The sequence below is a fragment of the Pan troglodytes genome, chromosome 5 (assembly GCF_028858775.2).
Source record: "Pan troglodytes isolate AG18354 chromosome 5, NHGRI_mPanTro3-v2.0_pri, whole genome shotgun sequence".
Lineage (NCBI taxonomy): Eukaryota > Metazoa > Chordata > Mammalia > Primates > Hominidae > Pan > Pan troglodytes.
In genome coordinates, this window is record NC_072403.2 from 38,369,557 (window position 1) to 38,441,645 (window position 72,089).

General features: G+C 41.7%; 1 protein-coding gene and 1 pseudogene across 2 annotated transcripts in view; both read right to left on the reverse strand.

The window, feature by feature from the left end:
* Nucleotides 1-1,254, reverse strand: part of PATR-DRB6 (MHC class II antigen) — a 7,362-nt pseudogene extending 6,108 nt beyond the window's left edge. The window contains exon 1 of the transcript NR_036548.1: nucleotides 1,209-1,254. The product of NR_036548.1 is annotated as an MHC class II antigen (transcript). The remainder of the gene's footprint in view (nucleotides 1-1,208) is intronic.
* Nucleotides 1,255-24,307: 23,053 nt separating this feature from the next.
* Nucleotides 24,308-37,028, reverse strand: LOC104006793 (HLA class II histocompatibility antigen, DR beta 3 chain). Its single transcript, NM_001302419.1, is given in 6 exon segments — nucleotides 24,308-24,321; nucleotides 25,098-25,121; nucleotides 25,597-25,707; nucleotides 26,393-26,674; nucleotides 28,981-29,250; nucleotides 36,929-37,028. Coding segments are annotated over 6 exon segments (801 nt in total).
* Between the last annotated feature and the right edge of the window lie 35,061 nt (nucleotides 37,029-72,089).

The window sequence follows — 72,089 nt, forward strand, 5'->3', positions numbered from 1 at the left end:
CTTAAACAGGAATGAGAAATGTCAGAAGTGTGGAGTTCTAGAACAGAGAATAATAGGATGATCTCAATTACATTAGGGTGCCAGAGAAGGACCCTCTGAAGGGTGACAGTTCAGATGTGACTTGACAGGTTAAGCAGGTGTGAGCCAGGGGGCAGAGTGGAGCCTGTGTGTCTGGACAAAACGGGAGGCACATTTCAGGTTTAGGAAATACCATGTACAAAAGCTTGAATTGATGAACTTCTTCAAGAAACCAGAAGAAAGTTCACTAAAGCAGAGAGACTGAAGGGAAAGAGGGTAAAAGATTAGCCTGGAGACATCATAAGAAGCTAGGTATTGAAAAGCCTCATGGGTGGTGTTAGGATTTTGAATTTATACTAAAGACAATGGGAAAGTATCAAAGAGATTTAAGGAGAATAAAACCATGATCCCGTGAATGTCCACAAACCTTCCTTTGCATTTCTAAATCCACAAAGCTCAGAAATTCAGTTAAAAAAAACTTGTTTCTACAACTCATTTGGCAAATCTCATCTGATAAGGGTAAGTGTTCAAAGGTGTCTCAGAGCTCTTATTGGTGACATGTGCTTCTATAGTTTCAATACATATAGACATACATATATATGTGTAAATATACACATATGTAAAACACTATGTATATACTTTTGATGTTTTGTCTTTATGTTTCATTGAAGTATGAAAATGACAAAAATAACTTAAAAATAATCCTGTGGTTGAAAGTGAAATGAATAAGTAGAAGCATTTTACATTGTGAACAGTATCAAAAGTAGAATCACTACAGAAATCTGAGGCATGTTAGTGAAAAATAATTGCAGCAGCATCACTATTTGTGACTTACAAGGGCAAACTGTTGAAAGTTAATAGAGATAGCGATGACCAACAACTCATGAAAATGTTGAGAAATATTGCATAAGGCAAAAAATAAATGTGAAGATATTGAACTTGCATTGACTAAATAGCTACAGTCCCTGTTGGACTGAACAAAGGAGGATGAACGGGTGGATAAAGACAAAAGACAGAAGAGTATGTTTGGAAGAAGGGGTCTGGGGCACCTTGCTCTTAGGGGGTGTTTCAGTCTGCCGCTTGATCCACAGCAGGCTTGCAAGACTGCATTCCTCAAACAATAGGTTCTAGATGTCCCAGTACATAACCTCAAGGAGCCCCGCACCAGGGAGTGATTGCCCTCAGCAAACCTTCTGGTAGCCGGCACAGAAGCGAGTTTGCCCACATTCTGTATTCATGATAAACAGTTCGCTGTTTGATCATATAGCCTCTGTGGAATGCTGAGTTCGTGACAATTCTCCAGCCTCTGGCTCTCTATATTTCCCTCTTTTTGTTTATGTATTAATTGAAAGAATGTAAGGCCAGGCTGGGCAGCTCTCATTTTCTGATTGGCGGTCCATCCAGTTTTACAGACTATGAACAGAAGACAGAGACAAAACAACATTATTCCCAGAACTATATATGAGATGTTAACGTAGTGTTTTAGATAGGTCCAAGGATTGAGGCTCTCCAGGCCTTGCTGGAATTCAGTCCAGTCTTCTAAAGAAGGCTGAAACTTTTGAGTTTGCTTATTTAAGTCAAGAATTTTGTTTTGTAATTCACCAATATCAAAGGTGATGTTGGATGTGAAAGCTCCCTGCAAATGGACTTTCACAAGGTCCCACAGATACTCACTTTGGTTATATTCTAAGTTGGTTACACAAATATGAGTGTAATTAAAATCACAATGCAATTGCTGCTACAACTGTAAGCTTTGTACTTGTTCCCCTAACCATAGAACCATGGATTTCAACATTGCCACTTCAGTTTGTAACTCAGTATTAATTTTATTCTGAAGTAGCCACGCTTGGTCAGCCATACGCATCCTGTTCTCCATGTAATGAGCTGTTTGAATAGAACTATGCAAAGCTACGGAGGACATCACAACAGAAGTTATTAGTGTGACCTAGGAAACAATAGCAAAAATTATCATGCCTAAGGCTCTACGGGCACGATGAGTAAGCTGAGTTAGAAAAAGTTTCACATAATGCAAAGCAGGTGTGGCAGCCCAAGGCTTGGACAGATTAACGGGCATCCATAGTCCAGGGATGCAACCCAAAATTATCAAAGTAGAGATATTATGTGTTTGCAATGTGCTATGATTAATGCAGTGATATAACTGGCAAGATTTACAGGTAAAAACACAAGCCGTAAATTGAGTGGTGATATTCCTTACAAATGTAACATTAAAACTTTGTCACTTAGTATTGCCATTATTAGATGATATCCCAACCCAGATGCTGCCATTCATAAATGGGAGTGCTGCTTCTCATAACATCTCTTGGATTGGTCCTTTCCTCCCTAGATAATGCCACTGAGGAAGAGGCAGGCTAAAGTCTGCTCCATGCCAAGCAATCTGGGCAGCAGAATGGGATTGGATCCCGGTGTGGTATAAAGTAGAAGCATTATAAGCTTGCCATCAATGCCAGTGAAGTTTGTGCCATGATTTCTGATTATTATCTTTTCCATCTAGTTGATCTTTAGGTCTCCAATCCATAATATCTCCAGTTAACATTGATTGTTTTTTAGCCAGTGGGCTAAGACACTGGGTCCACAGAGGGGGGTAGGAACTATTGAAGGGAATCCATTCCATATAGTCAGCACAATTAGGGCGATTGGCCAGGGAATGTTCGGTTAGCACACCAGCTACATTAATAGAACCAAGACTTAACAAGTACATGATTTTTCCATAGTGACTCAACCATGTTTGAGCTTGAATTGTAAGACAGCTATGGCTGAGTGACGTCTTTGTGGTGATACACAAAGGGAGTCCTTCCAGTGGAGCCGTATAATTGATGATATTGTTCTGAGAGTCTAACTGTTCTATGTCAGGGGGAGTTAGGGGTCCTGGAGCCCATGCTCCCTGATTATGATCGATCTCAGCAGAAGTGTCACTCCAGAGTATAGGCCGTACTGCTGGGGGATTGGGAATATATGCCCAATATATTTTTGCCTCTACACAGGGAAAACATACTGCACAAGACATTATGGGTATCATAGCCAGGAACATGGAATCAGGGGATTTTGCCTGTCCTTGATGCTCCAGTAGTTTCTCAGCTTCCTGCATGGTTTTCCTGAGTTTCCCCCAGTTTATGGGGGTTGGTGTTGTCATGACTCTGATAGGCCTTCTCTCCATCTTTGCACTCAGGCTCAGCTGGCTCATGGCCCGTACTGGACAGACCGGACCCACGGTTGGCCACCGTGGGTTCCTCCAGTCTCCTGTTCCATGGTCACACGCACCTTGAGGGCACCCACACGGTTTGTCCATCTCCTGTAAAAACACAAGCATACCCTCGTCCTCACATCAGTAAATCCACCGGATCTTTCCACTATCCTTTTTCTGGGGATTTCCTTAACACTTTCGGAAACCTCTCCTCTTTTTCTCCAACAGTGGCCAATGTCTTTCCGCTGGAGTCTTAACATTTGTACCAGGAGTCAAAAAATTTAAAGTAAATAAGGCTAAATATAACTTTGATTGCAGTGGTAACTTGTCTCCTACTCCTCCTTTTTGTCTTTTCAACATGCGTTGTAATGTTTGATGTGCCTGCTCTATAATATCTTGTCCTCTAGGATTATAAGGAATTCCTGTTTTATGGGTTATGGCCCAAAGCTGCAGGAAATTTTGAAAAGCATGACTAGCATAAGCAGGTCCATTGTCAGTTTTTAATTGTTTAGGTATCCCCATGTGAGCAAATGACGACAGAAATGTTGCCGCAGATGACCAACTGTCTCACCTGTTTGGCATGTAGCATGCAGCATATGAGAATAAGTGTCTATAGGCACAAGAGCATAGCTAAGCTTACCAAAGGCTTCTATGTGTGTAATATCCATTTGCCAAATTTCATTTGGAGCCAAACCTCGTGGATTACATCCTTCTACAGGTGTGGCTCCAGGGACATGCTGGCAAGTAGGACAGGCTTGTATTATAGACCTAGCTGGGCTGTGAGGCAAGTTAAATGTGCAAGTAAGGGCAGAGGTGTTTTGATGCAGTAATACATGAGAGGTTTGAGCTTGCTGAAACACAGAACCAATCAATTTATCTGCTCTATCATTACCTAGAGATCGTGCTCCAGGAAGCTGTGTGTGAGAGCGAATATGAGAAATATGAAAAGGAGCTGCACCAGAGCGAATAGTTTGTTGAAGTCTTAGGAACAAATTAAGCAGTTCTGGTTCTAGGGTACTTTTAATTGTAGCAGTTTCTACATGACTGGCTACATTTACAACATAAGCTGAATCACAGACAATGTTCATAGGATCTGAAGCTGTGAGCTGTAAAACCTGAATGACCGCAATCAACTCTGAGCGTTGAGCGGAAATCCCAGAGGTCATTATTGTTTGAGTATGCTTGGGTCCATAAATAGCTGCATGACCTTTGGAAGAGCCATCAGTAAAATAGGTTTGTCCACCTGGAATAGGCTTGTGATGAGTAATCACAGGAAGAATGAAAGAATAGACTCTATAGAACTGCAAAATTTTGTCTGAGGGATAATGAAAACAAAGGTTTTTGTGGCTGTAGCCGGGAGGCATGCCATTGCTGAAGCATCTGTTCTACAAGCTGTAACTCAGCTTCTGCCTCTTTGGTCAACTGCTGCGGGAAATCTAATGAATCTGCTTGTAGGGTTTGATAAAGATGTGTCAGTTGATAAGTGGCAATACCTAGCATCGGGTGCAGCCAATTAATATCCCCTAACAACTGTTGAAAATCATTTAAAGTCTGTAACCTGTCTTTATGGAGAACTACTTTTTGAGGCCGTACACTTCTTTCAGTAACAATATTGTCTAAGTAATGGTATGGCGAAGTTGTTTGTACCTTTTCTGGAGCTATTCTGAGATTCCATTTAGTTAAAGCCTGCTTTGTTTCTCAGAATAAGTGATGTAAGATTTGGTCTGTAGGAGCGGCCAAAAGAATGTCATCCGTGAAATGAATGATGTAAGCAGTAGGAAACATATTTGGAGGCTCCTTTAATGCCTGTCCTACAAAATGCTGACATAGCGTTGGACTGTTAAGCATGCCTTGGGGTAAAACTCTCCATTGATAGGAAGAAACAGGTTCTCTTTGATTAATAGAAGGCACAGAGAAGGCAAATCGAGGCTTATCCTTCTCGTGTAATGGTATAGTGAAGAAACAATCCTTAAGATCTATTACTGCAAGAGGCCAATCTCTAGGAATGACCACTGGAGTTGGCACACCTTGCTGTAATGGACCCATTGGTTTAATTTGTGCATTAATAGTTCTCAAATCATGCAGCAGTCGCCATCTTCCGGACTTTTTTGGAATAACAAACACTGGTGAATTCCAGGGGCTGACTCCTCTATATGTCCTGTGTCCAGTTGTTCTTATACTAGCTGCTGAAGTTGCGTCAGCTTCTCCTGAGATAGGGGCCATTGATCCACCCGTATGGGTTTGTCACTTGCCATTCTAATGGTAAGGCAGAGGGTGGAGGAGAAATATCAATGACCCCCATCAGAAATCCTGACATCCTATCTCTTTTCTATCTGTTTCTCCAGTTATTGATATCGGGTTAGGTTTTCCTCGTAGGAATTTCCCTAAATTTTCCCACTCTGATATCCCATGTCTGTCAACATTTTAAATCCTGGGTTATCAAAGTTTTCATTTGTAAGTCTTATATTCCATGCTGCACGTCTCGATCCCATAAATTGATTGCTGTATTTGCAACATAAGGCTGAAAAGTACATGACTGTCCATCCGGACCAAGACAAGGTAAAATCTCAGCACGGTGTTTAACACTTTTAGCTGCTCCTACTCCCACTAGGGATGTGGAGGTTAGTCTGAGAGACCATACTGGGGGGGCCAGTCCTTACTGGATATTACTGACACATCAGCTCCTGTACCCATAAGCCCATAAAATTTCTTTCTTTTAATTTGTACTACACAGGTGGGGGTATTAGAGGCTATGGGCTGGGATAGATAGATTTCCCATGTAGTTGTGCTCCCAAACCCTTTATTTCCTCGTTTATCCTTTCATGGAGAAGGGTGTAATTTGCAGGGAATAAGCAATAATTGAGCAATATATTCTCCCAGTTCAAAAACCCAAAGATCTTTTGACATTAAAACTACTTGAATTTCTCCTTCATAATCAGAGTCAACTACTCCTGGGACTACAGTCATGCCTTGCAAGTTAAGAGGGCTTTTGCCTAAAATTAGTCCTATGTATCCTGTTGGTAAAGGTCCCCAAATGCCAGTGGGAATGTTGGTAGGTTTGTCTCCTCCAACTAATGTAGTTCTTTCTCTGGCGGGGATATCTAATCCTGCACTTCCTGGTGTTCCTGAGGTGAAGAATACCAGGAATCAATCTTTCTCCTGGGACCCATCCCTGAAGTGGGACTGTGGTCTGAACTGGAAATGCCCTCATTGTTTGAGGGGCACGGGTCCAGGCCCCCTTCTAGTTTCCCGACAGGTGGGTGCTGTACTGATGAAATTTTGAGTGGCACTGATTAGCCCAGTGACTTCCTTGGTTACAGCAAGGACAAAGTCCTGGTGTTTTTTCTCTCTGGGTGGGGCACCGCATTGTAAGATCTTTCTGTCCTGAGATCTGGTGGCATTCCTTTTTAAAATGTCCAGTTTTTCCACAGTTATAACATTTTCCCATTTTAGGGTTTGACTCTTGGCTCCCTTTAGATTTGTCAACTGCTAAATTAGCCATTGCCTGCGCTAATATTGTAGACCGATGAAGCTCAGTTCCCACATCTTGACAAGCTCTGAGAAAATTTCCCAAGTTTTTGGTACACCTCACAGGTGCCAATGCACATTTACAATCTGTGTTTACATTCTCAAAAGCTAGAGTTAAGGTTAGCATTTCTGCAGCAGCGGTATGAGGAATCTGATGCTTCATTGCGTCTTGTAATTGTGCAAGAAATTGTGCATAAGGTTCCTGCAACCCTTGCATGACACGTAAAAAGGATTGCACTGGGACTCCCTCTTCTGGAATTGTGGCCCAGTCACATTTAGCAGCCTGTGCACACTGCTGGCATTTGGGAGTGCCATTTGATGTTCCAGGTCTGAATAGGGCCATTACCTAACAGCATGTCCTCTGTAATGTCTCTGTGTCCAGCTACACGATTCTGTCTAGCCTGGTCTGCACACATTTCTTGCCAATTTAAATTCCATGTCAGGTATGCTCTGGGAGACAAACAAGCATGAGCCAAATGCTTTCCATCAAAGGGTAGAAGGCACATAGCACCAAATACAGATTCTAGCAATCCTAAAGTGAATGGGCTCTGTATGCCATTGTTTACCACACTCGTTTTAATTCCTTCAACAACTTAAACTCTAGTGGAGGGTGTTCATGAATAAGCTGCTATGGATTATCTGGATCAGGCCTTAGAGAAATAGGAAAAGTGCAAGGTCCTACACTCAGCTATGGCAGCAGAGTGTAAAATTCTCTGTATTGGGGTCTCTATTTCTGCTGCTGAAGGAGGCGGTACAGATGTTTCTGCTATTGGAGGAGATGGTATATGCCAATTTTTATCCTCCCTCTCCTGTTTTGTATTTTAAATTGGAGCTGTGTAACAGATTCTTTCAGATTTTTAGGCTCAGAACATCACTCCTGCTGTCCAGCAGAATAAGAAGGAGATAATGGCAGAAGGACAGTACAGACTAAACTCCAGGTGGAGAAAACAGGAGGATCAACTTTGAGAGCTTTTTGATGAGCCCGTTTTAATCCTTCTGCTCTGTCCCAATTTTCCATATTAAGAGTGCCTGTCTGTGGGAACCATGGGTTATGTGTAATAACCTCCTGCAGCATTGTAGTTAATGTCTGAGATCTAACCTGAGCACCAGATTGTTACAATACTTTAAGCAACTGCACGTGTTTTTCTTCAATAGACAAATTCTGCCCCATATTACCCTGATTCAGAAAACTTCCCATTCCCAATACTTCTTTAGAGCACTGACCTTATATTGCTCCCAGTACGTCTTTAGGGCACCGACCTTATATCTGCTGCCAGCAGACTCATCCCGGGGTCTCCATCCGTCTTATCAATTTCAGTCCCTCTGCTCCAGCAGACCTTCTTTGTTCACATTCTCATGTGCCTGTGTTTGGAAACCACTATGGCATCTCCCTGTCGTTGTTTGAAAGTCACTATGCCATGGACCCTGTTGGACTGAACAAAGGAGGATGAACGGGGGAATAAAGACAAAAGAGTATATTTGAAAGAAGGGGTCGGGGGTACCTTGCTGTTAGTGAACAAGGGCCCTGAACTTTGAGCTGTCTTCTATTTATTGAAAAGAGATAGCGAGAAGGGGGTGGTTGTCTGTCTGCTGCTTGCTCCAGAGCAGCCTTGCAAGACTGCATTCCTCGAACAATAGGCTCTAGATGTCCCAGTAGATAAGCTCAAGGAGCCCGGTGCCAGGGATTGATTGCCCTCAGCCAAGCTTCTGGCGGACAGCACAGAGGAGAGTTTGCCCCTATTCTGTATTCCTGATAAACAGTTTGCTGTTTGATCATATAGCCTCAGTGGAATGCTGAGTTGGTCATGATTCTCCAGCCTCCAGCTCTCTACACTATCAGGGAATCTGTCCCGATAGTCACGTAGGTTCTTTTCTATTTTCCCTAAGCATCAGCTGGTTTGAGAAATAAAGGGACAGAGTACAAAAAAGAGAAATTTTTAAGCTGGGCATCCGGGGGAGACATCACATGTTGGTAGGTTCCGTGATGCCCCACAAGCTGCAAAAACCAGCAAGTTTTTATTAGGGGCTTTCAAAAGGGGTGGGAGTATGCAAATAGGTGTGGGTCACAGACATTAAGTACTTCACAAGGTAATAGAATATCACAAGGCAAGTGGAGGCAGGGCGAGACCATAGGACCACAGGACTGGGGTGAAATTAAAATTGCTAATGAAGTTTCAGGCACCATTATCATTGATAACATCTTATCAGGAGACAGGGTCTGACCAAAATTTATTAGGCGGGAATTTCCTCTTCCTAATAAGCCTGGGAGCGCTATGGGAGACTGGGGTCTATTTCACCCCTACAGTCTACAGACCATAAAAGACGACCACACCCAGGAGGGGCGTTTATAGACCTATATCTCCAGGCGCATATTCTCTTTCCCGGGGATGTTCCTTACTGAGAAAAAGAATTCAGCGATATTTCTCCATTTGCTTTTGAAAGAAGAGAAATATGGCTCTGTTCTGCCCAGCTCACTGGCAGTCAGAGTTTAAGGTTATCTCTCTTATTCCCTGAACAATTGCTGTTATCCTGTTCTTTTTCAAGGTGCCCAGATTTCATATTGTTCAAACACACATGCTTCACAATTTGTGCAGTTAATGCAATTATCACATGGTCCTGAGGCGATATACATCCTCCTCAGCTGACAGGATTAAGAGATTAAAGTAAAGACAGGCATAGGAAATCACAAGGGTATTGATTGGGGAAGTGATAAGTGTCCTTGAAATCTTCACAATTTATGTTTAGAGATTGCAGTAAAGACAGGCATAAGAAATTATAAAAGTATTACTTTGGGGAACTAATAAATGTCCATGAAATCTTCACAATTCATGTTCTTCTGCCATGGCTTCAGCCGGTCCCTCTGTTCAGGGTCCCTGACTTCCCGCAACACTACACTAAATGGATTCAACAAGAAAGTGGATTATTTTTAAGTGTAAAATTAAGTAATGACTCTTCTTAGCGCTGACCACATAATAAACACTCAAAAATATTTTCATTTTAATTTTTTATGATCCCTTTAACTGCAGCTCACTTTCCTACTCATTGATTCTAAAGCAATTAGTATCTTCATCATGATTTTGCAATTGTCTTCTGTTCTTCTATTAGTTTCATAAAGAATTGTCATTCTGAAAACATAGGGCAGAAACACTAGCTTATGTCTAACGATGCAGTATACCTAAACAAACCTCATACAAAAGGCATCTCCTGACATAGGAGAAAGGGACTTTCTACATGCTCGGATTTAAACTGCAATCTGATTTCTAGCACTACATTTGGCATACTGGGTTTTACTTATATCCTCTCAATTTTAGATTCCAGAGATGTATATGCTTTTAAATACCACAGATACAATAGGATCATTATTGAAATTGCATACTGAAATTCATAGGCCTGGTACACAGTAACTGCAAAATGTTACATGGCATATACTGATGGAGAAGAGATTCATTTTATTCATCACTACATTCTCATGACCTAGAGTAATAACTGGTATATTCTATGTCACTAATAAATACGGGCAGTGTGAAATATTGGCTGTGTGATGTTTTGCATGAACATTCACCACTGCACACAGGGACCCTCCTGTATTTCCTTGGCCCTAATGACTGCATATCTCTGGTTCATAGGTCCTCCTCCTTCTCTGCAGCCTCTTTAGCCCTTTCCTTTAGATTCAGCTGGCTCCCTGAACCCAGAGCACAGTTCTTCCCTGAAGCTCTCTACTCAAAACAGTCAACTTTAACCTCATCCTTACTTCCTCTACTTGCTCTTCAAATGGTCCAATCCATTTCCTATCCTGGATACTCCACTGACTGCAAATATCAACTCCAGCAAACCCAGCACTTGCTTCTCTCTCACATTCTCACTTCGCCCACTTAGTGATACTCATTGGATTCTCCCTTCTTCTTGAAAAAAATCTATTTTCCTTGACTTACATACATTGTGTTCTCTTGGTTTTTCTCCAACATCCCTGGGGCTCCCTCTCAGTCCCCTTTGCTGGCCTGTGCCTTCTTCTTTTTTCTACACACGAGCTATTACCCTATGTATCCTCTTCCACTCCCTGGAATTTAACACACTCCACGTATTGATGCTACCAACATAAATACCTCCAGCCCTGGACTCACCGTGAGTCTCTTAAATTCCACTGACCTTCAGATTTTTCCACATATTCCACATAAATGTCAATAAATCATTTCCAACCATTTCAAATAATTTCCTCCCACAATTTTCCCTATCTCAATAAACAACACCACCATCCACTTATTTGTCAAGATAAAATCCTTAGGAATAAGCTTGATTGTTCTATCCCCTTTATAGTAATCCATTAACAGGCTAAGCAAAATACATGCCGAGTCTATCCACTTCATCTTTTTCACTGTCTTTGTCACTAATGCACACCAGGAAGCCATGAGCCTGTTTTCCTTGAGGATTCCCTGCTGTTCTCCTAAATAGTCTTCCTTTCCACTTGTGAACCCCAGCAATCCAATCCCCACAAAGTAGCTAGAATCAGTTTTAAAACTGAATATAAATTGACTTTCCTTGTTACCATCCAGTAGCTTCCCATATCTGTTTAAATAAAATTAAAATTTCTTACTATGAACATCAGGGCCTAATATGATGAGGCTCCTGACCTCCTCTCTGCATCCTACCTCATCTTCTGCCTCTCCATTTCCTTGCTTCCTATACGTCAGCCCCTCTAGCCTTCTTTCTGTACCAGGATTTCCCCCACATTTTGTCTCCCTGGAACATTTGACCCTTAGATCTTCACATGGCTCTCTACTTATTTTGTTGTCTCAGCTGAATGTCACTTTCTCAGGTAGAGGTGCCTAAGCATATGAACCAAATTTGGGTGGATCCAGTTCTTTCTTTCCACAAACCTGATGTCTTTTCTTCCGTGCACGATGACTCTCTGACATTTTCTTCTTTGTTAAATGATTATTGGGTTATTGTCTATCTCCTCTATGATTGTGTAACTTCCATCAGTAGGGACCAACCCACTCTATCTTACTCAAATAGAATGATTTGAACCTAGAAGGGAGCCCAGTACACAGTAGCTGCTGATAAAAGTAACTGTGGTTTACATGAATAAACCAGCATTCTCAGAACTCATTGTTGTGTGGATCCTGGAAAGCAAGAAGGGGCTCAAGCTCCAGCACTCTTTCATTTTGATGTCACACTAGACCCCTTCTCTTCCCTGTGAGAAATACAGGCACACTTCTTCTTTCTCCTCCTTCTAGTTGGAAGAATTTACAGATAAGGAAACAGTAATTTATTTCTTTTTTTTTTTAATTTTCAGGACGGAGTCTAGCTCTTTCGCCAGGCTGGAGTGCAGTGGTGTGATCTGGGCTCACCACAACCTCCGCCTCCTGGGTTCAAGTGATTCTCCTGCCTCAGTCTCCCGAGTAGCTGGGATTACAGGCACGTGCCGTCATGCCCAGCTAACTTTTTTATCTTTAGTAAAGACGGGTTTCACCATGTTGGCCAGGATGGTCTCGATCTCCTGGCCTCGTGATCCGCCCATCTCGGCCTCCGAAAGTGCTGGGATTACAGGCATGAGCCACCGCGCCCGGCCAAGGAAACAGTAATTTTAAGAAAAAAGAATTTTTTAAAAATTAAGATTCATCTCCTTCCGGCTGGACACGGTGGCTCATATCTGTAATCTCAGCATGTTGGGAGGCAGGAGGATTGCTTGAGCCCAGGAGTTTAAGACCAGCCTGGGCAATATGGCAAAACGCAGTCTCTATCAAAATTACAATAATTAGCTGGGTGCCTGTAGTCCCAGCTACTCTCGAGGCTGAGGAGGGAGAATGACTTGAGCTTTGGCGGCAGAGGTTGCAGCGAACCTCTATTGCACCACTGCACTCCAACCTGGGTGACAGAGCCAGGCCCTGTCTCAAAAAAAGAAGAAATTATCTCTTATGATGAACCTTATAGTGCTCTGGGTCTTGCAAGCTTTAAGGATTTCAGGAAATAATGACAACATAGCTGGGGAAAAATAGAGAGAAACTGGAGGAAGAGGTAAGCAGACATGGCTAATTAAGAAAAGCCGAGGGCATGACGAGTGAACCTAGGAAATTTAGGACAAGACCCGAGTAAGACAATCAGTTTCCAAGACTTGCCCATTGACTTTCAGCCCTATGAGATGTGAACAAGTCCACATTGTCTCGGTAACTGCACTCAGAGTATGTAGTTTGAACCTTAGCAAATTTCTGATATTTGACTATTTTTGACTTACAAAAATAGAATTTCATATAATTTATCCTACATTCATTGAGTCTTTTCTTGTGGAGTCTAGTTACAGCATCTAGGAGATGCTAGTATAGAACGGTTAAAAGAGATCTATAGTAAACACTATCCTGGGCCGGTTTTCAGAGGATGCCTTAAGCTCTTTAGGCACCAAAGAACACCCCACAGATGTTCTTTGTCTGTAGGGTGACGCCAAGTATTAAATATCTTGGCTTCAGCTCCAGGGATTTTTCCCTATAAGAATGAAAGAGCACTAAGTATAACTTTTGTCAGAGAACCTACATAAGCTACAGGGATACAGGCTTTATAAAGATTGGACTTCAGAAAGAAAAGAAAGGAGATAATGGGGAGGCCACTGGGTACATCCTCACATATGAGGAAGAGGGCCTAATGTCAAAGTTCCCATGGAGGACATAACACTGGATCATCTAGGAGAGACCCTTTGAATTCCCTTGATTCTCACAAAATTTTCAGAAAAAAACCTCCTTTTGTCTGACTTAAGTCAACATAATAAATGGAAGTGCTGTATGGGGAATTTATTTTAGCATCCTTATTTTTAAATCCTCTAAAGACCCTGAGGACATGTGATGCAAAGTTTTATTGGTGGAGATTTGAGAAGAAATGGCCTGTATAGAGGCCCCTTACACAAGTCTCATGGAGAGGGCCAGTAGTCAAGCTCCTTTTGTGGAAGAAATAATTTGGGATCCATGTGATAAAGATGGGCAATCCCTGTTTAAAACATCACAAATTCTTAAGGGACATCGCCTGGGCACAGTGACAAATTTAGCTCTCTACTTTACCCACCTTATAGCAGCTCAGCAACCACAGGGTGCACTTAGGTCGGGTGTCCCCAGCCAAAGCCAGTGGGGAGCTCAGCACCATCAGTGTCACTGTCAGCGCTGCCATGCAGGAGGCTCCAGGGAGCCTCAGACACACCATGCTGGAGAACAGGACAGGACCAGGTGCCAGGGTAGCAGGCAAGTCTCACATTCACGGAGAACTATGACCTCCCTCTACTCACATCCCAAACATAGGGAGGAAGTTACTAATTTCTTTGCTTCTGGATTGGGTAATCTCGTGTTGCAGAACCAATCAGCATCTGAGTTCAATATCATCATCAGTTGCTTCTCAGAGATTCAGTATGAAGGTCCTCTTCTGAAACAATTTCCTTCTTTAAATGATTGTTTTAATTTAGTACTTGAAAGGTTTGACACAGTTGCATGGAAAACACTTTAGTTGGGTCCTTATTGTGAGCCAGCTCTGTGCTGGTCAGTGATGTGTTCACAAGTTTGAGCCTTGTAAGAGCATTCATTTCCCACTTGACAACAGAAGTGTTTGCAGCAGTGACTGTGTTTAGGAGTAAATGAGATGGAGGGAAGATGGTTGAAAATCAGGTCACCTTTAATCTGGTCCTTACTGCATCATATCTTAATGTCGTAGATTTGGGGAAATTCATGTCTCACAGTTGATATGAAGGCACTGCGATCTTTCAGGTCTTTCAGTACTGGAAAATGCTGTGATTCTGTGGGTGCCTCAAGTAGCAACAGCCCCTGTGTATCTGATGATAGGACAGAATGACAGCTGCTAACTGGAGAGTGTATTCTGTACGTATTTCCAGGTAGGGATGTCTTTAATAAGTTTAAGGAAATGGGAAGTTTGTTAATAATTTAATCTGAATAAAAAGGTTTTTTTTCAAGCGTGTCTTCTGATGCTGCCCCCAAGTTTAGTGGAACCTCCAGAACACACACAGGAAGTGGCTTGCAGGGGCCACCTATGGTCTGAAGGTGCCTTTGTATAGCACTTACCCTAACAATGTGATAAGGCCAACCGTCCAATCAAAGTAAGTATTCAGGGGTCTGAGAGATCGATCAAAGACTCAAAGTCAGCTGTTGACAAAACAACTCTGTTTTAAAATAATTAATATTTTATGTGAAGAGTGTTCAATCCCTCATTCCTGATTCCCATTACAATTTCCTCATTTGATTGAGGCTATGCCCCTTTACTATTATGCTTCTTTTGTTTTATCACAAAGGAAGATATAAGAAGACTGTGCTAACTAATACGTTACAAAATGTTCAGGAAAGAGAACCCTAGGGAAAAACTATGAATTATATCAGCTGATGTAATCATGTAATTTTAAACATATACATTTAGATAATTATTATGCTTTATATTAATATAAAAGTGACATCTAAGATTCAGAATGGACTTCAAAGTACAACTATACATATAAAGCTCTGCATTAATTCACACTGTACCACAGTTCTGATAGGCACTCCTTCCTTATGTGCCTTAGTGTTTCCAGAAGCAGGATTCTCACCATGCTGCAATAAAAATGAGCATTTCACTTTGTACTCAGAATTGTACTAAAAGCTTTCTATACTTCATATTTTTATTTAATTCTCACATCAGCTCAGTAAAATAAACACCGTTTTCATGCTTACAGGTGGAGAGACTAAAACGATGGAGATAAAACAACTTTTGCAAAGATACACTAGTAAATGGTACACTAAAGATTGAACCCAATTATATACCTCTCAAGCTCAGCCACCGTATCATACTCTTTCAGAAAGAAGGAGAAAAGAAAAAGAAAAAGAAAAGAAACAAATTGTGAAGAAAAGAAACTAATTGTGATGATAGTAATCTAGGAAAGCCAGCTGAGGTTCACCTTAGTATTTTAGGGTAAAAGGGTGGTGATGCTGGCAGTGGCGAGCTGTCCAGAGTGGCCGGCTGCAGCGGGAAGTTGCAAGCAGTGGCGGCAGGAGCCACTGAGGGATCAGTAGCCATGGTGGGACCCTTGTGCCCCATGTCCCCTGTGCCTCGCGTCACTGAGGCAGCCGACTGCACTGCCCCGACCCTTGAGCAGCTAGCGGGACCGCCCCCAGGCCCAGAGCCTTCACCACTCCTGGTTGCTGCTCTCACCCTGCAGTTGTGGGAGGGCATGGAGCTGGGGCCACCCTTCAGTGGCCCAGGGTGGGATGTGGGAGTGGCCTCACTTTGAGGACCCGGCCAGCGGCAAGGCCACTGTCCCACCCTGCCGAGGGCGCCCAGTTCCTGCGCCTCAGGAAGAGGCTCTGCCTGAGGCCGCCCAGGGTTTTGTCCCCGCGGGTGGTGACTGAGCCTGATGCTCCTGACAGCCAGGCCCGGGCTGTGATCTGTTCCCCAAGGTGCCTCCCCTGTCCCATCCAGGCGAGAGGGAGCCCCGGGCACCCTGAGTGCTAGGAGAATAACTTGCAGAGACATCACCCCTGCCCCACATGCCGGCCTGGGCTCAACGAGGGGAGCCGCGCACCTCAGGCTGCCAGAAGGTGTGACAGGAGCTACGGGCAGGCTCCGGGGAATAGGTTGGAAGCCCCGCCCTCCCGGCCCTCCCGGCAGGCAGCAGGATCCAGGCCTCTCTACACTCCACGCCCTCAAGGCTGAGAAGGCCTCCCTATCCATGCAGGCTTGGGGGTGTCTGCTCCCACTTTCTGGCCTCTCCCTTGGCCTCACCCGGGTCCCGGGCGCCCACTCTGATCTCAGAGTGGAGTTGGGGCAAAGCCCCAGTGCTGTCACAGACTGGCTGGGTGTGTGCACGCTCAGGGCAGTGTTGACACACCAGCCTTTTGCCACCTCAGTCACAGGGAAGCCAAGGGAACATGGGCATGTAATATTCGCAGTAAGTTTCTTATAGGGAGCATGTCGATGGGTCATTGTTTTTCACTCTGACATTTGTCTTTTTACACACTTTACATGTAATGCAATTATTAATATGTGAGCTCTTATGACTGCCATCTGCTTTTTGTTTTCTTTTTTGTTTCCTTTGTTTTTTTCTTCTCTGGTTTCTTTTCCTATTTTCCAATGTGTTCCTTAAGCAATTTTTAGAATTCCGTTTTTAAATCAATCTTTTTTTGGTTTATCTCATTGTACAGTTTTTGTGATTTATCTGTCTATTAACATAACTTATCATAATCTACTGGTGCTGACGTTTTACCAATGTGACTAAAGTGTAGAAACTTTACCTCCTTTATATCCCTTTCCACTTCTGCATGTGTAATATATATTTTTTATTTTCTCTACTTGCATCAAAAACCACATCTGTCAATGTTGTAATTTTTGCCTCAACCATCAAGTTAATTTACAAAACTGAAGAAGTCTGTTGTATCTAACCATGTTTTTACTCATTTATTGTTTACTTTTTTCCCGATTGTCCAAGATTTCTTCCATTATCATTTCTATTCCAGTTCAAGCACTTCCTTTAGCCCTTGTTTTAACATAAGTCAGCTAGCATGAAATTCTCTTGATTTTCCTTCCTCTAAGTGTGTCATGGCCAGTCATGGTGGCTCACACCTGTAATCCCAGCACTTTGGAAGGCCAAGGCAGGCAGATCTCATGAGCTCAGGGATTCGAGACAAGCCTGGGCAACATGGCAAAACCCTGTCTCTGCCAAAAATACAAAAAATTAGCCAGGCGTGGTGGTGTGTGTCTGTAATCCCAGCTACTCAGGAGGCTGAGGTGTGAGGATCACATGAGCCTGGGAGGCAGAGGCTGCAGTGAGCCATGGTCGCGCCACTGCCCTCCAGCCTGGGTGACAGAGCAAGACTCCATCTAAAAAACAAACAAAAAAAGAAAAAAAAGAAAAAGAAAAAAAAAAGAATGTCATGATGGAACATTTTATACTATTTTTAATAGATATACCTTCTAGATTAACATTCCTTTCCGCCATTAAAATATCTTGTGCCACTTCTGTCTGGTCTGCATGATTTCTACTGAGCAATCCACTGTCATTTAATTTATTTTCTCCTGTGCATGAGATATCATTTCTCTCTTGTTGCTTTCGAGATTTTTTTTTTGGCATAAATTTCTTTGGATTTATTTTCGTTTGGGTTTGCACAGATTCTTGAATTTTTACATTTAAGTCTTTGTCCAAATTTGGAAAATAGTCAATCTTTCTTCAAACACTCTTTGTGCATCACCCATTTGTCATCTCCCTCTAAGTCTCCAGTGACACAAATTTCATAACTTTTGTTATAGTCTTACAGATTTATCAGCATGAAATAATACTAAATATTATGAACAACTTTACAAAAATAAATGTGCATGTAATAAATAAATTATTCAAAATGTACAATGTACTGTGCGTGTAATGAATAAATTATTCAAAATGTACAATGTACTGAAGCTGACAAATAACATAAAATAGGAAGAGTTTCACATCTCATAGAGAAAGTAAGTCCATTCTATAAAGCTTTCCCAAGACAAAACCCCAGGTTCATCTAGCTTCAGTAACTACTTAAAAATATTTAAGGAACAAACAACATTAACTTTATACAAACTTCAGACATATTTGAAAAAAGGAAAAGCACTTGCAGTTACGTTTGATGAGATCTATGTAAACTTTACTTCAAGACCTGAAGGGAACTATAGAACGAATAGGAATTAAGAGACCAATAACTCTTATGAGCCAAGTTCTTAAGGAAATATTAGCTAAGTGAATTCAGTGATATAAAAGATGGCTACTATATCATGACCAAGTGGAGGTTATTCCAGAAATGTAAGGTTGTTTGAGCATTTGAGAATCAATTAGTGTGATTCATGACATTAACTGAAGGAAGGAGAATACACATGCAACCAACTGGATAGAGTCACGAAATACGATTTGACAGAATTCAGCACTAGGCCTTAATTTTCCCCCACTTTCGCTGTGCTCCTGCTCTCACCATGTGATACCCGGGCTCCCCTTTCCTTCCCCCATGATTGTTAGTTTCCTGAGGCCCTCACCAGAAGCAATTGCCAGCACCACACCTCCTGTACAGCCTGCAGAACCCTGAGCCAGTGAAACCTCTTTTCTTTATGAATTACCCAGCCCCAGGTATTTCTTTCTGGCAATGTAAGAATGGACTAACATAATTATGCTCTATCATGAACAAATAGAAAACAAAACCAAGAAAATAATTTTATCAACTTCCTCACCTCTTTGCTTTTTTCTACTTTTTTCAACTTAAATTTGCTTCTTTTTATTATTAAAAGTTTACACCTCTGATTTTTACATATTTATCCTTTTATAATACAGCCATTTAAAACTAAATATTTTTCTCTAAGGACTGCCTTGGTTGCATCTCAAAAATTTTTGAAATTCATTTTAATATTATTTAAAATTATTTTCTAATTTCTTTCTGATTTCCTCTTTGACAAGCCATAGATTATTTAGAAATGTATTATTTTAGTTCCAAAAATTTAGGCAGTTCTCTCAATCTTACTAATTTGTAATTTGATAAGATTGTGTTCAGAGAATATACTCTGTATGATTTTATTCTTGTAAAAGTACTGAGGCTAGTTCTATAGTCATAGTATTTGTTCTATTTCATGAATTATCTTTGTGCAATGCAAATAAATAAATATTTTATAGTTATCAGATGTTGTCAATTTATGTCAATTATAAATGCCAACTAAGTCAAGATGGTTGAAAGTATTGTTCCTATCTTGATTTCCTTCCTGATCTTTGCATGAAGCTAGAGAGATGTTTGTTGTCTTCTGTCTACCTCCCTAGTTCCCACACAACCAGCATGAAGTCAGAAAAAGTTCTGGAAAGAGAATCAGCTGACAGGGCGAAGTAGATATGTATTATTCAGGGGCCCTCTATAGATTGTAATGCATCACACGAGCCCACGGGGCTATTTACAACTCAGCTGGTTTGTCCTTGCTCCCTCACAATCTCCCTTTCTCAGCCAGGCTTAATCTTCCACCCATGTTAAGATTCAGCAGATGGACCAAAGAATGAGAGTGGACACTTGTCCCTGCTCACCTAAGTGGGATTTGTTCATCTCTGGAATTTGGAATTTTTATACTTTTTGATCCACAGCTGGTTAAATTTTAAAAATAAGATTATTTTCTAGTTTATCCATTTAGTTTAGTCTATATATCTTTTTGCTCTTATAGTAACAGTGACAATTCTTATAATTTTCCACCTCCTCACTGCATTGTGGTTTAATATTTTTCCAATCTATGTTGATAGTCCTACATAATTTACTTAAAGCCCTGAATATTTTTCCTTTGTATGGCTATACCACAGTTTACCTTTCTTATATCTAAATGTAGAGAATGTTTCTTTTCTCCCCTGTTACTTTTTTTTATGTCATCATGGATATATGAGGAAGAATTTACTGAGACTGTAACAACCTAGAGTGGAAATACTGTATTATCCAAGCTACTCACAGAGTTACACCAATATATGCTCACAGTGCCCCACACAGCACCAGATGTCATCCTGCAGTGTGCTGTCACTTCACATGCTGCATAGTTTTTAGGATGTACAAAATTTTTATAATCAAGACAAATTAATCAGTTTTTCTTTTTGAATCTGGAAATGTTTTTGTTATTCCAAACCGTGGCTCAACAAACGACCAATTTTATGTCTCCTTGGGCTCATGTAGGATTGTTCTTTAAGATGGATGTTAAAATGGGATTTTTGTTGTTTTCATCAGCATGTAATAACTGTATTTTGAGTTTTAATAGACACTACTACAATGCCATAACTCAAAATCCTAATAATATGAGAGAGTCTATTCCCTTAGAATCTTGATTTTAAAACAAACTATTGTACTTGTCAATTGTGGAGTGGGAGAAATAGTTTATTACACTGCTGTTTGAATTTGGATTTTTCTGTTCATTGGTGCGTTTGAGCAAATATTTATATTTATCGGCTATTAGAATATTCTCTTCTATAGTGAGTCTATATCCTTTGCCCAATTATCTATGGCATTTCCATGAATTTATTTATTGATTAGTTAACAATTTTTCTAAGAAAGTTAGCCCATTGTCTGCCTTACGTGATCAAATTTTTCCTGAGCGTCATATACTTCTTTTAATTTTGTTATTTTCTTCATGCAAATAAATCAGTAATCTTCTTCAAATATTTTTTCATTTGTATCTTTTGGATTTTATCTTGCTTACAAAGTCTTATTTTTAAAAAAAGAATTATTTTAACACGCTTACTAAAGCATAATTTACATACTACAAAATTCACTCATTGTGTTCACAGCCACGGTTTGGAATACTACAAAATTCACTCACTGTATATGTAAAATGGAATGATTTGAGTAAATTAATAGATTTGTGCAATTATCACAACAATCCAGTTTTAGAACATTTCTGTCATGTCCCAAATTTCTCTATTTATAGTTAAGTCCCACTGAGACCCCAAACCCTAGGCACCCAGTGATCTGCTTTTGTGTCTATAAATTTACCTTTTCTAGATATTTCAAGTAAATGAAATCATATGACATGTAATCTTTTGTGTCCAATTTCTTTCACTTAGCTAACATTATTGAAGTTCACAAGTTTTGTAGTATGTATCATCATTTTGTGTTTTCATTTCTTTTTGTCTTTTTTCATGTGTGTAAATTTATAAGGTACAAGTGTAGTTTTGGTACCTGCACAGATTGCATAGTGGTGAAGTCGGTGTTTCCACAGTATCCATCACCCAAATCACATGCATTGTACCCATTAAGTAATCTCTCATCATCCGGAGTGCAAGGGTGGAAACTTGCTTTGGGAAAACTACCGTGATGTTCATGGTATCTCCGCTGCCAGATGAGTCTAGTTTTGCCCCCTTTTATTGTTGAATGACATTGCCTTGCCTGGATGTAGTTGAATTTTGTTTATCTATTTACTAGTTGAAGGATATTTGGATTGTTTTCAGTTTTGGCCTACTATGGCTAAGGCTGTTCTGAACCCTAACATATATCTTTGTGAGGACATACGTTTTTATGTCTCTTAGGTAGATTCCAAGGAATGAGATTGCTGGGTCATAAGGCAAACATATGTTAAACTATTTAAGAAATTGCCAAATTATCAGGTATTTGTAAACTCATATACTCCCACCGGCAACGCATAAGGGTTTAGAAAGTCTATTTGTCTTCAAACATAATTATAATGATGATGACAGTATTAGAAATAACATCTGTCTTGGTAATTTTATATTTTCTCTTTATGTTTCAAGTTTTATTTATCCAGGATCTATTTAGTGAAAGAAATGAGTTTGGAATACAACTTACAAAAACTGAAACTAAATCTCAACTCTTTCTGTTTCTAATTCTAGAGTCTGTTTTATTAACATATTTAATTAAAAAAATCAGTAACAAATGCATTGCTAAAAGTAAATGTATAGTATGTTTTAGTGCCTTACAGAGCTATTCATTCCTTATTCTACTTTTTTTCAATAATTTCCCTGGAAAATACATTTACCTCATAAAATAACATGTCAGAATACTTAATTGAGTTCTAAAAACAATCCTATTTGCTTGCTTTTTTGTTCTATTGTAATTGAGTTAATGGCTGACATTTAATAACTATGTGTGTGTGTATATATATGTGTATATATGTGTGTGTATACATATATATACACATATATATTTGCATATGTATGTGTGTGTATATATATGTATACACACACACATATATATAGATATATATATGCACACACACATATATATAGATATATATATGCACACACACATATATATATATATAAAGACCCAAAACCCTGAATTGAGGGTGCCTGTCAGGAATCTATAGGCCTTCGCGTGGAAGTTAACTCAAATACTTACGACCTGATAGTACCACAATCTATCATTTCCCTACCCTGAAATCAATTTCTGCTACTCCAGCCACCATTTCTTTATTTTTAAAAATATATGATTTTGCTCCTTTTCTTCCCATGTGCATCAGGCCGACTCTGCAAAGGTTGCATCCTGGCTTGTCTGAGCCCGTGTGATCCCACAGTCGTTCCAATGCATGAGAAAGTGGGTACTGGGAACACTCTGGAAACAGTTTAGTTGCTCCTTCTAAAGGCACACAGGAGAAAGGAGTATCCTTTTCCTGCCTCTGGGAGTTGTTGTGAATGAATAACAAACCTAAAGCTGCTGCAGGGGTCACCCTGCCATCTCAGGAAAGCTGAGCTACTGTGTGTGATAGAGAGATGAGCTATGAAGTTCCAGGATTGCTGGTGATGCCACTGGCCTGCTGAGTTGAGCAACCCTGAAGACGCCCAGTCTTGGATCTATCAGCTATGTGAGATAATGGGTTAAAGAAAAATAAAGCCCGCTAGATGTAATTTCCTGCTATTAGCAGCAGAAGGCATCTTCATTGAAATATTCATTCCACACATTTTGGTTCTACCTTGTAATTCCACACCACGAGTCTCATAAAAAATGAGAAAATAATTTCCTCAACTTAGGAAATGAGGCCTCTTTGTTGCATCTCTGTGATCAAACAGAACAGACATAATTATCAGCTTAATATATTTCTATAGGATTTATACTCTTACAGGATTTATATGTACTTGTACTGCTACTTATGTACAAGTAACATATAACTAAAAATAAAATATGCATAAAAACTTTTGATTGAAAATAAAATAACAGTCGTCTCTGTCAGTGGAGAAATTATGCTCAAATGATTATTACTTTGACATAGACCTCTGAATTATGTACTTTTATATTTGACATTTCATACTGACTCTCAGAACATAATGGAGACTCCATTCTCCGTCTTCTAAATGTGTCTTTCTCTGAAATCTGTACAAGTCCTTTGATAACACTATATTATTGAAGTCTCTGGACTGAAACACTATACACTAATTTACAGTTATAAATACAAAATATTGTAGATGGGGTGAAGAGTTCTGATTGACTTGCTGGCTGGTTTCTCATTTGGTTTGCCAAGTTTGTTTCAGTTGTTATAGTCTGTTCTCAGTTTTTATGCACTGCCTTTTTAAATGTTAGCATTACTTTTTTAATTGACAAGTAAAAATTGTATAGCATATTTATGTGGAAGCATGAAGTTTTGTTATATGCCTATAGTGTGGAATGTCTAAATCATGGTATTTAACATATACATTACCTCACATACTCATGACACACACGTGAAAATCATTATTCTGTTGGGAAATAATCTTCCCTTTTTCTTTTCTTTTCTTTTCATTTTTTGTCTTTGGAGCCAAATGGACCAGATGATATTTAACTCCATCTTTGAGAAACATTTAATAATGTAATGTGTTTGTGGTACAGGGTGAGTACAGATGCACAGGAGGCCATAGGGTTTAGGCAAAGGGGAGCACAAAAGTTGAAGATGAGGCGCTGCCATCAATGCTGGGACTTCAGGCCAAGGGCAGGAGCTGAGGAAGCCACAAGGATGGACATTTTCTGCAGTTGCTGAACCAGTAGCAACTAGGTCCTGAGAAAGCCCTCTCTCGTGGAAGAATAACAGCCAGGCGGGAAAGCTTTTCATCCTGCAAAGCTGGGGCAGAAGATTCTTCCTTAAATTGTCATCTGCACTTCAGCTCAGGAATCCTGCAAAAGACAGAGGAGAGTGTTGTTTTCAACCTGGCTCTACTAACAGTTTCTTTCCCCCTCTTTGAAGGACTCAGATGAGAACACTGCAGGAAGAAGAAAAACAAGTTCCTGAGTCTCCCAGAGCCAATAGTCCTGCAGAGCACAGGCCTTTTCTAAGTGGAGAGGAGGAGTTTTGGTGTAAATTGCCTGATCAGAAATTTGGATCCAAAGTCTTTCCTATTATTTCTGTCTCATGCCTTATCACCTCTACCATCATTCTAGTGTGTCCTGAGTTTGTTCCTTCCGGTGGGTTCAGGGTCTGGCTGACTTCAAGAGTGAAGCCACAGACCCTTGCAGTGAGTGTTATAGCTCTTAAAGGTGGCACGGACCCAAAGAGTGAGCACAAGATTTATTGTGAAGAGCAAAAGAACAGACCTTCCACAGCATAGAAAAGGACCTAAGCAGGTTGCCGGTGCTGGCTAGGGTGACCAGCTTTTATTCCCTTATTTGTCCCCGCCCGTATCCTGCTGATTGGTCCATTTTACAGAGTGTGGATTGGTCCATTTTACAGAGTGCTGATTGGTCCATCTTACAAACATCTAGCGAGCCACAGAGTGTCAATTTTTACAGAGCACTCATTGGTGTGTTTTTACAGAGCACTCATTGGTGCATTTAGAAACCTCTTGTAAGACAGAAAAGTTCTCCAAGTCCCCACCCAACCCAGAAGTCCAGCTGGCTTCACCTCTCACTAGAGAAACTGAATCTGTGTCTAAAAGAGGATTAAAAGGTATTACCTGTTGGCTGAAGTCCAGAGTGTCCTGGGAAAAAGAGGAAAAGATATACACTTAAAAGATATTGAAGCAAATCTGTCCTCCAACACAATATCCCAGTCCCAGATCTCCCACCGGAGAGTTCTCTAACACCAAAACCCACACCAACCAGGGCAGAGAGGAGCAGAAACAGACCATGTGACCCATGAAGCATGAAGTGTCTGTCACAGGATCCAGTGTAATTCCATTAACTTTAGTGGCTCTTCCTTAATTTGCTCCAAGATCTCAAACCAAAGGACCCCTACTTGTTAACCTTCCTCTTGTCTCTGCAGGCCACAAGCTATTATGCTTTCACATAGTAACCATGCAGTGATGATTTCTGGATTAGCAGGACATTAGAGCCGTTTGGGGAAAGAAAGGCTTTATTCAGGGCCACTCATATACTGAGAACTAACCTCAGCAAAGCCATAGTTCCTCCTCCAGAAAAGCCTACGGAGAGAGCCAGCTACCAAAGACTCCTTACCTTTCTGATTCCTGAAGTAGATGAACAGCCCGGCCCCAAGGAAGAGCAGGCCCAGCACAAAGCCCCCGACTCCACTCAGCATCTTGCTCTGTGCAGATTCAGACCGTGCTCCTGAGAGAGGAAGCCAGGTTTAGTGATGTTTATTCCAAATTGAACCTCTTTAATTGAGACTCTAAGATTCAGAGCTTTGAAAATGGGGAAGAAGGCTGCCCCACAAGAACTAAAATAACTAGCCATTTCGGGAGAAAAAAAGGATTTCAAATCACACTGAACAGTTACAAGGTTCCGACATCATACTCATTCAAATATTACAGCATTGATGTAAGGCAAGCGTTCAACATCTGATCAACAGAAAGCCTGAGACTCAATGAAGCTAAGTAGTTTGTCTAGAGTGACAGAGCTAATAAAAGGTAGAGCTGAGATTGGACTCCCCTCATGTCAGGTAGGCCCCTATGCTTCCCCTCTTCCCAGATCAAAACAAGTAACTCAGAGCAGCAGCACCAGAAACTCAGTCTCAGACCCAGAAGCAGGGCCTGGAGCTTGGGGAGAGTGGGTGACCCTGACCTGTGACATCATGGGGAGGTTCAAAAAAAAAAAAAAGCATGACTGATTCCGCAGGGGGTACAGGTGTTTCTACACACTGTTACAGGGCTATCCCCAGTGACCTGTGCTGATGGAGATGAGAACATGGAGCAAATGAAAATAGGACGTGGGAGAGGAGAAACCTGACACTCAGGGATTAGCACAGTCCCCTTCTTGGTGGGTGAGAAATGTATGAAATCAGAAAGCTGCTCACTCCATTCCACTGTGAGAGGGCTCATCACACTTGGGTGTTCCACTTGGCAGGTGTAAACCTCTCCACTCCGAGGAACTGTTTCTAGCATCACCAGGGTCTGGAAGGTCCAGTCTCCATTCTGGATCAGGCCTGTGGACACCACCCCAGCCTTCTCTTCCTGGCCGTTCCGGAATCACCTGACCTCAATGCTGCCTGGATAGAAACCATTCACAGAGCAGACCAGGAGGTTGTGGTGCTGCAGGGGCTGGGTCTTTGCAGGATACACAGTCACCTGAGGATGGACTAGTAGGAAAAAAGGTAGAGGGAATGAGTCAGGAAGACAGAGTAATTCTCCTGGGTTGGCTGTTTGTCTGCTTCTCTGCAAACCCAGGCTCTGACCTTGACCAGGCCTCCAGCACAGCTGGCCATGTGGCCTTACAGTGTCATCAGCCTGGAATTTAATCTTGATAGTGAGGACCCATTAGATTTGAGAGATGTGAAAAATTACGTTTGCTTCTTCATAGCTTGAAATTGTCATGCATTGTCAAAGTGTTTACAAATTTTTGAAAGTACAGAGTGTAGTAATTAAAACTGATATCTGAGCCAGGTTGCATGGTTCAAATCCAAGGTCTGCCTTTTACTGGTTGATCCTGGAAGAGTTGATTCTTCTGTGTCTCAACTTTGTCACCCCCAATGAAGGATAATTATATTAATTTACCTCTTGGGGTTATATGAGGATTAATTTACGTAAAATACATAATGACTGAAGATAGCCTTCAATTTATGAGGTCAGAAAGCTTCTCACTCCATTCCACTGTGAGGGGGCTCATCACACTTGGGTGCTCCACTTGGCACCTATTTATCATCCTTGTACACCGTGACAGAAAAATATGATTTAAAGCAATGTACATAGACAAAGGGACAGAGTTGGGTAATTGAGAAAACCGAGTATGAATTTTTAGGAATACTACTGCCATGCACTCACACCTTAGAACACCACAGAAATGGTTCTGCCCCTGGGAAGGTGGGACAGACAGAAATGATTCTCCAAATTTTTATGTTCCTAGAAAAGCATGAGTCCTAAAGCAGACAGAAGGATTTAGGAGCATCATTTTAGTTTTGAAAGTTCTTATATTTTCATTCAGCTGCTCAATGTATCCCCCGTGCAACACAAGCAGAATTATTATCAGGCCAATTGTAAAATGATTTTTCTTTCCAGAATCACATTTGGATTAAGGCAGGGTCTGGAACTCATTACTTGTGGTGCTTATGCCCAGGAAAATCCCCGACATTAGCATACTCTCAATAAATACAATGTTTTTAGAAGTAAGGAGAAACCTAGAGACAAAAATACCACAAAATGGCAGATTTAAGATGGATTGTAAATCATTAATAAAATTTTTGCAATACATTTTATTAAATAAAAATGTTCAAATTCTTAACATGGAAAATAATTTTCAAAATCAACATACAAACCACAAACTGGAGCAAATGCTGAATCAAATATCAATAAAGTGTTAATAATCTTACAGTACAAAGAACCCACAAAGTCACTGAGAAAAATACTAAGCCCTAGAGATATTAGGCAGTAGATCATTGTCCATTACCTACCAAATAAAATAGGGAATTCTTAGAGCAGTTATTAAAATTGACCAATAAATCGTTCAAAATAATTCAAAAGAACTCTTTTGAATGAAAAACAGACCTCTCCACATTTTTTCAAATGAAAAAATATAAATTAAAAATTAACCAGAAACATACATTTTCAACTTTTGGTGAATGTCATAATAAAGGTCAACAAAGGGGAAAGTGATCCCTAAGTTGTGTCACAACTATTATATATAAAAGAATAATATGTAACTACTAGAAAACTATTAGCATTATAATAATACAGTAACTGTGTTAAAATTTTAATTCAAAAGTTAGTTTCACTGTCATTTCTACTATGTAAAAATATACACACTAAAAAAACAAAAAACTAGCAAGAAATTTATACCTAAAGAAGTTTCAGAGGTGCCTTAGAGGTCTACTCAATTCCCCTAGAACTTAATCTAATGCTTTTACAAACAAACAGCACGCACTTTTATTTCAGAGATTACATGAAGGGTGTGTGCCAGGGACAGTCTGGAACCGGCCTCCTCATATTATCCCAAACCTTCCATACCCCTCAGCTCTCCTCCCCTAAACCTTCACCCCACCCACACACACCTTACACTTTCCTTCCCTGCATCTCTAAGGACCCAGGACAATCAAGGTCTCCTCTCTCTCCAGCCGCCCGCACCCACCTCCCTTGTCACCTCTCCACAGAAGTCTCCAAGGATAAGAAGCAGCCCCCTCCTGCTTCCCCTCCCACAACAGGCACACAGACACAGACAAATCCACACTCTACACACACACCTGTGCCTTCAGAACTGCTTGCTCGGGATTGAGAGGATTCTAAATGCTCACAGATGGCGCGCTCCTTCTCTCTGTCTCTCTCTTCCCCTCTCTCTCTCTCTCTCTCTCTCTCTCTCTCACACACACACACACACACACACACACACTCTCTCTCTCTCTCTCTCAGATTTCCAGCTCACAGGGACTCAGGCCCCGCCCCCCGCCATGCTCACCTCGCCGCTGCACTGTGAAGCTCTCCACAGCCCCGTAGTTGTGTCTGCAGTAATTGTCCACCTGGCCCCGCTTCTGCTCCAGGAGGTCCTTCTGGCTGTTCCAGGACTCGGCGACAGGCCGCCCCAGCTCCGTCACCGCCCGGTACTCCCCCACGTCGCTGTCGAAGCGCACGTACTCCTCCTGGTTATAGAAGTATCTCTCCAGGAACCGCACCCGCTCCGTCCCATTGAAGAAATGACACTCAGACTTAACCAGCTCCAAGAAACGTGCTGTGGGGACACGAATGCTCCGGTCACACAGGAGGCCTCCTGAGAAGACACTGACAGCGACGCCGCCATCCGGGGCCCCCTGGGCCGGGTGCGGGCACTGGGAACCTTAACCGGCCCCACCCGCAACGCCCACCACCAGCAGCCCAGGGGCTCATCCTCCGTCTTCCTGAGGGGAACGGGGACCTGGGGGACTATGCGGGAAAACCCCTTCTCATCCCCAGGCTTTTGGGACCCCCCCATCCCTGCCTCCAGCTTGTTCTGGAGACCTCCAAGCAGGAGCTGGAGGAGGATCCGCCCAGCACCGCAGCCCGCCCCGCCTCCTCCTGGGAGCCTCCACCCCAAAAACACTCTCTGCTCCTTCTCTCATCCCACATGTTTACCGGTTCCTTAAACAGCACCCACCGCGTTCATCCTGTGAACACTTTCTTAGCGATGACCTTGTGCCTGGCCTGCGCTGCCTCTAGGAATCCAAACAAGGGAAAACAGACCTCTCCACTCCGCTGGGGGAGCTTAAAGAGCAGTGAAAGCGATGGCCAAAAACCAAACACACAAGAGGTTAGACAGGAATGAGAAATCTCGGAAATGGGAAGTTCTAGAGCAGAGAATAATAGGATGATCTCAATTACATTAGGGTGCCAGAGAAGGACCCTCTGAAGAGTGACAGTTCAGATGTGACTTCACGGGTTAAGCAGGTGTGAGCCAGGGGGCAGAGTGGAGCCTGTGTCTGTTTGGACAAAACGGGAGGCACATTTCAGGTTTAGGAAATCCCATTTACAAAAGATTGAATTGATGAACTTCTTCAAAAAACTAGGAGAAAGTTCACTAAAGCAGAGAGGCTGAGGGGAAGGAGGGTAAAACATTAGCCTGGAGAAATCACAAGCCAGGTATTGAAAGCCTCGTGGGTGGCGTTAGGATTTTGGATTTATATTAAGACAATGGTAAAGTATCGAAGAGTTTAAAGGACAATAAAACCATGATCCCTGTAAATGTCCACAAACTTTCCTTTGCATTTCTAAATTCACAAAGCTCAGAAATTCAGTTTAAAAAACTTGTTTCCACAACTCATTTGGCAAATCTCATCTGATAAGGGTAAGTGGTCAAAGGTGTCTCAGAGCTCTTATTGGCGACATGTGCTTCTGTAGTTTCCATACATACAAACATACATACATATATGTGTGAAAATAGACACATATGTAAAACACAGTATATATTTTGATGTTTTTGTCTTTATGTTTGAAGTGTGAAAATGACAAAAATAACTTAAAAATAATCCTTGGGTAAAAGTGAAATGAGTACATAGAAGCATTTTACATTGTGAATAATATAAAATGTAGAATCACTACAGAAATCTGAGGCATGTTAGTGAGAAATAATTTCAGCAGCATCACTATTTGTGACTTACAAGAGCAAGTTGTTGAAAGTTAATAGAGATGGTGATGACCAACAACTCATGAAAATGTTGAAAAATATTGCATAAGGCAAAAACTAGGAAAATATTGAGCTTGCATTGACTAAATGGATTCAACAAGAAAGTGGTTGAATTTATGCAACTGTCTAATTTTTTATAATGGAACAAGCAAAAATAAACTACAAAAACTGAACTGTGTGGTGAGTGTATAACAGATGTGAGCCTAGAATTTTCAGAAAGAGTACAGCGTGAACCAGTGCTCTCAGCCTCAGCACTATTGACATTTTGGACCAGATAATTCTTTGTTGATGGCGGAGGCTGTTCTGAACATTGTAGGTTCTCTAGCAGTGTTCCTGGCTTCTACTCATTAAATATCAGAAGAAACCCCTGTTGTGACAACCAAAAATTGTTCCAAACATTGTCACTGTTCCCCAAGGATGATGGCAGGGAAGGGAGGGGTGGTGAACTATCCTTGGGTAAGAACTACAGGTGTGAACCATCTGAAAAAATCTGTGTTGAACAAGCTACTATTAGTTATGGAGCAGCTGAGAATTGTATTGAAAAATATTTCTTGAAAATCTTGGTCCTACGTAAAAAGAATGTTTTGTAGAATTCTGGTCCCAATGCAGTGCTATCTTTTCAGAAAATGAACTTGATGAGAACCAAGATTTAATGATTTCCTTGCCTTACCAAGCAGTCACTAATCATATCAGTTATCATTCACATCATCTTTTTTCTTAATTTTTCCACCACTGGTCCACTAATTATCTATAGTAATGAATCACAACTACAGCTATTTTATTCCCGTTAAATGCCCCAACTAACTCATTTCTCTCAGTCTCCCACTCCCAACAATACTAGCAGGCATCACATTTCCAGCCTTGGCCAGAGGCAGAACTCTTGGTTTTGTAGTCAAGTCCCCTCAGAAAGGGAGAAACCAAGAAAATGACATTCTGATACAGACAGTTTCAAAACATGAGCAGGTCCCCAGACTGTGAGCAAGACCTGCAGAAATCTCCCTTTGCCCTTTAGAAACGATGGCAGAGAGGTGTCCACCCTGGATCAAATAATGGCTATCTTTTTATCCCTAAATTATCTAAGCACTTTCTTACAGAGAGAAAGTTAAAATGTAAACATGTGTGAAGTTGCTGTCACTGTGGCTTGCATGGGTAGCACTGTAATCCATGTCCATGTGTCTCACTTAGGGTTGACAGATTTGGCAAATAAAACCAGAGGGTGCCCAATTAAATTTGGATTTCCAATAAATTATGGTCGTGTATCTGAAATTCAGATTTAACTAGGAACATGTATTTTATTTGGTAACTCTTGCCCAATTTGCTAGTCAAACCTCAGAAGAAGGAGTGATTTAATACTTCCTTGTGTTTGTCAACACATGACCATTATAGACATACTGAACTTTTAAAATGATAAATGCAAAATGATTGAAAGTTTCTCCTATACATTGGAACTAGCAGCCCTTGCATCTCTGTCCCCACTCGAAGAAACAACCTGGTACATATGAATATCAGAAATTCTGTCAATAATTCAGACACAATATAGTCACTACTCACTAATGATGGAAAAACTCTCAAACTCTACAATCAGAAAATCTGAATAAAAAGGTGACCTTGGGTCAATTTTTACCAACCATAAGCCTTTTTGTAATCTATCAAATGCATTTAATAATTGCATAATCCTCACAGGATTACTGTTAAGTGTCAAATTAAATGATGACTCTTCTTAGCACTGATCACATAATAAACACTCAAATACATTCCCATTTTAACTTTTATGATCCCTATAACTGTAGCTCACATTATTTTTTGTATTCCTTAATTCTAAAGCAATTGGTATCTTCATCATGATTTTGCAATTGTCTTCTGTTCTTCTATGAGTTTCATAAAGAATTGTCATTCTGAAAACATAGGGCAGAAACACTGGTTTATGTCTAATAATGTAGTATACCTAAACCTCACATAAAAGGCATCTGCTGACATACAAGAAAGGGACTTTCTATATGCTCAGATTTAAACTGCAATCTGATTTCCAGCACTAAATTTCTAATACTGGGTTTTACTTATAATCCCTCAATTTTAGATTCCAGAGATGTATATGTTTTTAAATACCACAGATACAGTAGGATCATTATTGAAATTGCATACAGAAATTCACAGGCCTGGTACACAGTCACTGCAAACTGTTACATGGCATATACTGATGGCGAGCGGATTCATTTTATTTATCACCATTCTCATGACCTAGAGTAATAACTGGTATATTCTATGTCACTAATAAATATTGGCTGTGTGAAATACTGGCTGTGTTAAATATTGGCTGTGTGACCTTTTGCATGAGTAGTCACCACTGCACAACAGGGGCTCTCCAGTATTTCCTTGCTAATGACTGAGCATCTCTTGTTCACAGGTCCTCCTCTGTCTCTTCAGCTTCTTTAGCCTTTTCCTTTAGATTCAGCGGGCTCCCTGAACCCAGAGCACAGTCCTTCCCGAAGTTCTACTCAAAACAGTCAACCTTAACCTCGTCCTCCCTTCTGTTTGCTCTTCAAATGGTCCAATCCAGTTTGCTCCCTGGATACTCCATTGACTGCAAATATCAACTCCAGCAAACCTAGCACTTGCTTCTCTGTCAAGTTCTCACTTCCCCCTCCGCTTAGTGGTACTCACCACAATTGGCCTCTCCCTTCTCCTTGAAGAAAATATATTTTCCTTGACTTACACGCATTATGTTCTCTTGGTTTTTCTCCAACATCCCTGGGCTCTGTCTCAGCCCCCTTTGCTGGCCTGTGCCCTCTTCTTTTTTCTCCACACAATCCATCTCCCTATGTATCCTCTTCCACTCCCTAGAATTTAACACACTACACATATTGATGCTGCCAACATAAATATCTGAAGCCCTAGCCTCACCTCACCATGAGTCTCTTAAATGCCACTGACCTTCTGATTGCTCTACATAAATGTCAATAAATCATCTCAAATTTAAACAAAACGTTTATTTCCAACCACCCACTTCAAATCATTTCCTCCCATAGTTTTTCCTATCTCAATAAACAAAACTACCACCCACTTATTTGTCAAAACAAAATCCTCAGGAATAAACTTGATTGTTCCACCCCCTTTACAGTAATTCATTAACAAGCTAAGCAAAAATACATGCCAAGTCTGTCCACTTTATCTTTTTCACCGTCTTTATCACTAATGCACTCCATGAAGCCACAAGCCTGTTTTCCCTGAAGAATTCCCTGCTGTGCTCCTAAATAGTATTCCTAACCACTGGTGAACCCCAACAATCCAATCCCCACAGAGTAGCTAGAATTAATTTTAATAATTGAATATAAGCTGGGCGCAGTGGCTCGTGCCTGTAATCCCAGCACTTTGGGAGGCCGAGGCGGGTGGATCACAAGGTCAGGAGATCGAGACCATCCTGGCTAACACGGTGAAACCCCATCCCTACTAAAAATACAAAAAGTAGCCGACTGTGGTGGCATGCACCTGTGGTCCCAGCTACTCAGGAGGCTGAGGCAGGATAATTTCTTGAACCCGGGAGGCGGAGGTTGCAGTGAGCCGAGATTGGGCCACTGCAATCTAGCCTGGGCAACAGAGTGAGACTCCATCACACACACACACAAAAGTTGAATATAAATTGACTCCCCTTGTAACCATACAGCAGCTTCTCATATCTATTTAAATAAAATTCAGTCCGGGCGTGGTGGCTCACGCCTGTAATCCCAGCACTTTGGGAGGCCAAGGCAGACAGATTATCTGAGGTCAGGAGTTCAAGACCAGCCTGGTCAACATGGTGATACCCCATCTATACTAAAAATACAAAAAAATTAGCCAGGTATGGTTGTGGGTGCCTGTAATCCCAGTTACTTGGGAAGCTGAGGCAGGAGAATCACTTGAACCCGGGAGGTGGAGGTTGCAGTGAGCCGAGATTGCGCCATGGCACTCCAGCCTGGGCAACAAGAATGAAACTCCATCTCAAAATAAATAAATAAATAAAATTTAAAAATAAATAAAAATAAAATAAGATTCAAATTTTTTACCATGGACATCAGAGCCTATAATGATGAGGATCCTGATTTCCTCTCTGTATCCTACCTAATCTTCTGCCTCTCCATTTCCTTGCTTTCTATATGTCAGCCCCTCTAGCCTTCTTTCTCTCCCTCCACATAATTTCCCACATCAGTGCTTTCCCTCAATTCAGTCTCCCTGAAACTTTCGTCCGTTCGATCTTCACGACTGTCTACTTATTTTGTTGTCTCAGCTGAATATCACTTTCTCAGGTACAGCTCCGTAAACATACAAACTAAAGTAGGTGAATCCATTTCTCTCTTTCAACACACACCTGATGTCTTTTCTTCAGTGCACTATGACTCTCTAACATTTTCTTCTTTGTTAAATGCTTATTGGGTTAGTGTCTATCTCCTCTACTCTTGTGTAACTTCCTTGAGAGTCGGGACCCTCTCTATCTTAATCAAATAGAAAGATTTGAACCTAGAATGGAGCCCAGTACACAGTAGCTGCTGAGAAAAATAAGTGTCGTTTACACAAATAAACCAGGGTACGGGAACTGATCACTGTGGGGATCCTGGAAAGCAAGAAGGGGCTCAGGTTCCAGCACTCTTTCATTTTGATGTCACACTAGACCCCTTCTCCTACCAGTGAGAAATACAGGCAAACTTCTTCTTTCTCCTCCTTCTAGTTGGAAGAAGAATTCACAGATAAAGAAACAGTGATTTAAGAAAAAGGAAATCTTTTTATTAAGAGTCATCTCTTTTGCCTGGGCACAGTGGCTCACATCTATAATCCTAGCATGTTGGAAGGCTAAGGCAGGAGGATTGCTTGAGTCCAGCAGTTTAAGACCAGCCTGGGCAATATGGCAAAATCTCATCTCTACCAAAATTACAAAAATTAGCTGGGTGTGGTTGCCTGCCTGTATTCCCAGCTACTCTGGAGCCTGAGGAGGGAGGATTGCTTGAGCATGGGAGGCAGAGGTTGCAGTGAGCCTCGTTCGCACCACTGAGCTACAGCCTGGGTGACAGAGCCAGGCCCTATCTCAAAAAGAAAAATATTATCTCTTTCAATGGATCTCATAGTGCTAAGGATCTGTGCAAGCTTTAGAGATTTCTGGAAATGATGACATAGCTGGGGAAAAATAGAGAGAAACTGGAGGTAGAGGTAAGCAGACATGGCTAATTAAGGAAAGCTGAGGGCATGACAGGTGAACCTATGAAATTTAGGACAAGACCCCAGTAAGACAATGAGTTCCCAGGACTTGCTCATTGACTTTCAGCCCTATGAGACGTGAACAATGTTCACATTGTCTCGGTAACCCCACACAGAGTATATAGTTTGAACATTATTAAATTTCTGATATTTGATTATTTTTGATTTACAAAAATAGAATTTCATATAATTTATACTATGTTAGTTAAATCTCTTCTGTCATGTCTAGTTAGAGCATGTAGGAGATGTAGGAGAAACAAGTATAGAAAGGTTAAAAAGATTCATAATAAATACGAACCTGGGCCAGTTTTTCAGAGGATGCCTTAAGTTCTTTAGGCACCAAAGAATACCTCATAAGTGCTCTGTACCTGTAAGGTGACTCCAAGTACTAACGATCTCAGCTTCAGTTCCAGGGATTTTTTCCCCGTAAGAAAGAAAGAGCACTAAATATAACTTCTGCCAGAGAACCTACATACACTACAGGGATACAGGCTTTATAAACATTGGAGTTCAGAAAGAAAAGAAAGGAGATAATGCGGAGACCACTGGGTCCATCCTCACGTATGAGGAAGAGGGGCCAACACCACAGGTCCTGTGGCGGACATAATAAAGGATCGTCTAGGAGACACCCTTTGAATTCCTTTGACTCCCACAAAATTTTCAGTAAAAACTTCCTTTTGTCTGACATAAGTCGACATAATAGAGGGAAGTGCTGTATGGGGAATTTATTTTAGCATCCTTATTTCTAAATCCTCTAAAGACCTTGAGGACATGTGATGCAAAGGTTTTATTGGTGGAGATTTGAAAAAGAAATGACCTGTATGGAGGCCCCTTACACGGTCTCATGGAGAGGGCAAGTAGCCAAGCTCTTTTTGTGGTGGAAATAATTTGGAATCCAATGATAAAGATGGGCAATCTCTGAAGAAAATGTCACAATTTCGTAAGAGACATGGCCTGGACACGATATTAACAAAACTCCCTATTTACCCCACCCCATAGTAGCTCGGCACACGCAATGTGCACTTATGTCGGGTGTCCCCAGACAAAGCCAGTGGGGAGCTCAGCACCATCAGTGTCACTGTCAGCGCTGCCATGCAGGAGCCTCCAGGGAGCTTCAGACATACCATGCTGGAGAATAGGACAGGACCAGGGGCCAGAGGAGCAGACAAGTCTCACTCAGGGAGAACTATGACCCCCCTCCACCCACATTCCAAATTATAGGGAGGAAGTTACTGATTTTCTTGCTCCTGGATTGGGTAATCTCGTGTTAGAGAACCAATCAGCATCTGAGTTCAATAGCATCATTGGTCGTTGGTCAGAGATGCAGTATGAAGGTCCTCTTCTGAAATAATTTTCTTCTTTAAAGGATTGTTTTAAATTAGTACTTGAAAGGCTTGATCCAGTTGCATGTAAAACACTTTAATTGGGTCCCTATTGTGAGCCAGCTCTGTGCTGGACAGTGATGTGTTCATAAGTTTGAGCCTTGTAAGAGCATTCATTTCCCACTTGACAAGACAACTGTTTGCAGAAGTGAGTGTGTGAGTGTGTTTAGGAGTAAAGGAGATGGAGGGAACATGGTTGTAAATCCGGAGACCTGTAATCTAGTCCTTATTGCACCATATCTTAATGTCATAGATTTGGGAAAATTACTTCATGTCTCACAGTTGATACGAAGGCACTGCGATCTTTCAGGTCTTTCAATACTGGAAAATGCTGTGATTCTCTGGACACCTCAAGGAGCAGCAGCCCCGGGTATCTGATGATATGACAGAATGACAGCTGTTGACTAGAGAGTGTAATCTGCACCTCTTTACAGGTAAGGATGTCTCTAATAAGTTAAAGGAAATTGAAAGTTTTTAATAATTTAATCTGAGTAAAAGGTTTTTTTCAAATGTGTCTCCTGATTCTGCCCTCAAGTTTAGTGGCACCTCCAAAACACACACAGGCAAGGGGTTTGCAGGGGCCACCTATGTGCAATGGAGGGTCTGAAGGTGCCTTAACAATGTGATAAGGTCAACTGTGCAATCCAAGTATTCAGGGGTCTGAGAGATCGATCAAAGACTCAACGTCAGCTATTGAGAGAACAACTCTGTTTTAAAATAATTAATATTTTATGTGAAGAGTGTTCAATCCCTCATTCTTGGTTCCCATTAGGATTTCCTCATTTGATTGAGGCTATGGCCCTTTACTATTATGCTTCTTTTGTTTTATCGTAATGGAAGATGTAAGAAGACTTTCCTAACTAATATGTTACAGAATGTTCAGGAAAGAGAACCCTAGGGAAAAACTGAATTACATCAGTTGATGTAATCATATAATTTTAAACGTATAATTCTACATTTAGATAATTATTATGCTTTATATTATTATAAATGTAACATCTAAGATTCAGAATGGACTTTAAAGTACGACTATACATATAAAGTTCTGCATTAATTCACACCCTACCACAGTTCTGATAGGCACTCATTCGTTATGTGCCTTAGTGTTTCCAGGGGCAGGATTCTCATCATGCTGCCATAAAAATGAGCATTTTACTTTGTACTCAGAATTGTACTAAGGGCTTTCTATACTTCATATTTTTATTTAATTCTCACATCAGCTCAGCAAAATGAACACCCTTTTCATGCTCACAGGTGGAGAGGATAAAAAGATGGAGATAAAACAACTTTTGCAAAGATACAAAGCTAGTAAAAAGTACACTATAGAGTGAACCAAATTATATACCCCTCAGGCTCAGCCACTATATCATACTCCTTCACATTCTATTTCTGAGAATAATGTTCCTTGTATTAAAATTATTTATATCCCTGTAATTTATGGGTGTGCATAGCAATAAGACTACTTCTTTTAATGAATGGTAGCATTACATAGTTTGAGAAAGATACTGTGTAGCAATTCTAGTTCCTTCAAAAGAATCCCCTCATCATCATCGACAAGAAGAAGATCCTGTCAAAAAAAAAAAACACACACACACAAAGAAAGAAAAAAGAAAAGAAGAAAGAAATTGTGAAAAAAAGAAACTAATGGTGATGATGGTAATCTAGGAAAGCCATCTAAGGTTCACCTTAGCATTTTAGGATAAAAGGGTGGTGATGATGGCAGTGGCGAGCTGTCCAGAGTGGCTAGTTGCAGCGGTAAGTTGCAAGCGGTGGTGGCAGGAATGACTGTGGGAGCAGTGGCCATGGTGGGACCCCTGTGCCCCATGTCCCCTGTGCCTTGTGTCCCTTAGGCAGCTGACTGTGCTGCCCCAACCCTTGAGCAGCCAGCAGGACCTGCCCCCAGGCCCGGAGCCTCCACCAGTCCTGCATTCCTGCTCTCATCCTGTAGCTGTGGGGAGGGCATGAAGCTGGGGCCATGCCTCAGGGGCCTGAGGTGAGAAGTGGGAGTTGCCCCACTTTGGGGACCCATCCAGCGGCAAGGCCACTGTCCCACCCTGCCGAGGGAGCACTGTTCCTGGGTCTCAGGAGGAGGCTGTGTCTGAGGCCGCCCAGGGTTGTGCCCTCGGGGGTGGCCACCGAGCCTGATGCTCCCCATGGCCAAGCCCTGCTGCGATCTGCTCCCCAAGATGCCTCCCCGGCCCTATCCAGGCGAGGGAGATCCCTGGGCACCCCTGAGTTCTAGGAGAAGATCTTGCAGAGACATCACCTTTGCCCCAGATGCCAGCCTGGGCCCAGCGAGTGGAGCTGCCCACCCCAGGCTGCGAGGTGTGACAGGGGCTACCTGCCGGCTCCACGGATTGGGTGGGAGACCCACTCTCCCACAGCAGGATCCAGGCCTCTCTGCGCTCCACGCCCTCAAGGCCAAGAAGGACTCCGTGTCCCTGCAGGTTCCGGGGTGTCTGCTCCCACTGCCTGGCCTCTCCCCTGGACTCTCCCAGCTCCCGCTCTGATCTCAAAGTGGAGTTGGGCCCAGTCCCGTTGCTGTCACAGCCTGGTCAGGTGTGCACACACTCAGGGCAGCATTGACATATCAGTCTCTTGCCACCTCAGCCATGGGGAAGCTGGGGGAAGCTGAGGAAAGATGGGCTGAGGGAAACTGGTGTGGCCTACAAGTGCCCATTGGCATGAGCAGCCTGGTCGCCATGGATAGCAGTGGGAGGCAAACAGCCTCCTAGGCAGAAAGAGGCAGGTCTCTGGTGAGGCCCTGCTCACCAGGCTGGGCTGCCAGTCCTGCTGACAGCAGTGGGAACTTGAGCCTTTTCTGGGCCTGCCCCATGGCCGCCCATGATGTGCACTTCCTCCCCTCTGAGGTCTGTAAAAGCCCTGGGCTCAGGCAGACTTGAGCAGAGGATGGAGAGAGGACAGGGAGATGAGAGATGAACTGCTGCAGAGAGGAGTTGCCCTCCCCAGGGTCTCCTCTCTGCTGAGAACTGAGGAGAGAATAGGATGTTCAGCTGCAGAGAGGAGCTACCCTCTCTGCTGAGAGCTGAACAGGTGTCAGGACAACCTGGCTATGGAGAGAAGCTGCCCACTGCAGGTCTCTGAGCTGTTCTATGGCCTAATAAAGCTCCTCTTTGTCCTGTTCACCCTCCACTTGTCTGCATACCTCATTCTTATTGGACTCAGGACAAGAACTGGGGATCTGCCAAATGGTGAGGCTAAAAAAGCTGTAACACAAACACGGCTGAAACATGCCCCTTGCTCACCATGTCGTGAGGAAAGAGAAGGAGAGAAGAGCTGTGGCTCTTCAGGGAGCCCAAACCTGGGAGCTCACTGAGCCAGGGCTGTGACTCACTTTTTGGGGCTTGTGATTCCTGGGGTCTCCAAGCTTCCAGGTGCCACGTTGTTCCCCAGTGCCAGCTGTGGAAGCTGCTTGTGGTGTGCCTGGTCCAGCTGCAGCCTCACAGGGAGCTGACACCCATGGCAGCACCTAGAGCTGCCTGCCCTGCACAGACAACCTGCCTGGCTTTGCACTGTGGCTGGACCCCATGCTCAGTTGCTCACACATCCCTTGACACCTGATTCACCCTTGGCAGGTGTGGGATCCAGGCCGGTAGTGTGAGCTGAGCACTGCATGCCAGGCAATGTGGGTGGAATGAGCCCAGCTGGCCCGAGTAAAACTCAGGCAAAGGCATTACCAGCCACAGGATTCTGGGAAGAAAAGCAACACCCTAATGATCCTGTAACAGTGACATGGTTAGCCTGGCTCTGTTTCCCCCACCAAATCTCATCTTAAACCGTAAGCCCCATAATCTCCACATGTCCAGTGTGGGACCTGGTGGGAGGTGATTAGATCATGGGGGCTGTTTCCCCCATGCTGTTCTTGTGATAATGAGTGAGTTCTCACGAGATCTGATGGTTTTTATAAGTGTTTGACAGTTCCTCCTATGGATACATTCTCTCTCGCCTGCTACCGTATAAGATGGCCCCCTTCCTCTTCCGCCATGATTGTAAGTTTCCTGAGGCCTTCCTATCCATACAGAACTGTGAGTCAATTAAACCTTTTTCCTGCCAGACACAGTGGCTCATGCCTGTAATCCTAGCACTTTGGGAGACCTAGGCGGGCGGATTAGGAGGTCAGGAGATCAAGACCCTCCTGGCTAACACGGTGAAACCCCGTCTCTACTAAAAATACAAAAATTAGCTGGGGCTGGGTGTGGTGGCTCACGCCTGTAATCCCAGCACTTTGGGAGGCCAAGGTGGGCAGATAACCTGAGGTTGGGAGTTCGAGACCAGCCTGACCAGCATGGAGAAATCCTGTCTCTACTAAAAAAATACAAAAATCAGCCGGGCATGGTGGCGCATGCCTGTATTCCCAGCTACTCGGGAGGCTGAGGCAGGAGAATTGCTTGAACCAGGGAGGCGAACGTTGCAGTGAGCCGAGATTGCACCATTGCACTTCAGGCTGGGCAACAAGAGCGAACCTTAGTCTCAAAAAAAAAAAAAAAAATTAACCAGGCATTGTGGCATGCACCTGTAGTCCCAGTTACTTGGGAGGCTGAGGCAGGAGACTCGCTTGAACCCAGGAGGTAGAGGTTGCATTGAGCTAAGGTCGCAACACAGCACTCCAGCCTGGCGACAGATCGAGATTCCATCTCAAAAAAAGAAAAAAAAAAAAGAAATTTTTTTTTTCTTTGAGATGGAGTCTTGATCTGTCGCCAGGCTGGAGTGTGATGGCATGATCTCAGCTCACTGCAACCTCTGCCTCGTGGGTTCAAGTGACTGTCCTGCCTCAGCCTTCCAAGTAGCTAGGACTACAGATGAGCACCACCACGCCCAGCTAATTTTTATTTTTTTTTGTATTTTTAGTAGAGATGGGGTTTCACCTTGTTGGCCAGGATGGTCTTGGTCTCTTGACCTCGTGATCTGCCCACCTCGGCCTCCCAAAGTGCTGGGATTACAGGTGTGAGCCACCACACCTGGCCCCTTTTTCTTTATAAATTACCCAGTCTCAGGTATTTTCTGATGGCAATATAAGAATTAACTATTACAGGTAGCAAACAAAAGTAATTGTTCATCAATAACATACTGAAATAGTGTTAATGGGGGCATTTTCAAAACTTGTTTCCATGATTTTATTATCTCCATGAAATGCTTCTGGAATATACCACATAGAATTCTTTCTCTACTGTGCAATTTTCTGAACATTCTATGGGGACATTTTTCATTTACTTATTGCTTCAAGTTTCTTCAAATAGTAATTATTCCGAAATACTATACTATTTTGATGGTTCCTGGATGAATTTTCTGGTGTTTGAACTGGTTATTTGCAGTGAGGGGAGCTAGAGGATTTATGTGATCCCTTCATCCTGAATTGTCTGAATGTCAAATGTATCATACAAGCTCTGGAATTGTTAAGAGTAGGCAGAGAGCCAGAAATGAGCAGGCAAAGGAGCCCCTGGGAAAAGAAGTCCTGGAGTCACTGCCCACTGATAATCAGCACTGCACACTAGTAGTAAAAAGGACAATGGCTTACACTGGCTACATCTGGCCTTGTGGTTGGGATCCTCTGGCCCTGGAGGGGACTTAACAGGCCCTAGCCACAAACAGCCATGGCAGGGACTTTCTCCACTGATGAAATGGTGCATTCCTCCAATAATTAACCTAGAATAGCCTTTTGCTCACTATAATAGTAAAAAACACAGCTCTGGGTGGAGATTTTTAATACTGAGGCATGCAACATGTGCAGTAGCAAGTACAAGACAGAGCATGCGCACCCAAAGAGTCTTCCTGAAACATGTTTGCAAGTGACACCCCCTCAGGCCCCTTCATGAATAATCATGTGAGGTTCTCATAAAGAGACTCCTTCAGCACTGACTGCTGCTGGCTCCTCCTTTTGAGCAGCTTACACTGTCTCCTCTTTCAGAGCGTACTGTCTCTTTAAATAAACACTGCTACTACTATTTTTCCAGCTGGAACATCCCAGAGCTGTTTTCCACTCCTCTCTAGGAATGTACTTTATCTTGCTTCAATAAACTCTGCTACTAAACCGTTGCTATGCATCTCTTGGCTGAATTCTTTCTTCCAAGTTAGACAAGAATGGAAGATTTGTACACTTCTTAGAAACAGAATTAATCAGAAATATCCAGGCTCATTGGATTGGTCTCTTTCTGAGCATGTGCAGGCAATTCTATTGCTGTGGTCTAGTCCTCAGCAGGACAACGCTAAAGTAGGGTTTGTTTGTTGGGAGATCTCTGCTGGGCAATCGGTTCAGAATCAGTTTTTGGTTCTTGAGCCTGCAAGTCAATGACATGTCTGTATCTTCAGTAGAGTGAATCTGAAACCCTGGGATTTGGCCTCTGAGAATGGGTGAGACAGATGGAGAGAAGGAGATAGAGGGTAGACTGTGGAGCAGAATGAGAAGAAGACCCACAAATATTACAAGATCTACATATCAGCATTGCTCATTCTAGACTTCAAGAGGAATGAGATTAGACACTGCAGATTGACATTGCCTGTTCCTTTAGAAAAAGCCTTGGATGCCTGTTTTATTACCAGGAGAACAGTCTGACTTATTACTGAAACCATTATATATTTGGACATGTGTATTTGGGTGGAAAAACTGAGTAATGGGAGCAGTGGCAGGACACGGCATTAAGGTGAGAAGAAAATATTAGAAAAACAGTGAGCTATTGCTCATTTGTCTGTAAAAGTATGATGATACTTATTTCTAAAATGGTTACTAGAATCTACCACAAACCATAAAGGTGAATTATCAATGACAGTGTGATAGACTGCAAATAAATATTGAGTTAGATTTGGATTTCATCTGGGCTGTATCATGTACTAGGTATGTTTTCACTTGTATCCTACTTATCTTAGCCTCAGATTCCTCATAAAAATACTGCTGTTAATTTTTACTACATTGAATTATTATCAGAATTAAAGGAAAAATGTAAGCAAAGTAATTAGGTACCATGTTTGGTGATAATAAAATATTGCAAAAACTAAACTTACCATTGTTTTCATCAAAATTTCTACAGCCGAATTTTATAAAATAAAACAATCACACACCAAGGCGGCACAACCTTGTAACACTTACTAATAAATAACAAGTTTCTCTACCTATGGTTTATAGAATCCAAGCAGAATTTTGAGAATATTACAGATATAATAGGCATACATATTTTGTAACATATCTATAATTTCAATATAAGATAAGTAGATGAGCAATATAGAATGCAGTAAATGCAGACAAATATGGAATAAAAAAGCAAAAATAAATCCATATCATTCCATGTAACAAGACCATTTTTTAAAGTAGTTTTAGATGTAAAGAAAAATTGTGGAGAAATTTCAGGGAGTTCCCACATCCCTTCTTTCCTAAAACAGCCCTCTGCTCAGTTTCTCCTATTACTAACATCCTGCATCAGTGTGGTACACTTGTTACAAATGATGAACCAATACTGATACTTACGTTAACTGAGGTCCATAGTTGAATTAGGGTTCATTCATATTATACAGTTCTATGGGTTTTGATCAATACATAACATCATATATTCACCATTAAAGTCGAACTGACCCGAGTCCCATAGACAGTTTTTCTTTTAAATCTGCATTTAAATGGACACTTCTGATCTTAAATTTAAACTTATATTTGTCTCATCTGAGTTTCTTTGCAAAAAAAGATTCCCCAGGCCTCTTAAAAAGTATCAAAGAACTGGAACTCACCAGATCGTCTCACCCAAACAATGAGACTCCAGGTTCCCCATTCATCATGATTGTTCCCTTACCCCTCTCTAGTTCCTGTTTTCCCATACATAGTTACATTTCTTCCCTGCTAGATAAACTCCTAATTTTAGTCAGTCACAGAGATGGATTTGACACTGGTCTCCCATCTCCTCAGCTGCAGCACCTGATTAAAGATTAAAGCCTTCTTCTTTGGCAGTGCTCATTGTCATCTCAGTGATTGGCTTTCTGTGTTGTGAGCAGCAAGATCCAGACCAAAGCCCTTGTGTGCAAGACCTAGACTGAACCCCTGGTGTTTTAGTAACAAAAGTATCCTACGAAGTAGTTTTGCTGACCTAAAATTGTCCCAGGCTCCACCTATTCATCTATTCTTCTTCCTCCTGAACCCCTGGAAACCACTATTTACTGTCTGTATTTTTGCCTTTTCCAGAATGTTATATAGTTGTAATCATATGGGATATAGTTTTTTTTAGCTGGCTTCTTTCACTTAACAATATGCGTATAGGTTTTCTCCATGTCTGTTCATAGCTTGATAGCTTATTTCTCTTTAATTTTAAATGATAACCCATGATATAGATATACCACAATTTGTTTACCCACTCACTTACTGGAGGACATTTTGGTTGCTTTGAATTTTTGGCAATTATGAATAAAGCTTCTATAAACATTCGTGTACACTTGTTTGTGTGGACAGAATTTTCCACTCATTTGGGTAATACTCAGGATTGAAATTGCTGAATCTTATGGCAGAGTATGTTTAGCTTTGTTAGAAACAGCTAGAGTGTCTGCCAGGCATGGTGGCGCACTCCTGTAATCCCAACACTTTGAGATGCCAAGTCGGGCAGATCACGAGGTCAAGAGATTGAGACCATCCAGGCCAACGTGGTGAAACCTCATCTCTACTAAAAATATAAAAATTATCTGGGGGTGGCGGTGTGCGCCTGTAATCCCAGCTACTTGGGAAGCTGAGGCAGGAGAATTGCTTGAATGGGGGAGGTAGATGTTGCAGTGAGCTGAGATCATGGCACTGCACTCCAGCCTGGCAAAAGTGCAAGACTCCATCTCAAAAGGAGCTAGACAAATCCACGGTATTTCAGTAACAAAAGCATCATACAAAGTAATTTCCCTAACTATGCCTAAGGCTCAACCTATTCACCCATCTCTGCTCCTCCTGAAACCCTGGTCTATTTACTCTCTGTATTTTTGCCTTTTCCACAGTGTCATATAGTTGTGCTTTTACAGTATAGAGCTTTTCAGCCTGGCTCCTTCCACTTAGCAATATGCCTATAAGTTTGCTCCATGTGTCTTCATAGCTTAATAGCTTATTTCTCTTTACTGTTGAACAATACCCCGTGGTATGGATATATCACAATTTCTTTATCAATTCACCTATTGTGGACATCTTGGGGGCTTCAAGTTTTTGGCAATTATGAATAAAACTGCTATAAACATTCATGTACGGGTATTTGTGTGGATATAAGTTTTCCACTCATTTGCTCAGAGGTGCCATTGCTGGATTGTATAGTAAGAGTATGTTTAGCTTTGTAACAAACAGCCAGAGAGTCTTTCAAAGTGACTGTACTGTTTTGCATTCCCGCCAGCAATGAATCAGAGTCCTTGTTTTTCTAAATCCTTGCCAGCATTTGGTTCTGTGAGAGTTTTGGATTTCAGCCAGAAAATAAAAAATGCTTTTTAAAAACGTTTTACTTTGAAATCATTATAGAGTCACAAGAAATTGCAAAGACAGAACAGAGAACATATGTGTACCCTTTAACCCAGATTTTCCAAATGTTTATATTTTAAGTAGCTCTAGTGAGAGGTGAAGCCGGCTGGGCTTCTGGGTCAGGTGGGGTCCTTGGTAGAAGTTGTTAGTTGAGCTCACTTTGGGTTCTATTTGTAAGACCATCTGTAGCTTGATGGCCTCGATTCTAGAGGAAACAAATTTGACAAGGAGGTTAAAAATACAGGGCCCGAAGGCGAGTAATAGCAAGATGGCTGCCACAGGACCTAGAAAGGGGAGAAGCCATGTTGCCCAACTCCAGAGGTTGGTATAAGAGTTTGAAAGGCATTGTCTGATTTCAGAAGCCTTTTCCTGTGGGAAGGCTTAAGGCTGGAGCTTGAGTTCGTTCCTTCCAATGCCCAGACTTCAGAGTTGATTCCCTCCTCAATCAGGGGACAACAAATGGATAACTTTTTCCCCATATTCATGTAGATAATGTCTCCAGCTTTGGCTAATACGTCCCTCCCTAAAAAAGGTATGGGACTTTCAGGCATAACAAGAAAGTCATGTGAAAAGAGCAAAGTCTCCCAATTACAACTGAGGAAGTGGGAGAAATACCTGGTTACCGGCTGTCCCGGGATTCTTTGGATGGTAACAGACCTTGAGGACAGCTGTCCGGGACCGGAGATTAACACTGAGAAAGCCATGCCAGCATCCAGGAGGAAGTCAATTTCCTGGCCCTCAATGGTTAAACGTACCCTGGGCTTAGTGACGGTGAGGAAATGAGCTGGCGCTTGCCCCAGGCACCCTCAGTCCTGTTGTTGGATCATCTGGTTGGGAGCTTCTGGTACAGAGAACCTTTGTCCTCTGGGGCAGTGTGCCTTCCAGTGATTGCCTCGGCATAGTGGACATGGGTGAGGGGGCAGCTTGTTTCTCATTGGACAATCTTTTTTAAAGTGTCCTTGTAAACCACACTGATAACAAGCCCTACTGGGTGACTGGCGTGCTCCATTTTCTGTCCTTTCTGAACCACCAAGGTGTATTTGTCTGAGGGCCATGACTAAGGCTGAGGCCTTTCTCTGATCTCGCCATTCCTTTTGGGCCTGTTCCTCTTGGTCCCTATTATAGAACACCGAGGTTGCCAGGTTTAATAATGCCTCCAGATTTTGTTCAGGGCCCAGGGCTCGCTTTTGGGGCTTTCTTCTGATATCTGTGGCTGATTGGGTAATAAACTTATCTTTTAGGATCAAGTGACCCTCTAGTGAGCCGAGTGGCAGGAAAGTATATTTTCTTAAGGCCTGCCATAGCCACTTGAGGAAGGCAGAAGGATTTTCTTCCTTTCCATGAGTTATGGTGGACATCATTGAATAATTCATGGGCTTTTTCCTAATTCTCCTTAGTCCTTCTAGAACACAGGTCAGTGGATGTTTACAATTCCAGTCCCCATGATCTGAATCTAGATCCCAGTGGGGATCCATACTGGGGAAGGCTTGCTGACCAGTAGGGAATTTGTCCATTTCTTCAGCTGTCATTCTATCATTTACTTGACTAAGATACCAGGTATCTCCAAACTCTAGGGCTGCAGCTAAAGCCGCATTCTTTTCATTAAACGCCATGGTTTGATCTAACAATAGCATGACATTTCTCCAAGTGAGATCGAGGGTTTGCCCTAGACCCTGTAGGACATCTATGTACCTATCAGGATCATCTGAAAACTTCCCCAGGTCTGCCTTGATCTGCTTTAAATCAGAGAGGGAGAAGGGAACATGTACCTGGGTTGGGCCAAATTCCCCTCCCCCTAAAGCTTGAAGGGGACATAACCGATAGTCAGGGAGGTTTTGTGGTCCCTTGGAGATTTATTTGCTTGTTTCCTTATGGGCGGGGGAGATTGGAAAAGGCTTATTAATAGGAAGGTGAGCTATAGGGAGGCTAGGATATGGTGGTAAGCTGAGAGGTCCTCTGTGGGATGTAAATTGCAATCTTTGCATAGTTGTGTATTTTCCTTCAATGAAAAGAAAGCTTGGACATAAGGTATTTCGCTCCATTTACCTTCCCTCTTACAGAAAAGGTCAAGCTGCAGGATAGTATTGTAATTTATACTTCCCTCAGGTGGCCATTTTTTCTCCATCAGAGAGACAACATTGGGGCCAAGCCATAGTGCAGAAAAAAATGAGCCACCTCTTTTTCAGGGTTTGCAGGTCAAATTGGTCTAATGGCTTAGGATGTATTTCAAGGGTGAGCCTGTTGATGACTGAGTGTTTCCCATCTGAAAGACAAAACCACCCACGGTTTTGGTTTGTTTGTTTCTCCCCCTCCCCAAGGACCTGCAATTGTCCCTGGACCTTGCTTATTGGAATAGTTGTGCTCACCAACATAGCAGCAGAAACACCTCTTGCCCAAGAACCCAAAATTGTCCCTGGACCCTGCTGATCAGAATAGTTGTGCTCACCAATGCAGCAGCAGAAACAGTAGTTTTCCTCCTAGACCACAAGGAGGACTGAGGAAGGTCGGATTTAGTGGCCCTTACTGACCCATTCTCGAAAACCTGTTAGAGTCCTAAGCATTCTCCCGTTAGTATTGGGATCTTACCACTGTCCTATAAAGATGTTATGCCCCAAAAATGAAATGGAGGGCCATACCCTGAGGGAGGGAAAGGATCTCCAGAGTTGGATGAGTGATGCCTTTTGTCCTCAATTATATGAATAGGAAAGATACTATTTCTGAAGTTCCCCATATCCTAGCTTCAGGAATAGCTTTTGTTAGGTCTGCTAGTCTGAGGAGGGGTCCTAAAATTCCAGATAGTCCTCTCCTCAATGGGGCTTTGGGCAAAAATTATGTCTTTCTGATTGGTGAGCCTGGGTGCCTAAAGAAGGGAGTAGAGTCCTGAAGTTTATACTAGAAATCATTCCTATAGGAGAAACTAGAAAAGCACCAGAGACAGGGAGTGGTTTTTAGAAGCAAGACTAGCCTCGGAGAAGAGAGGCAAGAGGAAGTTTGTTGGACAGGCGTTAGGACCCAGGAGACAAGGGTCAGGATAGATAGGATACATGGGCGAGTCTTGCTTGGGTGACATGACTTTGAGAGTTCCGCTCATGGCCGCAGGGTCAACGAACTTGTTGTCGGGAACCCCGGAGCTGAATGGCTTTCCTCCCTGTCAACCCTCAGCTCAGTCAGGAAGTACAGGAAAAGCAGAAGCTGGTTCCAGCCAAACCAACGCTCCCAACTCCGAAGAGTTGGGTGTTGTTACAGAGCCCTTTCCCAGAAAGCCTGTCACCGGTGTCTTTAGTCCAGCAGCCACACTCATTGCTTTTAACTGGCTGACAGGTGCCTGGTATTTAGCCCCCGAATTCCAAGGAAAAATAGCACAGAAAACCAAGCGAAAGGGGTCTGATGGTACTCACCACTTGGTGATAGTCGATGGTCCCATCTGGGTCACCAAATGTGTCCTTTCATGGTTGCCAAAATGTATCCAGAATTGGTTCCTTCTGGTGGGTTCTTGGTCTTGCTGACTTCAAGAATGAAGCCGTGGACCCTCACGGTGTGTCTGGAGTTTGTTCCTTCCCACTGTTCAGATATGTCCAGAGTTTCTTCCTTCTGGTGGGTTCGTGGTCTTGCTGACTTCAGGAGTGAAGCCGCAGACCTTTGCAGTGAGTGTTACAGCTCTTAAAGGTGGTGTGTCCAGAGTTGTTTGTTCCTCCTGGTGGGTACGTGATCTCACTGACTTCAGGAATGAAGCAGTAGACCTTCATGGTGAGTTTTACAGCTCATAAAGGTAGTGCGGACCCAAAGAGTGAGCAGCAGCAAGATTTATTGTGAAGAGCAAAAGAACAAAGCTTCCACAGCGTGGAAGGGGACCCAAGCGGGTTGCCGCTGCTGGCTCGGGTGGCCAACTTTTATTTCCTTCTTTAGGCACCCAGACTTACCAATCAGCACTCTGTAAAAATGCACCAATCAGTGCTCTGTGTCTAGCTAAATGTTTGTACACGCACCAATCAGCACTCTGTAAAAATGCACCAATCAGTGCTCTGTGTCTAGCTAAAGGTTTGTAAACACACCAATCAGCACTCTGTAAAAATGGACCAATCAGCACTCTGTAAAATGGACCAATCAGCAGGACGTGGGTGAGGCCAAATGAGGGAATAAAAACTGGCCACCCCAGCCAGCAGCGGCAACCCACTCCGGTCCCCTTCCATGCTGTGGAAGCTTTGTTCTTTTGCTCTTCACAATAAATCTTGCTGCTGCTCACTCTTTGGGTCCGCACTACCTTTATGAGCTGTAACACTCATCGCAAGCGTCTGCGGCTTCATTCTTGAAGTCAGTGAGACCATGAACCCACCAGGAGGAACAAACAACTCTGGATACACCACCTTTAAGAGCTGTAACACTCACTGCGAAGGTCTGCAGCTTCACTCCTGAAGTCGGCGAGACCACGAACCCAGCAGAAGGAAGAAACTCTGGACACATCTGAACATTGGGAAGGAACAAACTCCGGACACAACATCTTTAAGAACTGTAACACTCACCGCAAGGGTCTGTGGCTTCATTCTTGAAGTCAGCGAGACCAAGAACCCACCGGAAGGAACCAATTCCAGACACACTAGCACAGTAGCAAAACCAGGAAACTGACTTTGGTATAATATGTGTCCATTGTTCTATGCCTGTGTCTTATCATATTTGCAGATTTATGTAACCACCACACAATCCAATGGAGAGCTATTCCATCCCACAGAGATCTCCCGCCATGCTGCCCTTTAGAGTCATGCCCTACTCCTTACACACTGTCACCCTGACAACTGACAACCACTAATCTCTTCTCCACCAATCTCTAGAATAGTGTCATTTTGAAAATGTTACATAAATACAATCACACAGTATGTGGTTTTTGTGACTGGCATTTTCCCTTCAGCATAATGTCCTTGAGATCCATCCAAGTTGTTGCATGTATCAACAATTTGCTCTTTTTTATTGCTAAGGAATACTTCATTAGATGGAGCCACTGAAGTTTAGCTATTTGCCTTTTGAGGGACATTTTGACTGTTTCTAGTTTGGGGGCTATGACAAATAAAGCTGTTGTGAATGTGAACATTTGCACAAGATTTTTGTGTGAACATGTGTTTTTATTTCTCTGATATAAATGTCCCAGAATGTAATTCTTGGCTCATATGGCAAATATATGTCTAGTTCTTCAAGACACTGCCAAACTATTTTCTAGAAAGACTGTGCCATTTTACATTCTCACTATCAATGTGCGTGAAATCCAGTTTTTCTGCATTCTCACTAGCATTTACCATTGTCGTTTTTAAAAAAAATTTAGCTGTATTAAGAGGTGTGGGAGGCCGGGCGCGGTGGCTCACGCCTGTAATCCCAGCACTTTGGGAGGCCGAGGCGGGCGGATCACGAGGTCAGGAGATCGAGACCATCCTGGCTAACACGGTGAAACCCCGTCTCTACTAAAAATACAAAAAATTAGCCGGGCGTGGTAGCGGGCGCCTGTAGTCCCAGCTACTCGGGAGGCTGAGGCAGGAGAATGGCATGAACCCAGGAGGCGGAGCTTGCAGTGAGCCGAGATCGTGCCACTGCACTCCAGCCTGGGCGACAGAGCGAGACTCCGTCTCAAAAAAAAAAAAAAAAAAAAAAAAGAGGTGTGGGAGGCCAGGGGCGGTGGCTCACACCTTAATCCAAGCACTTTGGGAGGCCAAGGCAAGCGGATCATGAGGTCAGGAGATGGAGACCATCCTGGCTAACATGGTGAAACCCCATCTCTATTAAAAATACAAAAAATTAGCTGGGCGTAGTGACAGGCACCTGTAGTCTGAGCTATTCCTGAGGCTGAGGCAGGAGAATGGCATGAACGCAGGAGGCAGAGCTTGCAGTGGGCCGAGATCACGCCACTGCACTCCAGCCTGGGCGACAGAGGGAGACTCTGTCTTAAAAAAAAAAAGGCCGGGCGTGGTGGCTCACGCCTGTAATCCCAGCACTTTGGGAGGCCGAGGTGGGTGGATCACGAGGTCAGGAGATCGAAACCATCCTGACTAACACGGTGAAACCCCGTCTCTACTACAAATACAAAAAATTAGCCGGGCGTGGTGGCGGGCGCCTGTAGTCCCAGCTACTCAGGAGGCTGAGCCAGGAGGATGGCGTGAACCCAGGAGGCGGAGCTTGCAGTGAGCCGAGATTGTGCCACTGCACTCCATTTCCCTGATGGCTAGTGATTTGCATGTCATTCATTGTGCTTATTTGCCATATATACATATCTTCTGTGATAAAATGCGTCTTCATATCTTTTGCCCATTTTGTAATTAAATTTCATAGTCTGCACTCTATAGATTTTACAGTAAAGCTTTTATAGTTGATTATATATTCTAGATAATTTATTCTTGGTAATATATGTGGTTTTAAATATTTTCTCCATATCTTTAGCTTACTTTTCATTTCTTAGCAGGATATCTTACAGAAAAACAGTTTTAAATTTTGATAAAGCCCCATCTATTGATTTTGTTTGTTTTTTGTATTTGTGTGTTTTTTTGTTTTTGTTTTTGTTTTTCCAAGACAGAGTCTCGCTCTGTAGCCCAGGCTGGAATGCAGTGGCACAATCTCGGCTCACTGCAAGCTCCGCCTCCCGGGTTCACGCCATTCTCCTGCCTCAGCCTCCCAAGTAGATGGGACTACAGGTGTCCGCTACTATGCCCGGCTAATTTTTTGCCCGGCCTGTGTTCTTGTTTTTTACACACAGGGTTTTGGTGTCATGCCTACAAACTCAGAACTCAGACACCAGGCCCTAGCTCCTGACGATTTTCTCATATGTTTTTCGAAACCTTTAACGTGTAGACATGATTTAATTGGGGGTAAATGTTTTCATGAGATGTGAGAATTTGTTACGTTTCTTTCTTGCATCTTTTCCCTCTTGCTTCCTTTTTTATTTTGTTTGGTTTTGTTTTTGTCTATGGATTTCCACTTTCTCCTGGACCGTATTTTGAAAAGACTATAGACTATATTACCTCCATTGAATTATTATGATTCTTTGTCAAAATGAATTGGCATAGGCGTTTCCCTGTGTTGGTCAGGTTGGTCTGGAAATCCCGATCTCAAGTGATCCGCCTGCCTTGGCCTCTCAAAATGCTGGGATTACAAGTGTGAGCCCCAGAGTTCTACCCTCATATTCTCTTTTTTCTCTTCTTGCTTTAGGTTATTTTGGACTACTTTTTTAGATTCTTGAGGTGGGAACTGAGATTATTGGTTTCTGACCTTTTCTCTTTTTCAGAGTGTACATTTTGTACTATAAATAGTTTTTCAAAGCACTGCTTTAGCTAATGACCAAAGATTTTGATATGTTATATTTTCATTTTCACTTAGTTGAATACATTTTTTATTTTCCTTAAGACATCTTTTTTGATCCACAGATAATTTAAAAGTATGTTATTTAGTTTCCATGTGTTTGGAGTTGTACCGATTTTCTTCACATTATTGATTTCTGGTTCAACTCCATTGCTTCCAGAGAACACAGTCTGTATGATTTCAATTCTTTCACATTTGTTGAGGTTTTTATTATGGTCCAGGGTTTGATCTACATTGGTAAATATTCCATGGACTGTTAAAAATGTGTATTCTTCTGTTTGGTGTGGTGGTCTGTAAATGTCTATTAGATCTTATTGGTGGATAGTTTTGTTGGGTTTCATTATCTGGCTGAGTTTTTGTACAGTTGTTTTATTAATATTTCAGAGATGGTTTGTGAAGTCTCAAAGTTTAACTGTGTATTTGTCTATTTCTCCTTCCAGTTCTGACCATTTTTGCTCTACTTATTTGTAACTCAGTTTTCTGATGCACACACATTTCGAGTTGCTATGTCTTCGTTCTGAATTAACGCTTTTATCTTTAGTGTTTCTGTTTATCTCTTAGAATATTCATTGCTCTGTGTATTTTATGTTATCTGATATTATAGCCATTTCTGCTTTCTTTGACAGATGTGTGTATGGTTTATTTTTTTCCATTCTTCTATTTCAACCTTCCACTCTTGTAATATTTGCAGTAAGTTTCTAGTAGTGAGAAGTGAAGCCAGTTGGACTTCTGGGTTGGGTGGGGACTTGAAGAACTTTTCTGTGGCTAGCTAGAGGTTTGTAAAATGCACCAATCAGTGCTCTGTAAAAACACACCAATCAGCGCTCTGTGGCTTGCTAGAAGTTTATAAAATGGACCAATCAGCACTCTGTAAAATGGACCAGTCAGCACTCTGTAAAATGGACCAGTCAGTACTATGTAAAATGGACCAATCAGCAGGACATGGGTGGGGGCAAGTAAGGGAATAAAAGCTGGCCACCCTAGCCAGCAGCAGGAAGCTGCTCCGGTCCCTTCCTGCACTGTGGAAGCTTTGTTCTTTTGCTCTTCACAGTAAATCTTGCTGCTGCTCACTCTTTGGGTCTGTGCCAACTTTAAGAGCTATAACATTCACCATGAAGGTCCGCGGCTTCATTCTTGAAGTCAGTGAGACCACAAACCCCATTGTTGAAGTCAGTGAGACCACAAACCCACTGGAAGGAACAAACTCTGGACACAGTAGGTAGTATATCTGTGGTTCATTATTTTTCACTCTGACGTTTGTCTTTTCAGACAATTTACATGTAATGCAATTATTAATATGTGAGTTCTTATGATTGCCATCTGCTTTTTGTTTTCTTTTTTGTTTCCTTTGGTTTTAGCTTCTCTGTTTGCTTTTCCTGTTTTTTGATGTGTTCCTTAAGCAATTTTTAGAATTCCATTTTGTAATCAATCTTTTTTTGGTATATCTCATTATATAGTTTTTGTGATTTATCTATCTATTAACATAACTTATCATAGTCTACTGGTGCTGATATTTTGTCAATTTGACTAAAGTGTAGAAACTTTACTTCCTTTGTATCCCTTTCCATTCCTGCATTTATAATACACATTTTTTATTTTCTATACTTGCATCAAAAACCACATCTGACAATGTTGTAGTTTTTGCCTCAACCATCAAATTAATTTACAAAACTGAGGAAAAGTCTGTTGTCTCAACCCATATTTTCAATCATTCTATTGTTTATTTTTTTCCTGATCGTCCAGGATTTCTTCCATTATCATTTCTATTCCAGTTCATTTCCTTTAGCTCTTGTTTTAGGATAAGTCTGCTAGCATCAAATTCTCTTGATTTTCCTTCCTCTAAGAATGTCATGGTTTGGCGTGGTGGCTCATGCCTGTAATCCAAGCACTTTGAGAGGCCAATGCAGGTGGATCCCGTGAGCTCAAGAGTTCCAGACCAGCCTGGGCTACATGAGCAAACCCTGTCTTGGCCAAAAATACAAAAGTTAGCCAGGCGTGGTGGCGCATGTCTGTAATCCAAGCTACTCAGGAGGCTGAGGTGTGAGGATCACATGAGCCTGGGAGGCAGAGGCTGCACTGAGCCATGGTCGTGCCACTGCCCTCAAGCCTGGATGAAAGAGCAAGACTCCATCTAAAAACAAAACAAAACAAAAACAAAGAATGCCATGATAGAACCTTCATTTTATAATAATATTTTTCTGGTTATACATTCTAGGTTAACATTACTTTCAGCCATTAAAATAACTTGTGCCACTTCTGACTGGTCTGCATGATTTCTAATGAGCAATCTGCTGTTATTTGATTTATTTTCTCCTATGCATGAGAGGTCATTTCTCTCTTGTTGCTTTCAAGAGTTTTTTGGGGGAGGCTGAGGCAGGAGAATGGCATGAGCCCAGGAGGCAGAGCCGAGATCGCAGCACTGCACTCCAGCCTGGGCGACAGAGCGAGACTCTGTCTCAAAAAAAAAAAAAAAGTTTTTTTTAATCTAAATTTCTTTGGATTTATCTTCGTTTGGGTTTGCACAGATTCTTGAATTTTTACATTTAAGTCTTTGTCTAAATTTGGAAAATAGTCTTCCTTCAAATATTCTTTGGGCATCACTCATTTGTCATCTCCCTGTAAGACTCCAATGACACAAATTTCATATGTTTTGTTATAGTCCTACAGATTTATCAGCATGAAATAATAATATGAACAACTTTACAAAATAAATTTGCATGTAATGAATAAATTACTCAAAATGTACAATGTACTGAAGCTGACAAATAACATAAAATATGAAGAGTTCCACATCTTATAGAGAAAGTAAGCCCATTCCATAACACTTTCCCAAGACAAAACCGCAGGTTCATCCAGTTTCAGTAACTATTTTCAACTATTTAAGGAACAAACAACACTAACTTTACGCAAACTTCAAACATATTTGAAAAAAGGAAAAATACTTGCAGTTACATTTAATGAGATCTGTGTAAATTTTACTTCAAGACCTGAAAAGAACTCTACAACAAATAGGAATTTGTGGACCAATAACTCTTATGAGCCAAGTTCTTAAGAAAATATTAGCCACCTGAATTCAGTGATACAAAAGATAGCTACCAAATCATGACCAAGTGGAATTTATTCCAGAAATGCAAGGTTGTTTGAGCATTTGAGACTCAATTAGTGTGATTCACTACATTAAATGAAGGAAGGAGAATACACACGCAACCACCTGCAGAGTCATGAAATATGATTTGACAGAATTCAGTGCTTGGCCTTAATTTTTTAAAAATCTGGCCGGGTGCTGTGGCTCATGCCTGTAATCCCAGCACTTTGGGCAGCTGAGTTGGGTGGATCACCTCAGGTCGGGAGTTCAAGACCAGCCTGACCAAAAGGAGAAACCCTGTCTCTAGTAAATATACAAAATTAGCCGGGCGTGGTGGCGAGTGCCTGTAGTCCCAGGTACTCAGGAGGCTGAGACAAGAGAATCGCTTGAACCTGGGAGGCAGAGGTTGCAGTGAGCTGAGATCGTGCCACTGCACTCCAGCCTGGGCAACAAGAGCAAAGCTCCGTCTCAAAAAAAAAAATAAATAAATAAAAACAAAAACCTGCTTGCAAACTTGTATTTAAAAGGTATTTCTTCAATCTGAGAAATGATTGCTAACCTATTGCATACATTAGTCTTAGCAGTGAAATATATGCAAAACTCTCTCTTTCATATCTGGAGTAGTAGAGGAGTCAGACAATGAAAATGGCAAGAAAAATATATGAAAGAGATAATAATTGCATCCAGGTAAAATTGTCATTATTTACTGTTGACCTAATCGGGTACTTAGAAAATAAAAATAATAGACAAACTCACAGATTTAATAAATAAATATAAATAAGATTGCTGGATACAAAGTCACTATACATTAAACCAATTATGTTATTGATACAGTTTGGATGTTTGTCCCATCCAAATCTCATGTTGAAATGTAACCTCCAATGCTGTATCCTTTTATAATACAAGAATTTTAAACAATATTTTTTTCTAAGGACTGCCTTGGTTGCATAACAAAAATTTTAAATATTCATTTTAGTATTATTTTATTTAAAATTATCTTCTAATTTTCCTTCTGATTTTATTTAACAAACCATAGATTATTTAGAAACATATTATTTTACTTTCAAAAATTTGGGCAATGTTCTTCATCTTATTTATTTGTAATTTGACAAGACTGTTCAGATAATATACTCTGTATGATTTTATTCTTGTGAAAGTAATTGAGACTACTTTTATAGTCATAGTATTTGTTCTATTTCATGGATAATCTTTGTGCAATGTAAATAAATAAACATTCTGTAGTTCTCAGATGTCAGTATATATGTCAATTATAAATGCCAGCTAAGTCAAGATGGTTGAAAGCATTGTTCCTATCTTGATTTCCTTCGTGATCTTTGTTTGCACGAAGCTAGAGATGTGTGTTGTCTTCTATCGTCCTCCCTAGTTCCCACACCACCAGCATGAAGTCAGAAAAAGTTCTGGAAGGAGACTCAGCTGGCAGGGTAAAGTAGATATATATTATTCAGGGGGCCTCTATAGATTGTAATGCAGCACACCAGCTCACAGGGCTATTTACAACTCAGCTGCTTTGTCCTCAGTCCCTATCTCCCTTTCTCAGCCAGGCTCAATCTTCCCCCCATGTTAAGATTCCATAGAGGGACCAAAGAATAAGAGTGGACATTTGTCCTTGGCTCACCTAAGTGGAGTTTGTTCATCTCTGGAATTTGGAATTTTTATACTTTTTGATCTATGGTTCATTAAAATTTTAAAAATAAGATTATTTTGCAGTTTATCCATTTAGTCTAGTCTATATTTTTTTTGTTCTTATAGTAACAGTGACAATTCTTGTAATTTTCTACCTCCTAATTGGCATTGTGTTTTATGATTTTTTTCCAATTCATGTTGATAGTCCTACATAATTTACTTAAAGCCCTGTATATTATTCCTTTCTATGTCTATACCACAATTTACCCTTCTTTTTTTTTTTTTGAGACGGAGTCTCCGTCTGTTGCCCAGGCTGGAATGCAGTGGCGCGATCTCGCTCACTGCAAGCTCCGCTTCCCGGATTCACGCCATTCTCTTGCCTCCACCTCCCGAGTACCTGGGACTACGGGCGCCCGCCACCGCGCCCGGCTAATTTTTTTGTATTTTTAGTGGAGACGGGGTTTCACCGTGGTCTCGATCTCCTGACCTCGTGACCCACCTGCCTCGGCCTCCCAAAGTGCTGGGATTACAGGCGTGAGCCACTGCGCCGGGCCCACAATTTACCTTTCTTCTAAATATTGAGAATGTTTCTTTTCTCTCCTGTTACATTTTTTATATGTCATCATGGAGGTACAAGGAAAAATGTACCGAGACTGTAAAAACCTAGAGTGGTAATACTGTATTATCCCAACTACTCACAGGGTTACACCTATATATGCTCACAGTGCCACACACAGCACCAAATGTCATCCTGCAGTGTGCTGTCACTTCACATGCTGCATAGTTTTTATGATGTGCAAAAGTTTTATAATCAAGACAAATTAATCAGTTTTTCTTTTAGAATTTGGCAATGGTTTTGTTATTGCAAACCGTGGCTCAAAACGACCAATTTTATATTTCTCTGGGCTCATGTAGGATTGTTTCCTTAAGACAGATATTTAGAGTGGGATTTTTGTTGTTTTCATCAAGCATGTAACAATTGCATTTTGAGTTTTAATAGTACACTGCCATCCACCCACAATCCTAATAATATAGGAGAATCTATTCCCATATAATCTTCTAAATCCTTGATTTTAAAACAAACTATTGTATTTTCCAGTTTTCGGGGGGAGAAATTGCTGTTTGAATTTGGATTTTTCCATTCGTTGGTGAGTTTGAGCAAATATTTATTGACTATTGGAAGAGATTCCAATATTGACTATAGAAGAGATTCTATAGTCAATCTATATCCTTTGTCCAATTTTCTGTGGCATTTCCATTAATTAATTTATTGATTAGTTGACAATTTTTCATAAGAAAGTTAGCCCATTTTCTGCCTTATGTGATCAAAATTTTTCCTGAGCTTCATATACTTCTTTTAATTTTGTTATTTTCTTCATGCAAAGAAGTCAGTAATTTTCTTCAAATATTTTTTCATTTGTGTCTTCTGGATTTTGTCTTGCTTGCAAAGTCTTATTTTTTTAAAAAGAATTATTTTAACAGGATTCCTAAGGCTTAATTTACATGCTATGAGATTCATTCATTCTATATGTAAAATTTAATGATTTTAGTAAGTAAATAGATTTGTGCAATTATCACAACAATCCAGCTTTTTTTAAACATTTCTGTTATGTCCAAAATTTCTCTATTTATAGTTAATTCCCACCGATACCCCAAGCCATAGGCACCCAGTGATCTGCTTTTTGCGTCAATCAATTTACCTCTTTTACATATTTCAAGTAAATGAAATGATACATTATGTAACCTTTTGTGTCCAGTTTCCTTCACTTAGTTAACATTATTTAAGTTCATCAGTTTTGTAGTATGTATCTTCATTTTGTCCCTTTTCTTTTTATTTTCTCTTTTTTATTTGTGTAAATTTATAAAGTTCAAGAGTAGTTTTATTACATGCATAGACTGCATAGTGGTGAAGTCAGTGTTCCACAATATCCATCACCTAAATCACATGCATTGTACCCGTTAAGCAATCTCTCATCACCTGGAGTGCAAGGGTTGAAACTTGCCTTGGGAAAATTACCCTCATGTTTATGGTATCTCCCCTGCCAGATGAGTCTCGTTTTGTTCCCTTTTACTGTTGAATGATATTGCCTTGCATGAATGTAGTTTATCCATTTTGTTTATCCATTTACTAGTTGAAGGATATTTGGATTGTTTTCAGTTTAGGCCTACTATGGCTAACGCTGTTCTGAACACTTGAATGTGTAACTTCGTGAGGACATACGTTTTTATGTCTCTTAGGTAGATTCCAAGGAGTGAAATTGCTGGGTCATATGGCAAACATATGTTAAACTTTTAAAGAAATTGCCAAATTTCCAGGTATTTGTAAAATCATACACTCCCACCAGCAACACATAAGGGCTTAGAAAGTCTGTTTGTCGTCAAACATAATTATAATGATGATGATAGTATTAGAAATAACATCTGTCTTGTTAATTTTATATTTTCTCTTGATGTTTCAATTTTTATTCATCCAGGATCCATTTGGTGAAAGAAATGACTTTGGAATACAACTTACCACAAACTGAAACTAAATCTCAACTCCTTCTGGTTCTAATTCTAGACTCTGTTTTACTAGCATATTTAACAAAAAATAAAGAATCAGTAACAAATGTATTTTTTTGTTTTTGAGATGGAGTCTCGCTCTGTCGCCCAGGCTGGTGTGCAGTGGTGAGATCTCGGCTCACTGCAAGCTCCACCTCCCAGGTTCACGCCATTCTCCCACCTCAGCCTCTGGAGTAGCTGGGACTACAGGTGCCCGCCACAATGCCCGGCTAATTTTTTTGTATTTTTAGTACAGACGTGGTTTCACCATGTTAGCCAGGATGGTCTCGTGATCTGCCCGCCTCGGCCTCCCAAAGTGCTGGGATTACAGGCATGAGCCACTGCGCCAGGCCAACAAATGTGTTTTTTTAAAATAAATGTATAGTATGTTTTAGCACCTTATAGAGCTAGTCATTCCTTATTCTACTTTTTTCAAAAATTCCCCCGTTAAAACAACATGTCAGCATACTTAATTGAGTTCTAAAATCAATCCTTTTTCCTGCTTTTTTTGTTTTATTCTAATTGAGTTAATGGCAGACATTTAATGCTCGATACATATGTATTAAAAAAGACCCGAAACGCTGAATGGAGGATGCCTATCAGGAATCTCTAGGCCTTCATGTGGAATTTAACTGCAAATTCTAGCAACCTAAGAGTACCACAATCTATCATTTCCCTACCCTGAAATCAACCTCTCCTACTCCATCCACCATTTCTTTATTTTTAAAAATATATGATTTTGCTCCTTTTCTCCCCATGTGCATCAGGCCCACTCTACAAGGGTTGAATCCTGGCTTGTCTGAGCTGTGATCCCACGGTCATTCCAATGAGAAAGTGGGTACTGGGAATACTCTGGAAACGGTGTAGTTGCTCCTTATAAAGGCACACAGGAAAAAGTAGTATCTTTTTCCTTTCTTTGGTAGTTTTGTGAAAGAATAAGAAACCTAAAGCTGCTGCAGGGATCCTCCGACCATCGCAGGAAAGCTGACATGCTGTGTATGATAGAGAGATGAGTTATGAAGTTCCAAGATCGCTGTTGGTGCCACTGGCTTGCTGAGTTGAGCAACCCTGGAGACGCCCACCCTTGTATCTATCGCCTATGTGAGATCATGGGTTAAAGAAAAATAAAGTCCTCTAGATGGGATTTCCTGCTATTCGCAGCAGAAGCATCTTCATTCAAATATTCATCCCACACATTTTAGATCCACACCACAAGTCTCATATAAAATAAGACAAATAATCTCCTCAACTTAGGGAACAAGGCCTATTTGTTGCAACTCTGGGATCAAACAGATCAGACATAATTATTAGCTTAATATATTCCTATAGGATTTATGTTCTTATAGGATTTATAAGTACTTGTACTGATGTGTATGTACAAGTAACATATAACTAATAATAAAATATGCATAAAATAAATATTGAATTTGATTGAAAATAAGTTGTCTCTGACAGTAGAGAAATTATGCTGAAATGATTATTACTTTGAAATAGACTTCTGCATTGATTATGTACTTTTTAGTTTTGACATATTTGATACTGACTCTCGGAACACAATGGAGAATGCTCCATCTTCTAAATTTGTCTTTCTCTGAAATCTGTACAAGTCCTTTGATAATACTATATTACTGAAGTCTCTGGAATGAAAAACCATATAGTAATTTACGGTAATAGATACACAATATTGTAGACAGGATTAAGAAAGAGTTCTGGGCCAGGTGCAGTGGCTCATGCCTGTAATCTCAGCACTTTGGGAGGCCGAGGTGGGTGGATCATGAGGTCAGGAGATCGAGACCATCCTGGCTAACACGGTGAAACCCCGTCTTTACCAAAAACAGAAAAAAATTAGCTGGGCATGGTGGTGGGCGCCTGCAGTCCCAGCTACTCGGGAGGCTGAGGCAGGAGAATGGTGTGAACCCAAGAGGTACAGCTTGCAGTGAGCCGAGATCGCGCCACTGCACTCCAGCCCGGGCGACAGAGCAAGACTCCATCTCAAAAAAAAAAAAAAAAAAAAAAAAAAAATCTCATGTTGGCCAAGTTTCTTTCAGTTGTTACAGTCTCTTCTCAGTTTTTATGCATTGCCTTTGTAAATGTTAGGTTTACTTTTTTAACTGACAACTAAAAAATTTATAGTGTATTTATGTTGTAGAACCAAAGTTTTGATATATCCCTATAGTGTGGAAAGTTTAAATCAAGCTATTAAACATATGCATTACCTCACATACTTATGACATATACACCAAAACCATTATTCTATTGGGAAATAATCTTCCCTTCTTCTTTTCTTTTTCTTTTTTGTCCTTGGAGCCAAATGGACCAGATGATTTTTTTCCACTTTCTTGTTTTTTTTTTTTGTTGTTTTGTTTTGTTTTTTTTTACTATTATTATACCTTAAGTCCTGGGCTTCATGTGCAGAACGTGCAGGTTTGTTACATAGGTATACATGTTCCATGGTGGTTTGCTGAATCCATCACCCCATAATTTACATTAGGTATTTCTACTAATGCTATCCCTCCCCTAGCCCCCCACCCACTGACAAGCCCCAGTGTGTGGTGTTCCCCTCCCTGTGTCCATGTGTTCTCATTGTTCAACTCCCAGTTATGAGTGAGAACATGCAGTGTGTGGTTTTCTGTCCTTGTGTTAGTTTGCTCAGAATGATGGTTTCCAGCTTCATCCATGTCCCTAAAAAGGACATGAACTCATCCTTTTTTATGCTGCATAGTATATGTGTATATGTGCCACATTTTCTTTATCCAGTCTAATATTGGTGGGCATTTGGGTTGGTTCCAAGCATTTGCTGTTGCGAATAGTGCTGCAATAAACATATGTGTGCATGTATATTTATAGTAGAATAATTTATAATCCTTTGGGTATATACCCAATAATGGGACCACTGGGTCAAATGGTATTTCTAGCTCTAGATCCGTGAGGAATTGCCACACTGTCTTCCACAATGGTTGAACTAATTTACATTCCCACCAACAGTGTAAAAACTTTCCTATTTCTCCACATCCTCTCCAGCATCTGTTGTTTCCCAACTTTTTAATGATCACCATTCTAACTGGTATGAGATGGTATCTCATTGTGGTTTTGGTTTGCATTTCTCTAATGACCAGTGATGATGAGCTTTTTTTCATATGTTTGTTGGCTGCATAAATGTCTTCTTTTGAGAAGTGTCTGTTCATATCATTCACCCACTTTTTGATGGGGTTTTTTTCTTTTCCTTTTTTTTGAGACAGAGTCTCGCTCTGTCACCCAGGCTGGAGTGCAGTGGTGTGATCTTGGCTCACTGCAAACTCTGCCTCCTGGGTTCATGCCATTCTCCTGTCTCAGCCTCCTGAGTAGCTGGGACTGCAGGCACCCACCACCATGCCCGGCTAATTTTTTTGTATTTTTAGTAGAGACAGGGTTTCACTGTGTTAGTCAGGATAGTCTCGACCTCCTGACCTCGTGATCCACCCGCCTCAGCCTCCCAAAGTGCTGGGATTATAGGCTTGAGCCACTGCGCCTGGCCAGGGTTGTTTTTTTCTTGTAAATTTGTTTATTTGTAGATTCTGGATATTAGCCATCTGTCAAATGGATATATTGCAAAAATTTTCTCCCATTCTGTAGGTTGCCTGTTCACTCTGATGATACTTTCTTTTGTTATTCAGAAGCTCTTTAGTTAAATCAGATCACATTTGTCTATTTTGGATTTTCTTGCCATTTTTTTTTGTTTTGGTGTTTTATACATGAAGACTTTGCCCATGCCTATGTCCTGAATGATATTGCCTAGGTTTTCTTCTAAGGTTTTTCTGGTTTTAGGTCTTACATTTAAGTCTTTAATCTATCTTGAGTTAATTTTTGTATGAGGTGTAAGAAACGGATCCAGTTTCAGCTTTCTGCATATGACTAGCCAGTTTTCCCAACATCATTTATTAAATAGGGAATTCTTTTCTCTTGCTTGTTTTTGTCAGGTTTGTCAAAGATCAGATGTTTTTAGATGTAGATGTGTGGCATTATTTCTGAGGCCTCTGTTCTGTTGCATTGGTCTATATATCTGTTTTGGTACCAGCACCATGCTGTTTTTGTTACTATAGCCTTGTAGTATAGTTTGAAGTCAGGTAACGTGATGCCTCTAGCTTTGTTCTTAAGTCCTTTAGGTACCAAAGAATACCTCATAGATGCTCTTTAACTGTAGGGTGACTCCAAGTACTAAAGATCTCAGCTTCAGCTCCAAGGATTTTTCCCCATAAGGAAGAAAGAGCACTAAGCATAACTTCTGTCAGAGACCTTGCATACATTACAGGGTAAACATTGGAGTTCAGAAAGAAAAGAAAGGAGGTAATGGGGAGGCCACTGGGTCCATTCTCACATATGAGGAAGAGGGGACAATATCACAGGTTCTGTCAAGGGCATAACACAGGATTATCTAGGAGAGACCCTTTGAATTCCCTTGACTCCCACAAAATTTTCAGAAAAAACTCCTTTTGTCTAACATAGGTCAACATAATAAAGGGAAGTGCTGTATAGGGAATTTATTTTAGCATCCTTATTTCTAAATCCTCTAAGGACCCTGAGGACATGTGATGCAAAGGTTTCATTGGTGGAGATTTGAGAAGAAATGACCTGTATGGAGGCCCCTTACACAGTCTCATGGAGAGGGCAAGTAGTCAAGATCCTTTTGTGGAGGAAATAATTTGGGATCCCATGATAAAGATGGACAATCTCTGAAGAAAATGTCACAATTTCTTAAGGCACCTAGCCTGGGCACAATGTTAACACAACTCCCTATTTTCCCCACCCCATAGTAGCTCAGCACCCACAATGTGCACTTATGTCAGGTGTCCCCAGCCAAAGCCAGTGGGGAGCTCAGCACCGTCAGTGTCACTGTCAGCGCTGCCATGTAGGAAACTCCAGGGAGCTTCAGACACACCATGCTGGAGAACAGTACAGGACCAGGGGCCAGAAGAGCAGGCAAGTCTCACTCAGGGAGAACTATGACCCCCCTCCACCCACATTCCAAATTATAGGGACGAAGTTACTGATTTTCTTGCTCCTGGATTGGGTAATCTCGTGTTAGAGAACCAATCAGCATCTGAGTTCAATAGCATCATTGGTCGTTGGTCCGAGATGCAGTATGAAGGTCCTCTTCTGAAACAGAATTTCCTTCTTTAAAGGATTGTTTTAAATTAGTACTTGAAAGATTTGATCCAGTTGCATGTAAAACACTTTAACTGGGTCCCTATTGTTAGCCAGTTCTGTGCTGGTCAGTGATGTGTTCACAAGTTTGAGCCTTGTAAGAGCATTCATTTCCCACTTGACAAGACAACTGTTTGCAGAAGTGAGTGTGTGAGTGTGTTTAGGAGTAAAGGAGATGGAGGGAACATGGTTGTAAATCGGAGACCTTTAATCTGGTCCTTATTGCACTGTATCTTAATGTTGTAGATTTGGGAAAATTATTTCATGTCTCATAGTTGAAATGAAGACACTGTGATCTTTCAGGTCTTTCAATACTGGAAAATGCTGTGATTCTGCGGACGCCTCAAGGAGCAGCAGCCCCGGGTATCTGATAATATGACAGGATGACAGCTATTGACTAGAGAGCTTAATCCGTACCTATTTACAGGTAGGGATGTCTTTAATAAGTTAAAGGAAATTGACAGTTTGTTAATAATTTAATCTGAATAAAAATGTCTTTTTCAAGTATGTCTCCTGATGCCGCCCCCAAGTTTAGTGGCACCTCCAGAACACACACAGGCAAGGGGCTAACAGGGACCACCTGTGTGCAATGGAGGGTCTGAACATGCCTTTGTACAGCACTTACCCTAACAATATGATAAGGTCAACTGTGCAATCCAAGTATTTGTGGGTCTGAGAGATCGATCGAAGACTCTCAAAGTCAGCTGTTCACAGAACAACTATCTTTTCTTTTTTTTTTGAGACGGAGTCTCGCTCTGTTACCCAGGCTGGAGTGCAGTGGTGTGATCTTGGCTCACTGCAACCTCTGCCCCCTCAGTTCAAATGATTCTCCTGCCTCAGCCTCCTGAGTAACTTTGACTACAGACACGTGCCACCACGCTTGGCTGATTTTTTGTATTTTTAGTGAAGATGGGGTTTCACTGTGTTAGCCAGGATGGTCTCGATCTCCTGACCTCATGTTCTGCCTGCCTTGGCCTCCCAAACTGCTGGGGTTACAGGAATGAGCCATCGTGCCTGGCCACAATTCTGTTTTAAAATAATTAAAATTTTATGTGAAGAGTGTTAAATCCCTCATTCCTGGTTCCATTATGATTTCCTCATTTGATTGAGGCTATAGCACTTTACTATTATGTTTCTCTTGTTTTATCATAAGGGAAGATATAAGATGACTTTGCTAACTAATACATTTTAGAATGTTCAGGAAAGAGAACACTAGGGAAAACTATGAATTACATCAGTTGATGTAACCATATAATATTAAACATATACATTTAGATAATTATTATGCTTTTTATTAATATAAATGTAACATCTAAGATTCAGAATGGACTTCAAAGTACAACTATACTTATAGCGTTCTGCATTAATTCACACGCTACCACATAGGCACTCATTCCTTATGGGCCTTAGTGTTTCCAGGGGCAGGATTCTCACCATGCTGCCATAAAAATGAGCATTTTACTTTATACTCAGAATTGTACTAAGCGCTTTTTATACTTCATGTTTTTATTCCATTCTCACATCAGCTCAGTAAAATAAACACCCTTTTCATGCTTACAGGTAGAGAGAATAAAACAATGGAGATGAAACAACTTTTGCAAAGATACACAGCTAGTAAATGGTACACTATAGATTGAATCAAATCACATACCCCTCAGGCTCAGCCACTATATCATAATCTTTCACATTCTATTTCTGAGAATAATGTCCTATGTATTAAAATTATTTATATTCCTATAATTTATGGATGCACATAGCAATATGGCTACTCATGTTAGTGAATGGCAGCAGTATACAATTTGAGGAAGATACTGTGTAGCAATTCTAGTTCCTTCAAAAGAACCCCCTCATTATCATCCTTACCCTTCCCTGGAAATGACAACATTGGCATTTATCTTATGTGATGACACCCATAGCTCCTGAGAAGTCTCCTTCTTATTAAAGGTAACAGTGACCTCAAAATTCTTAAATATAAACTATTGCTCAGAATTATTATTTCAGATTTCTCATGATAAAGTAGTAAATTTGATCATCTCAAAATAGAAGAAAAAAAGTGCCTCACTTACTTTGGAAAAACATACTTCTATTAATATAGAAAGTTCAAAATTTCATGGGTGAAAGTCACTATTGTCCCTGGATTTGAGAATAAACTATGTCTCTATACCCCAATAATAATTCAATACTATTGGAAGTTGTGAAATTGCAACCAGAATATCACATTTAATTTGGTCAACAGAAAATAATAATTTACTTAGAAACTAATTTAGTCCCAGCTACTCGGGAGGTGGGTAGATTGCTAGAACCTGGAAGGTCCACGCTGCAGTGACCCAAGATCATGTCACTGCATTCCAGCCTGGGTGACAGAGGGAGACCCTGAAAAAATAAAAATAAAAAGGAAAAAAAGAAACAAAAAAAAAAAAAAAGAAAAGAAGGAACAAACTGTGTAAAAAAGAAACTAATTGAGATGATGGTAATGTAGGAAATCCAGCTAAGGTTCAGCTTAGTATTTGAGGTTAAAAGGGTGGTGATGCTGGCAGTGGCGAGCTGTCCAGAATGGCTGGCTGCAGTGGAAAGTTGCAAGCGGTGGTGGCAGGAACGACTGCGGGAGCCGTGGCCATGGTGGGACCCCTGTGCCCCATGTCCCCTGTGTCTTGCGCCCCTGAGGCAGCCAACTGCGCTGCCCCAACCCTTGAGCAGCCGGAGGGACTGCCCCCAAGTCAGGAGCCTCCACAACTCCTGCTTTGCTGTTCTCATCCTGCAGCTGTGGGGAGGGCATGGAGCTAGGGCCAGGCTTGTTGGGCCCGGTTTGGAAGTGATAGTGGCCCTGCTCTGGGGACCCAGCCAGTGGCATGGTCACTGTCCCACCATGCTGACGAAGCCCAGTTCCTGCACCTCAGGAGGAGGTTCTGCCTGAGGCGGCCCAGGGTTGTGTCCCCAGGGTGGCCACGAAGCCTGATTTTCCCGACGGCCAGGCTTGGGCATGATCTGATTCCCACGGTGCCTCCCTCACCCCATCCAGGCAAGGGGGAGCCCCAGGCACCCCTGAGTGGTAGGGGAAGAACTTGCAGACACATCATCCTTGCCCCAGATGCTGGCATGGGCACAGGCTAGGGGAGCTGCCCACCCCAGGCTGTGTGAAGGTGTGACAGGGGCTACCTGAAGACTCCAAGGATTGAGTGGGAGTCCTGCCCTCCACGCAGCAGGATCCCGGCCTCTCTGCACTCCATGCTCTCAAGGACGTGAAGCACCCCCTGCCCCTGCAGGCTTGCAGGTGTCTGCTCCCACTGCCTGGCTTCTCACCTGGCCTCTCCAGGCCCCCGGGCGCCCACTCTGATCTCAGAGTGGAGTTTGTGGCCAAGCCCCAGTGCTGTTACAGCCTAGCCGGGTGTGTGCATGCTCAGGACAACGTTGATACACCAGCCTCCTGCCACCTCAGCCATGGGGAAGCCGAGGGAAAATGGGCTGAGGGCAACTGGTGCTGGCCTATAGGCCCTTTGCCATGAGCAGCCTAGGTGCCATGGACGGGGTTGGGAGGCAGACAGTCTCCTGGGCAGAAGGGGGCAGGTCCCTGGTGAAGCCCCTCCTTCAGGCCAGGGAGGGATTGAAGGCTATGGGTTGGGCTGCCAGCCCTGCAGACAGGAGTGGGAACTTGTGCCTTTTCTGGGCCTGCCCCATGGCCATCCATTCCTCCCCTCTGAGGCCGGTAAAAGCTCAGGGCTCAGGCGGACTTGAGAAGAGGATGGAGAGAGCATAGAGACAAGACAGGGACATGAGGGATGAGTTGCTGAGGAGAGGACTTAACATCCCCAGGGTCTCCTCTCAGCTGCAGAGTGAAGCTGCCCTCACCAGGGTCTCCTCTCTGCTGAGAACTGAGGAGAGGACAGGACAATCAGATGCAGAGAGGAGCTACCCTCTCTGTTGATAGCTGAACAGGTGTTGAGGCAACCTGGCTATGGAGAGGAGTGGCCCGCTGCAGCTCTCTGAGCTGTTCTATTGGTTAATTAAGCTCCTCTTTGTCCTGCTAACCCTCTACTTGTCTGTGTACCTCATTCTTCCTGGACACGGGACAAGAACTGGGAATCTGCCTAATGATGAGGCTAAAAAAGCTGTTACACAAACAGGGTGTAGATGAGCAACAGAGAATGTAGTCAAATGCTGACAAAGATGGAATGAAAAAGCAAAAATAAATCCATATCATTCCGTGTAACAAGACCATTTTTTAAAAGTAGTTTTAAGTGGACAGAAAAATTGCAGAGAAAGTTCATGGAGTCCCCACAGCCCTTCTTCCCTAAAGCACCCCTCTGCTCAGTTTCTCCTATTATTAACATCCTGCATCAGTGTGGTACACTTGTTACTACTGATGAAGCAATACTGACACTTGTTGTTAACTGAGATCCATAGTGAAATTAGGGATCATTCTTATTATACAGTTTTATAGGTTCTGATAAATACATAATGTCATATATCCACCATTTAGTGGAACTGACCCAAGAGTCCCATAGGCATTTTTTTTAAAAAATAAACATAGAAATGGACACTTGTGGTCTTAAAGCTTGAAACTTACATTTGTTTTATCTGAGTTCCTTTCCAAAAAAAGATTCCCCCAGGGCTCTCAAAAAGTATCAAAGAACTGGAACTCACCAGATCATCTCATCCAGACAATGAGACTCCAGGTTCCTCATTCATTGTGATTGTTCCCTTACCCCTCCCTAGTTCCTGTTTTCTCATACATAGTTACATTTCTTCCATGCTAGATAAATTCCTAATTTTCGTCAGTCACAGAGATGGATTTGACACTGGTCTCCCATCTCTTCAGCTTCAGCACCTGATTAAAGATTAAAGCCTTCTTCTTTGGCAATACTCATTGTCATCTCAGTGATTGGCTTTCTGTGTGGTGAGCAGCAAGACCCAGACTGAAGCCCTTGTGTACAAGACCTAGACTGAACCCTGGTGTTTCAGTGACAAAATTATCCTATGAAGTAGTTTCGCTGACCTAAAATTGTCCCAGGCTCCACCTACTCATGCACTCCTCTTCCTCCTGAATCCCTGGAAACCACTATTTACTGTCACTGTATTTATGCCTTTTCCAGAATGTTATACAGTTGTAATCATATGGTATATAGTTTTTTCAGACTGGCTTCTTTCACATAACAATATGCATATAGGTTTTCTCCTGTCTTTTCCTAGCTGGATAGCTTATTTCTCTTTAATGTTGAATAACAACCCATGGTATGGATCTACCACAATTTGTTTATCCACTAACTTACTGGAGAACATCTTCGTTGCTTTGAATTTTTGGCAATTATAAAGAAAGCTGCTATAAACTTTCCTGTATACTTGTTTGTGTGGACAGAAGTTTTCCACTTATTTGGGCAAATACTTAGGATTGCAATTGCTGAATCTTATGGTAGAGTATGTTTCGCTTTGTAAGAAACAGCCAGAGTGTCTTCCAGATAAGCCAGGAGAATAGGGTCTGGAGGCAGGGAACCTAAGGCCATTTCATGTTGACTCCCGAATGGAACTAAATTGAGAGGAAAACTGAAACTCTCTA